The sequence below is a fragment of the Triticum aestivum genome, chromosome 1A (genome assembly GCF_018294505.1).
Source record: "Triticum aestivum cultivar Chinese Spring chromosome 1A, IWGSC CS RefSeq v2.1, whole genome shotgun sequence".
Classification (NCBI taxonomy): Eukaryota; Viridiplantae; Streptophyta; class Magnoliopsida; order Poales; family Poaceae; genus Triticum; species Triticum aestivum.
Genome location: NC_057794.1, coordinates 237,506,765 through 237,578,853, shown reverse-complemented (window position 1 = coordinate 237,578,853; position 72,089 = coordinate 237,506,765). Strand labels below are relative to the sequence as shown.

General features: G+C 44.0%; 1 protein-coding gene across 2 annotated transcripts; it reads right to left on the bottom strand.

Moving 5' to 3' along the window:
* Positions 1–31,354: 31,354 nt before the first annotated feature.
* On the bottom strand, positions 31,355–67,858 carry LOC123044061 (uncharacterized). Of its 2 annotated transcripts, XM_044466693.1 has the most exons (7): positions 66,425–67,858; positions 54,559–54,729; positions 54,358–54,429; positions 53,845–54,068; positions 53,702–53,759; positions 32,480–32,676; positions 31,355–31,958 (listed from the first exon to the last, which is right to left on the bottom strand). In XM_044466693.1, the coding sequence occupies exons 1-7, from the start codon at positions 67,790–67,792 to the stop codon at positions 31,691–31,693; spliced, it is 2,358 nt and encodes a 785-aa protein (XP_044322628.1). In that variant the 5' UTR covers positions 67,793–67,858; the 3' UTR covers positions 31,355–31,690. The 2 variants fall into 2 exon arrangements, with proteins under 2 accessions (XP_044322628.1, XP_044322620.1); XM_044466685.1 differs by having other exon boundaries at positions 54,358–54,729; positions 66,425–67,857.
* Positions 67,859–72,089: the final 4,231 nt, after the last annotated feature.

The window sequence follows — 72,089 nt, the reverse complement described above, 5'->3', positions numbered from 1 at the left end:
GCAGCGGCGTCAGCCTCGTAGTCTACCGGAGAGAAGAGGGGGGAGAAACAATGAATACAATGCAAACAGATGCATATTGATGCATGACATGACAAGTAAAAGTGCCAGGTGTGCCCTAACACAGTAAGAGGTGATACCGGCGAAGGGGGGGAAACATCCAGGAAAGTATCCCCGGTGTTTCGCGTTTTCGAATAGATGAACCAGAGGGGGAAAGTTGCATGTTCGCTATGCTAGGTATGTGTGGCGGACGAACGGGCTGCGTATTCGGATTCGTCGCATTGTTTTGAGCAACTTTCATGTACAAAACTTTTTCATCCGAGTTACGGGTTATTTTCTATGTTTTTCAAAGATTTAACAATATTCTGAAATCATTATCAATTCAAAAATAAATATTAAATTGCTATGGGTACCCAGCTCTGCGTACCCAAAAAGTGTACCAGAGGCTGACAAGTGGGCCAGGGGGTCCTAGTTGACCAGTCAACGTTTGACTAGTCAACAGGGGGTGGGGCCCCTGTCATTGACACATTTGACTAACTAATAGTTTTAATTACTTAAACTAGGTAATTAGCCTAATTAAACTAGATTAATCTAATTAATTAGTTTAATTAATATTATTTTTTATTTTAAAACATATTTTTTAAAGGCCAGGGCATGGGGCCCGCTAGCAGTGGCACTAGGCCAGGCCAGCGGGGCGGGTGTTATTGGGTGCGGGCGCCCATGCCCGAGGGGCGTGGCGCGAGGCCACCGGTGACAGGGGAGCTCGTCGGGCGCTGTGGCAAGGTCGGTGAGCTGGGGCTCCGGCGGAAGCGCGTGGGGGCAAGCGGGCAGTCAGAGGCGCGGCCGCGATCGCGAGCCGAGGCCACGGCACTGCCGACGACGGGTTGAGGTGGGCAGACGTCAGCGGGAGGCAGAGGCGCTGCGGCAAGCGGGCAGGTCGACGGAGCTGCAACAGGCAGCTGCAGTGGAACGGGAGGGCGGCCGAAGACAGTTGAGCCCGGAGGTGGGCGCGGTCGGCGGAGGCGGGGCTGCGGCGGTCAGCGATGGCCGGAAGCGGCAGCAGCGGCATAGTAGCAGCACGGTAGTAGGGGAGCAGCAACACCATACCCACGAGCTGGGCGCCGGGCGCGGCGCTGCACGGCGTGCACGTGGACGCGGAGCAGGACGCGGGCTGCGGTGCTGGAGCAGCAACAGAGGTGGCGGGCTCGACGAGTGCGGCAGGGCGCCGATAGCGCGGGCGGACAGCGCACGGAGGCGGACGCCGGGGAGGCGATGCGCGGCTGGAGCGCGGGCACAGCGGGCGGCGAAAGTGGACGACGGTGACGCAAGCGGCCGCGGGCGGAGGCACAGACACGAGCGGCGACAACGTGCATGGGGCGCACAGGGCGCGGGCGAGCGGCCCGGCTGTGACCGGTGCGGGTGACGACAAGGGCGATGCCGTGGGGCACGACACGGCGAGTGGTCTACGGTGCTAAGCTGCAACGAGCGAGCTGAGCACGACGGCATGCTCGGCTGAGCTCGCCGACGGGTGTGGCCATGGAGACTATGGAGTAAAGGTGGCGACGAGCTACGGCTATGGTGTGCGTCGAGGAGCAGACGAGAAAGGGGATGGACATGGTGCTCACTGCCGTTGGCGAGAAGGCCCGGGGACGTTGGAGGAACCGAGGTGGCACGGATCGACGCAGTGGTGCTCATGGTCGGAGCAGGAGAAGACAACGACGAAGGCGAGCTGCAGGGTCGGTCCGGCTCATCCCGGTGCTCGGAGAGGACGGCGACAAGTGCGGAGTGTAACACCCCGGATGTAACTTTCCCAATTTGTACTCCAACTCTTGCCGTTTCCGGCGTTAAGTTATTTTATTTTCTCGGGTTCGGGTCTTTGTCTCCGTGTGTTGTTGTCGTTGTCATGCATCTCATATCATGTCATCATGTGCATTGCATTTGCATACGTGTTCATCTCATGCATTCGAGCATTTTCCCCGTTGTCCGTTTTGCATTCCGGCACTTCGTTCTCCTCCGGTGGTCATTTCTAGCTTTCTTTTGTGTGTGGGGATTAAACATTTCCGGATTGGACCGAGACTTTCCAAGTAGCCTTGGTTTACTACCGGTAGACCGCCTGTCAAGTTTCGTATCATTTGGACTTCGTTTGATACTCCAACGGTTAACCGAGGGACCAAAAAGGCCTCGTGTGTGTTGCAGCCCAACACCCCTCCAATTTGGCCCAAAACCCACCTAAGCCTTCTCCATCATCTAGATCGTTCGATCACGATCGCGTGGCCGAAAACCGCACCTCATTTGGACTCTCCTAGCTCCCTCTATGCCTATAAATAGATCCCATCTCGAAATCCCGGGTCTCTTCTCCCCCTAACCCTAAAAATCCGCTCACCACCGCGCCGGACATGTCCGATCCGGCCGGACAAGCCGCCGCCGCCGCCCGCGGCCACTGAGGCGCCGCCACCTGTCGCCACCACGTCGCCCACCACCGCGGCCCGTGGGAGCCCGGAGCCGGCCCCCCAGGCCCACGCGCGCTGCCCACCTTGTCTGGGTGCCTTGCCGCCTCCGCACCCGCTCGCCGCCTTCGCCGCCGCCGGCAAGCGCACCACCAGCCGCCGCTGCGTGTCGCCGTCCCTGCCCGGCGTCTCCTCCGTGACCCCCCTCGTCGCCCCGCCGCGCCCGGCGATGGATCCGGCCACCCCGCCGCCGGATCTCGCCGCCCCGGCCCGGATCCGGCCTCCTCCTCACCGGCCCCGGCCACCACCTACTCGCCGGAGTGCGTGCCGCCGCCTCGGTTCGCGTGCCACCGAAACCCTAGATCTGGTGGTTCTTTTTTTTTCTAAGTCCCCGGAATTTCCTAGTCCATATGCTCCTGTTCATAGCCTCGTAACTTTGCATCCGCCACTCCGTTTTTGGCATATAGCATATCAAAATGTTCATCTCAGAGAGTACATCATTTCATTCCATTGCATCATTTTCATTTGAGTTCATATTAATGCCCGAAATGCTGTTATAAGAGGGCTACTTGAGATAATTGTCAGATCTGCTACTCCATTTAGTTTTTTGTCATTTTTGCCATGATTATTGTGTGCATGATATGCCCTGATGCTCTACATATGTTTTGTTAAGGGTTTTGTCATCTTTCCAGAGGTGCAACCCATGTATTTTTGTGATGTGTGTGGTGACTAGCACAGGCTTGCAAAGTAGTGCACTTGGTATTTCTGTTTTCAGGGACTTAGCATTTCCACTAAGTCCTTGAGCTGTTTATCTCATATGGCCATATGTTGATGTTGTTTCCTAGTGATTCGTGCCTCTTTTGAGGATGATCAGTAAGGATGTTTTGTTAATCTTGTAGTGCTCTATCCATCCATGTCTTTGTTTGAAATTATGGAACACCCTAGCTTGAGTCAATCGAGCTCTACTTTTGCTACTTCGTGAATCTGGGCAGATTGTCAACTTGTTTGCAATTTTGCCGATGATGTCGTAGTTGATCCGTGCATAATATGCTATTATTCTTGCCATGTCTAGCTTGCATTTTGTCTGTTCTTGATAGATGTATGCTTAGTTTATCATGACTTTCACCGTAGTGAGTGCATCGAGCTCATAAACATGCCTACTTGAGTTATGTTTCAGCATGTGCCAGTTTTCACTAAGTCTGAAAACTGATTATGTTTTTGCTTTGTTCAAATGCTTGCAATTGTATTTTCTGATCCCTTTTGGCTCAAGGTCACTAAGGGACTTTTGTTAAGCTCTTTGAGTAGCTCCAAGCCATGCTTTACTTTGCCATGTTCAGGTCCTGTAGCACGTAGTTTTGTTGCTCCAAAGAGTGCTACCTGATCTGAAATTCCAGACAAGTGTTAATTTCACTAAGTCTGAGATCTGTTTGCCATATGCATTTTTGTCATGCTTGTTTGAACCTGTTAATGGATGAATTGGCCATAGCTCAGTGCTAGACTTTTGTTAAGCACCATGAATGCATCCCTTCCATGTATTTTTTTATCATGTTTGGGTGCTGTATCATGTTCATTTCGTTGCATTTAGATGGCTACTTTCTGTAAACCGCAGACCGGTGTCATATTTGAATCGCTTGCCATTTCCAAACCGTAACTCCGATTCCGGCGTTCTTTATATTGTTTTCAAGCGATTTCATATCATCTTTCCAGTGGCACACTTGGATTCCCAAGTTGATGCCAGGGTCATGCATTCCTTGTCACATCTTGCATATGCATCCCGCATCACATCCCGCATAGCATACCATCTTTGCATCATTTTGTTTGATCCTTGCACGTGGTTGATTGTGTCCTTGTTGCTTGTTTGTCTTGTTTGGGTAGAGCCGGGAGACGAGTTTGCTAACGAGGAGCCTGTTGAGTTTGCTTTCGAGGATCCAGTCAACTCTGACAACTTTGCAGGCAAGATGATCATACCCTCGAAATCACTACTATCTTTGCTATGCTAGTTTGCTCGCTCTTTCACTATGCCAATGCTATGATGCCTACCACTTGCTTTCAAGCCTCCCAAATTGCCATGTCAAACCTCTAACCCACCATGTCCTAGCAAACCGTTGATTGGCTATGTTACCGCTTTGCTCAGCCCCTCATATAGCGTTGCTAGTTGCAGGTGAAGATTGGAGGTCGTTCCTTGTTGGAATTTTTATTTACTTGTTGGGATATCATTATATTATCTTGTTATCTAAATGCATCTATATACTTGGTGAAATGGTGGAAGGCTCGGCCTCTCGCCTAGTGTTTTGTTCCACTCTTGCCGCCCTAGTTTCCGTCATATCGGTGTTATGTTCCCGGATTTTGCGTTCCTTACGCGGTTGGGTTATAATGGGAACCCCTTGATAGTTCGCCTTGATTAAAGCTTTTACAGCAATGCCCAACCTTGGTTTTACCATTTGCCACCTAGCCTCTTTTCCCCTGGGTTTCCGGAGCCCGAGGGTCATCTTATTTAAACCCCCCCGGGCCAGTGCTCCTCTGAGTGTTGGTCCAAACTAGAGTCCTGTGCAGCACCCCCTCGGGGAAACTCGAGGTTTGGTTTTAGTTGTATGGAGCGCTCATCTGAGTGTGCCCTGAGAAAGAGATATGTGCAGCTCCTATCGGGATTTGTCGGCACATTCGGGCGATGTTGCTGGTCTTGTTTTAACCTGTCGAAGTGTCTGGAATAACCGAGATACCGAGTCTGATCGAAACATCTTCGGAGGAGGTCTATTCCTTTATTGACCGTGAGAGCTTGTCATGGGCTAAGTTGGGACTCCCCTGCAGGGATTTGAACTTTCGAAAGCCGTGCCCGCGGTTATGGGCAGATGGGAATTTCTTAATGTCCGGTTGTAGATAACTTGAACCTTAAATTAATTAAAATGAATCAACTGAGTGTGTTACCGTGATGGCCTCTTCTCGGCGGAGTCCGGGAAGTGGACACGGTGTTGGAGTAATGTTTGCGCAGGTTGCTCTCTAGTTTCTCGCTCGCGCTTTGCCTCCTCTTCTCGCTCTCTTTTGCGAATAAGTTAGCCACCATATTCTGCTAGTCGATTGCTGCAGCTCCTCCTATATTTACCCGGCCTTACCTATAAGCTTAAATAGTCTTGATCGCGAGGGTGCGAGATTGCTGAGTCCCTGTGGCTCATGGTTTACTATTACACCAGATGCAGGGCCTGATGATTCCACTCCAGGAGACGCGTTTGAGCTCAAGTGGGAGAGTTCGACGAAGACTCTCAACGTTACTATGTTTCCTTTCCTGATGATCAGTAGTGGTGCCCAGTTGGGGTTGATTGGGACCGTGTCGCATGTTGGGTTCTCTTTTATTTTGGCGCCGTAGTCGGGCCATGAGTGTTTGGATGATGTAATGTTATTTATGTACTTGATTGACGTGGCGAGTGTAAGCCAACTATGTTATCTCCCCTTTTATTACATATATATATTACATGGGATGTTGTGAAGATTGCCTAACTTGCGACATATGCCTTCAATGCGATTATGCCTCTAAGTCGTGCCTCGACACATGGGAGATATAGTCGCATCGAGGGTGTTACATGGAGGTCCTCCAAGATGTCCCTAGGTGGCACCGGAGGGCTCCTGGGCACACGGTCGACGGCGGCACGACGGTGGCCGAGCTTGGTCATGGCGGATGCAGCTCGGGTGTGGCTGCGGAGTGGGGAACGAGAGAGAGGGGGGATCTGGGTTTCTAGGGTTCGGGGAGGGCTTCGGGGCAGGACTTGTAGGCGAGGGGGAGCCGTGGGGATGGCTGCACGTGGCCGGGTGCGAGCATGGACGGGGCGGGTGCGGCCACGGCGCTCCTGGTGAGCAGTAGGAAGGAGGAGGTGGCAAGGTGGGCTGGGCTTCCACTGTTGACCTAGAGCCCAGTCCACCGGTAGTTTAGGTCCTTTCTCTTTTTTTCCTTTTTTTTCTTTTATTTCTTTCCTACTTTGCATTTTAACGGAACTACTAAATGAGTTTTGTTTAATACAAAACTTGGCACAAAAATACACCGCAATATTCTCGGTTGCCACAAAAAGTTCCAAGGCATTTGGGAGTGTCCAACTTTTTTAGAAATAGAAAAGGCCAAATAAATGCCGCTGGACCACTAAATAAATTTCCAGGGGCACTTTGGAAATTCAAAAGAGGTTGGTTCTAACATGTCAAATATCCAGGGGTTATATGCCACACTTTGAATATTTTAGTTTTTATGTTTGAAAACTTTTAATTTTTGACTTTAATTTAAGGGATAATTAGATTTATGCCCCTAGTTGTGTCCCACTTGTCTGTTTTACCCCTAATTCCCAAAAGTCACTAGTTCTGTCCAAGTCACTTTGCTCCTATTATGCTTTTGCCCTTTGACCGTTTGACCATCAGTTTGAAAACTTCATAACTAATTCATACTAAATCAGAAAATTGCAAATAACATACCAAAATGTTCATAAAAACATCACCTATATGTCAGTGTCATTTGAATTCATGAAAAAAGTGTTGGAAAGTGCCCATCCGAGTTTTAGCTCTTATGCTAACACCATGAATAGTAAAATCTAAAAAATTTCAAAAAAATTAAAAAAAAATTGGTGGCAAAGAATGGCAAATGTTTTAAGTGCCTGCCAAGTTTCATCAAGGAATAACTTTCGTGGGTGCCGCGGCAAAAAAAAACAATCAGCACCCCAAAATAGATTATTTTTTGGCCACAACTTCCATGAATGTCGTTCCCTAATGAAACTTGGCAAGCACTTAGAACATTTGTTGTTCTTCGCCACCATATTTTTTTGAATTTTTTTGAATTTTTTTAGAGTTCACTATTCATGATGGTATCAAAAGAGCTAAAACTCGAATGTGCACTTTCCAGCACTTTTTTCATGAATGCAAATGACACTGACATATAGGTGATGTTTTTTTGAACATTTTGGTATCTTATTTGCATTTTTCTGATTCAGTATGAATTAGTTATGAAGTTTTCAAACTGACGGTCAAACGGTCAAAGGGCAAAAGCATAAGAGGAGCAAAGTGACTTGGACAGAACTGGTGACTTTTGGGAATTAGGGGTAAAACAGACGATTGGGACACAACTAGGGGCACAAATCTAATTACCACTTAATTTAAATTTGAATTTGGAGCGGATTAGAACCAACACGAGTTTAACAACAGTAATCATGATGACATGGCATCATTAGCAGAGAATTACTCTAGCTTAATTATCTGAACGTCACAAACTTGCTATGCTTATTGATCGTGGAGACTTGGACATATTACTTGTGATGCATGCTTGGTTGATTGAGCCTATTGTATTTGGTTGTTCTCGCATCATATGCCTCCATACCATGAACTACACCCTTGTACTTTCTTATGATTAGAATGATGAAAACACTTGTTGGGTACTTTACCACACAAATGATAGGTATTGCATTTGCACTAACCTTATTTGTTTTTCCGAGTGTTTGTCATGTTCTTTCGTTTTGAAGGATTCACAAGATGGTACCATCACGAGACATATTGGTTATGTGAAGGCCTACAAGATGCGCAACGGCAACATCCTTGAGACATTTCTAAAGGTGAACTCCTTCCATTTGAGCCATCCTAAAATATGCATATCAAATGAGTCATTCTTTCATTGTTGTTTCCTTCTTGTTGTCTACATGATACATCTCGCGAACGGAGGACCGACATTGGAGATTGCCTCTATGGACCTTCACATTGAGGAGCGCTCGGACTTATTGGATGCACCTTCTAACCTCCACTCATGCCACGACATCGAGAATTGGTATACCAACACCTCCATATGTGTTGATTGTGCTCACACATGTCATGCTCGATGGACATATCATACACATGACAAATTTGCATCTTGACTCACATTATGATTGCCTTATTGCATCTTGTATTCCCATGTCATCCATGATATATGAGCTTGTGCATTTCCTTAGCAAATTTGTTGTGATCTTCCTTGATGGCATATTCATACATCATGATCATATTGCCCACCATCAATTGCATGACAACATAATCACTTTGCGCACCAATTACCATGTTCATGCTTTTGATAAACCGTCCCATTATGACATCATTTTGCACAATGGTTGCATTAGTCACATTCCTAATTCCTTTGTGCATACTACAAATGTTTTTGCTCCCATGAATGTTTTGCATATCATTTTACATCTTTTGGATAAGCATCATGTGTCTTGCCACACACAATCTTGTCGAACGGACTCATACTTACTTGATGGAAACTTTGTGTGCTTTAACCATTGTATTTCCGAGTGTCGCTTGTGTTTGCTCTTTTTGCATGTCTATCACTCCGGAGACACCTTGGAGTACTTGGATTGTGCCATGTCTTCAACTTTGTCCAACTACAAGTCCATCGACGACAATCGTTTCCATGGTGATGAGGATCACGATCTGAGGTCGGATCTTTCCCAAGGGGGGGATATGATGCGGAGCATCATACGATCATCCCCATGCCCACTTCGACCACTCCCCATGACCCAAGGATACATAAGATGAGACCTTGATTATTCGCCATTGGACGCAAGGTGAACTCACTCCTCTTCGAACCACCACTTTCTATACATGAGACATGGCTACTACCTCAAACATATGTGTTGTGCATGACTAGGAACCAAGAGGGAGACCATGGACAAGACGGCGAGTACACCAAGTGTGCAGAGCAAGAGAGGGAGCTACTCGGAAGCTTCAGCCATCGGACGACCGGACGACGCCGGACGTCCGACTCCTGGACACTCAGCCGGCCAGAACAACTTCAGCCGAGGCAACCTACAGCACTCGGACGACCAACCGACACCGGACGTCCGATGACCATCAGTGGCCGGACTACCGACAGTCTCCAGAAATCCGACGATGGTTATCCCGAGCCAAAACACCGGACGTCCGACAAGTACCGGACGACCGGACCCTCGCGAGCCACCGGACATCCGGTACCCGTCGGACGGTCAACGCTTGTCTACGCATAGTGTATCAGGCCGAGCCCATGTACCCCTTCGCCCTCACTTACCCCTTCGTGGCCTTAGACTATATATACTCCTCCACCTCCACCTAGTTAGGGTTAGGATTGGTTTAGCTCATTTGAGATAGAGATTTGCTCATCCATACGGATCTACTCCTTGAGAGAGACTGCGGCCCCTGTTCGGAGAAGATCCACATTGGATTCAAGACCTCCTCGGGGAGAAGACCATCAAGACCTCCTCACTGAGAAGAACCAATTACCCTTTGTATCGTCCCGTGTTGACTTTGGATCATGTGATCTCTATGTGTACTTGGATCTAGCATATGTGTGAAAATTCTTGTTGGTTTGCGTGATTGTCTCGTGTTTTCCCTCGTGTTTCCTCTCATGTTTCCCCTTGTGTTCTTCATGTTCTTCGCGGGATCCGCTCCTTTCGTGAAAGATCGGCCGTATAGGGTTCCACCCTACATCACACCTCCTATAGCCATTAAAACCAAGACATGTGGCGCCATGTGGATGGTTAACAGAATGCACACGATTTGAATTATACAAATGTTTGAGATATTAAAGTGGCAGCTATTTTTTCAAAATGCCTTTGTTGGATGTTATTCGAGTGCACCTTCTCTCAAAATGGACACGAAAAATACCACAGCATGTCGGGTGCCATTCCATGATAACATGCCAAGTTTCATGAATTTCAGACGAGTTTTGGACTTACTAGAATTTAAAAATAAAGTATCTTAATGTTTTGCCGGCAATCAACAGTGCCCTCATGTTTGAAATTCATTCCCATTTCTTGCATGGGACCTAAGCATGCACCCAAGGACACATATTTGATTTTTCAACCAATTTATATGCACTGGAGCATGTGCATGTAGTTCAAATTTGAATTATGCACATAAAATGCCTAAAAAACCTAGTTAATGTATAAAAATATCCAAACGAACCCTGAAAAATTCCAGAATATAACACAACACTCATGTTGTTCTATGTTGACACTAGAAAACTTTTGAAAGCAATAAGAGACAGCGGATATCGTTTCATCCCCAAAGGTGGCATGTTCCCTACCGAAACCATCAGGCTTGTTGTGAGAAGCTCTAGTTTGTGAGAAGCTTATGCCCAAACCTGCCCCAAATGGTACAAAAAATTTACCACGACATGTTGATGCCGCTCCATGATAGCATGCCAAGTTTCATGAATTTCAGACGAGTTTTGGATTTACAAGAATTTAAAAACAAAGTATTTGAATGTTTACAGCCGAGTGACGGTGGCAGGGTGTTTGACATTCATTCCCATTTCTTGCATGGGACCTAAGCATGCAACCAAGGACACAGATTTGAATTTTCAACCAATTTATATGCATTAGCATGTGCATGTAGTTCAAATTTGAATTATGCACATAAATGCATAGAAAACTCAGTTTATGTACAAAAATGTCCAAACAAGCCTCGAAAAATTCCTAAAATTAACACAACACTCGTGTTGTTCTATGTTGACACTAGAAAAAAATGAAATCAAGAAGAGGCAACAGATATCGTTTCGTCCAGAAAGGTGAAACGTTCCCTACTATAACCATGAGGCTTGTTGTGACAAGCTCTAGTTTGTGAGAAGCTTATATACCCCAACCTGCCACAAAGGGGACAATATTGTTACCACTCCATGTTGGTGTTGTTCCATGCTAGCATGTCAAGTTTCATAAATTTCAGACGCATTTTCGATTTACTAGAATTTCAAAACCATGTATCTCAATGTTAGCGGCCGAGCGATAGTGGCATGGTGCTTGACATTCATTCTCATTTCTTGCATGGGACTTAAGCATGTAACCAAGGACACACATTCCAATTTTGAACAAATATATATGCATTGGAGCATGTGCATGTAGTTCAAATTTGAATTATGCACATGAACGCATAGAAACGTCTGTTAATGTATAAAAATGTCCAAACGATCATTGAAATTCATCCCCATTTCTTGCAGGGGACATAAGCATAAACCCATGGACACATATATGATTTTACAACCCATATTGTTGCACCAAAGCATGTGCATGTAGTTTAATTTTGAATTGTACACCTGAGATGGCTAGAAAACCAATTTAATGTATAAAATGTCCAAACGAACCCTGAATAATTCCAATTCTTTTACGACACACATATAGTTGCATGTTCACTACAGATAAAAGTTCTAGCAATTTAAACACTGTCCATTGCCGTTGTGACCCCATTATGTAATTCAAATCAAGATGAAAAATCATGTAGATTCCACACAGTTTATTATCACCAACCGTGTGAGATGCACTACAAAATATCTTGGAGCATCGTCTAATGACACTTTGCGCACCAGTTTTTTCGCTGAAGCGATTCAAAATTTTCGGCTTCCGCAGAAATATCTACCTCCCCACCCCCTCCCCCTTACCAAAGGCCACATTTCCCCTGTTTCTGCCTTCCTTTCCAAGTTGAAACGTTCACTCCTTGCTTGCAGCGCCGCCTCCTCGCAGGCGACCTATCCAGGCAAGTAATCCACACCTGACCCTCATCCTCCTCCTTCCACATCCCACATGCCCCAACTATCGGTGCGACACCTTCCACCCAAATCACTGACCCCTCCACCAAATAAGCGCCGCCCTAAGCCATGGTGCACGCAGTATAGCCAGGATCTCAAGGAGCATTTGGCAGCGGAGAAGCAAATCACAGCCGCACGTGCGGATGAGGTCGTGATGGCCGCCATTCGTGCCGACCCCCAGATCTTGGAGGAGCACCTCGCCTCGAGGCCACTATCGACGCCTCGCGTGCCGACGCCGCGACGCGGTTGGATGCTTTAAACGACAGTTCATGGCGTTTTCTCAAGGCCACCCTGCCCTCGACGAAGACTATGAGGTGTTTTCTCAGCGTGCATGTGCTTACCTCATCTCGAGAGCCAGCAGGTTGGTGCCTGGAGCGGCTCGGGAAACTCACCACTATGACGAGGGCACCCACGATGCGGAGGCCTTGCCCTCTTCCATGTCCAAGGAGCCAATCGTCATCGATATCTCCAACAATGAGGAGTAGCTTGTGTTATAAGCTCACCGTAAGGACCCATGTTCATTTTGCTAGCTACTGCCTTCCCTTAACAAATTCTAGTGAATTGTGCTATCTACTTTTACCATGCAATCTGTTGCTCTAGTGTATATGGTCTATATGTCATGCAATGTGGTGCTCACTTATTAACTGTTGGTTAATTAGTTGTCGTGTTCAGTTAACTGTTTGGTTCAATTCTGCAAATGTGATGTTCAATTCTTCAGGGTGCAATTTTGTATTGTCTTCCATGTGAGAAATAAATCGATTTTTTCTTTACAAAATACATGAGAAACAAAAACAATTGTTATATTTCCAAGTTGTCAAGCATGCTTGATCTGGTTAACTGACTGATCTTCTAGTATGTTATACATTGTGCAATGTGGTGCTCAATTAATGTTTGGTTCATTTGTTGTGGTGTTTAGTTAACTGTTTGGTTCAATTCTGCAATGCGATGTTCAATTGTTGTGGGTGCATTCTATTATGGTATACCATGTGAGAAATAAATCGAATTTGCATGTACTAAATACATGAGAAACAAATACAATTGCTATATTTCCAAGTTGTTAAGCATGCTTGGTTTGGTTAACTGTCTGATCTTCTATTAGGAGTATGTTATATTGTGCAATGAGGTGCTCAGTTAACGTTTGGTTCATTTGTGTGGTGTTTAGTTAACTGCTTGGTTCAATTCTGCAATGCGATGTTCAATTGTTGTGGGTGCATTCTGTTATTGTATACCATGTGAGAGATAAATCAAATTTGGCTGTACTAATCTAACACCCTCGATGCGACTATATCTCCCACGTGTTGAGGCACGACTTAGAGGCATAATCGCATTGAAGGCATGTGCCGCAAGTGAGGTAATCTTCACACATCCCATGTAATATAATAAGGAAAGAGATACATAGTTGGCTTACAATCGCCACTTCACACAATTACATGAATAAAGCATTACATCATCCAGATACAAACAAGGTCCGACTACGGAACCAAAATAAAAGAAGAACCCCAAATGCGACAAAGGTCCCCGATCGACCCCAACTGGGCTCCACTACTGATCAACTAGAACGAAACAACATAAAGGACAAGATCTTCACAGAGCTCCTCCTTGAGCTTGGTTGCGTCATCTGCAAGGACATCATCGGCACCTGCAAGCTGGTTTTGGAAGTATCTGTGAGCCACGGGGACTCAGCAATCTCGCACCCTCGCGATCAAGACTATTTAAGCTTATGGGTAAGGTAAAGGTATGAGGTGGAGCTGCAGCAAGCGACTAGCATATATGGTGGCTAACATACGCAAATGAGAGCAAGAAGAGAAGGCAAAGCACGGTCGATGAAACTATGATCAAGAAGTGATCCTAATCCAACCTACGTCAAGCATAACTCCAACAACCGTGTTCACTTCCCGGACTTTGCCGGAAAGAGACCATCACGGTTACACATGCTGTTGATTCATTTTAATTAAGGTCAAGTTCAGGTTTTCTACAACCGGACATTAACAAATTCCCATCTGCCCATAACCGCGGGCACGACTTTCGAAAGTTCAAATCCCTGCAGGGGTGTCCCAACTTAGCCCATGACAAGCTCTCATGGTCAACGAAGGAATAGACCTCCTCCCAAGACGTCCCGATCAGGCTCGGTATCTCGGTAATTCAAGACACTTCGACAGGTTAAAACAAGACTAGCAACACCGCCCGAATGTGCCGACAAATCCCGATAGGAGCTGCACATATCTCTTTCTCAGGGCACACTCAGATGAGCGCTCCATACAACTAAAACCAAACCTCGAGTTTCCCCGAGGGGGCGCTGCACAGGACTCCAGTTTGGACCAACACTCAGAGGAGCACTGGCCCGGGGGGGTTAAAATAATGATGACCCTTGAGTTTGCAGAACCCAAAGGAAAGAAAAGGCTAGGCGGCGAATGGTAAAACCAATGTTGGGCATTGCTGGAAAAGCTTTAATCAAGGCGAAATATCAAGGGGTTCCCATTATAACCCAACCGCGTAAGGAACGCAAAATCCGGGAACATAACACCGATATGACGGAAACTAGGGCGGCAAGAGTGGAACAAAACACTAGGCGAGAGGTCGGGCCTTCCACCCTTTACCAAGTATATAGATGCATTAAGATAACAAGGTAATATAATGATATCCCAACAAGTAAATAAATGTTCCAACAAGGAACAGGCTCCAATCTTCACCTGCAACTAGCAACGCTATAAGAGGGGCTGAGCGAAGCGGTAACATAGCCAATCAACGGTTTGCTAGGACAAGGTGGGTTAGAGGTTTGACATGGCAATTTGGGAGGCTTGCAAGCAAATGGTAGGCATCGTAGCATTGGCATAGCAAAAGAGCGAGCAAACTAGCATAACAAAGATAGTAGTGATTTCGAGGGTATGATCATCTTGCCTGCATAGTTGTCAGAGTTGACTGGATCCTCAAAAGCAAACTCAACGGGCTCCTCGTTAGCAAACTCGTCTCCCGGCTCTACCCAAAAAAGACAAACAAGCAACAAGGACACAATCAACCACGTGCAAGGATCACGCGATATGATGCAATGGTGATATTCTATGCGGGATGCGATGCGGGATGCAAACTGCAAGATATGACAGGAAATGCATGAACCTGGCCTCAACTTGGAAAACCAAGTGTGCCACTGGAAAGATGAGATGAAATCACTTGAAAATGATATAAAGAACGCCGGAATCGGAGTTACGGTTTGGAAATGGCAAGCGATTCAAAAATGACACCGGTCTGCGATTTACAGCAAGTAGGCATCTAAATGCAATGAAATCGACATGCTACAGCCACCAAATATGACAACAAAATACATGGAAGGGATGCACACAAGATGCTTAACAAAAGTCTAGCACTAAGCTACGGCCAAATCATCCATTAACAGGTTCAAACAAACATGGCAAAAATGCAAATGGCAAATAGATCTCAGACTTAGTGAAATTAACACTTGTCTGGAATTTCAGATCAGGTAGCCCTCTTCGGAGCAACAAAACTACATGCTATAGGATCTGAACAAGTCAAAGTAAAGGATGGCATGGAGCTACTTAAAGAGCTTAACAAAAGTCCCTTAGTGACCTTGAGCCAAAAGGGATCAGAAAATACAATTGCAAACACGTGAACATAGCAAAAACATAAAGAGTTTTCAGACTTAGTAAAAACTGGCACATGCTGAAATATAACTCAAGTAGGCATGTTTATGAGCTCGATGCACTCACTACGGTGCAAGTCATGGCAAGACAAGCATACATCCATCAATAAGGAACAAAATTCAAGCTATACATGGCAAGAACAATGGCATAGCATGCACGGATCAACTACAACATCACCGGCAAAATTGCAAACAAGTTGACAATCTGCTCAGATTCACAAAGTAGCAAAAGTAGAGCTCGATTGACTCAAGCTAGGGTGCTCCATAATTGCAAACAAAGACATGGATGGATAGAGCACTACAATATTAACAAAACTCTCTTACTGATCATCCTCAAAAGAGGCACGGATCACTAGGAAACAACAAGAACATATGGCATCATGAGATAAACAGCTCCAGGACTTAGTGAAATCACTAAGTCCCTGAAAACAGAATTAGCAAGTGCACCACTTTGCAAGCTTGCACAAGTCACAACACACATCCTAAAAATACATGGGTTGCACCTCTTGAAAGATGACAAACCCTTAACAAAACACATGTAGAACTCACGGGCATAGCATGCACACATTAATCATGGCAAAAATGACAAAAGTGCTAATTTTCTTGTTCTTACTTCTCCGCAAGATAACTTTTGTCCCATTATATTTGGTAGACCCTTCTTGAACACTGTTAATGCTTAGATAGATTGCGAAAAGAATGTTGTTACTATTGGCTTGGATGATATGGTTCATGAGTTTAATTTCTCTAAATTTAGTAAACAACATCGTGAGGAAGAATTACCTAGTAAGGATGAAATTATTGGTCTTGCTTCTATTGTCATACCTCCTAGTGATCCTTTAGAACACTATTTGCTAGACCATGAAAATGATATGTTCATGAATGAAAGAAGGGAAATAGATGAAGTATTCTTTAAACAGGAACCTATTCTGCAACACAATTTGCCTGTTGAAATTTTAGGGGATCCTCCTCCACCCAAGGGTGATCCCGTGTTTGAGCTTAAACCGTTGCCTGATAATCTTAAATATGCTTATCTTGATGAAAAGAAGATATATCCTGTTATTATTAGTGCTAACCTTTCAGAGCATGAAGAAGGAAGATTGCTGAAAACTCTGAAGAAGCACTGTGCTGCTATTGGATATACTCTTGATGATCTTAAGGGCATTAGTCCCACTCTATGTCAACATAAAATAAATTTGGAGGCGGACGCCAAACCAGTTCGTGATCCTCAACAACGTCTGATTCCTAAAATGAAAGAAGTGGTAAGAAAAGAAATACTCAAGCTTCTGGAGGCAGGTATAATCTATCTCGTTGCTGATAGTCAGTGGGTAAGTCATGTCCATTGTGTCCCTAAGAAGGGAGGTATCACTATTGTTCCTAATGATAGAGATGAATTGATTCCACAAAGAATTATCACAGGTTATAGGATGGTAATTGATTTCCGCAAATTAAATAAGGCTACTAAGAAGGATCATTACCCCTTACCTTTTATTGATCAAATGCTAGAAAGATTATGCAAACATACACATTATTGCTTTCTAGATGGTTATTCTGGTTTTTCTCAAATACTTGTGTCGGCTAGAGATCAATCAAAGACTACTTTTACATGCCCTTTTGGTACTTTTGCTTATAGACGTATGCCTTTTGGTTTATATAATGCACCTGCTACCTTTCAAAGATGCATGATGGCTATATTCTCTGACTTTTGTGAAAAGATTTGTGAGGTTTTCATGGACGACTTTTCCGTCTATGGTTCCTCTTTTGATGATTGCTTGAGCAATCTTGATCGAGTTTTGCAGAGATGTGAAGAAACTAATCTTGTCTTGAATTGGGAAAAGTGCCACTTTATGGTTAATGAAGGTATTGTCTTGGGGCACAAAGTTTCTGAAAGAGGTATTGAAGTTGATAAAGTCAAGGTTGATGCTATTGAAAAGATGCCATGTCCCAAGGACATCAAAGGTATAAGAAGTTTCCTTGGTCACGCTGGATTTTATAGGAGGTTCATTAAGGACTTCTCAAAAATTTCTCGGCCTCTAACTAATTTATTACAAAAAGATATACCATTTGTCTTTGATGATGATTGTGTAGAAGCATTTGAAATACTTAAGAAAGCATTAGTCTCTGCACCTGTTGTTCAGCCACCTGATTGGAACCTACCCTTTGAAATTATGTGAGATGCTAGTGATTATGCTGTAGGTGTTGTCCTAGGGCAAAGAGTTGATAAGAAATTAAATGTTATTCACTATGCTAGTAAGACCTCTTAGTAGTTGTATTCGCTTGTGATAAGTTCAGACCTTATATTGTTGATTCTAAAGTAACTATTCACACTGATCATGTTGTTATTAAATATCTTATGGAAAAGAAAGATGCTAAACCTAGACTCATCAGATGGGTTCTCCTGCTACAAGAATTTGATTTGCATATTGTTGATAGAAAGGGAGTTGAGAACCCCGTTGCAGACAACTTGTCTAGGTTAGAGAATGTTCTTGATGACCCACTACCTATTAATGATAGCTTTCCTGATGAACAATTAAATGTTATAAGTACTTCTCGTAGTACTCCATGGTATGCTGATTATGCTAATTATATTGTTGCTAAGTTTATACCACCTAGCTTCACATACCAGCAAAAGAAAAAGTTTTTCTATGATTTAAGACATTACTTTTGGGATGACCCCCATCTTTATAAAGAAGAGTAGATGGTGTTATTAGACGTTGTGTACCTGAGCATGAATAGGAACAGACCCTACGCAAGTGTCACTCCGAGGCTTATGGAGGACACCACGCTGGAGATAGAACTGCACATAAGGTATTGCAATCTGGTTTTTATTGGCCTACTCTCTTCAAGGATGCCCGTAAGTTTGTCTTGTCTTGTGATGAATGTCAAAGAATTGGTAATATTAGTAGACGTCAAGAAATGCCTATGAATTATTCACTTGTTATTGAACCATTTGATGTTTGGGGCTTTAATTATATGGGACCTTTTCCTGCCTCTAATGGATATACTCATATTTTAGTTGTTGTTGATTACGTTACTAAGTGGGTAGAAGCTATTCCAACTAGTAGTGTTGATCATAACAATTCTATTAAAATGCTTAAGGAAGTTATTTTCCCGAGGTTTGGAGTCCCTAGATATTTAATGACTGATGGTGGTTCACACTTTATTCATGGTGCTTTCCGTAAAATGCTTGCTAAATATGATGTTAATCATAGAATTGCATCTCCTTATCACCCTCGGTCTAGTGGTCAAGTATAGTTGAGCAATAGAGAGCTCAAATTAATTTTGCAAAAGACTGTTAATAGGTCTAGAAAGAATTGGTCCAAGAAACTTGATGATGCATTATGGGCCTATAGAACTGCATATAAAAATCCTATGGGTATGTCTCCGTATAAAATGGTTTATGGAAAAGCATGTCACTTACCTCTCGAACTAGAACATAAGGCGTATTGGGCAATTAAAGAGCTCAAGTATGATTTTAAACTTGCCGATGAGAAGAGGTTATTTGATATTAGCTCACTTGATGAATGGAGAACCCAAGCTTATGAAAATGCCAAGTTGTTTAAAGAAAAAGTTAAAAGATGGCATGACAAAAGGATACAAAAGCGTGAGTTTAATGTAGGTGATTATGTATTGCTATACAACTCTCGTTTAAGATTTTTGCAGGAAAACTGCTCTCTAAATGGGAAGGCCCCTACGTTATCGAGGAGGTCTATCGTTTTGGTGCCATAAAAATCAACAACTTTGAAGGCACAAATCCGAAGGTGGTAAACGGTCAAAGAATCAAACATTATATCTCAGGTAATCCCATAAATGTTGAAACCAATATTATTAAAACCGTAACCCCAGAGGAATACATAAGGGACACTTTCCGGAACGTTTCAGACTCTGGAAAGGAATAGGTATGTGGTACGGTAAGTAAACCAACTCCAAAACAATTTTTAAGGCAATATTTCTCCGTTTTGGAATATTTAGAAAAATAGAAAAATAAGTAGCAGTCCGGGAAGGACACGAGGGCCCCATGAGGGTGGTGGGCGCGCCCTACCCCTCTGGGCGCACCCCCCTACCTCGTGTGCCCTCCGGACTCTGTTTTCTTGCATGATACGTACTTTGGTTGGTAAAAATTCATTATATAACCTCCCGAAGGTTTTGACTCCTGTATCACGCAAATATCCTCTGTTTTCGTTTCGAGCTGTTGCTGCTGCAGATTAGAGCAAGATGTCTTCTCAAGAGTCAATCGGGGAGAGCCGGGTATCTAATCCGGCACCGGAACCAAGGGCAAACAGCGACGCTGACCACTTTGGGCCAGCAACGGAGGAGGAGATGGAGGCCGACTTGATGAGGGTAGATGCCATGGAGGATCAAGAAGTCACCTCTCGCTTCCGAGCTGGATTCACGATGGGGGAACTACAGAGCTCAGCCATTCCAAACCCGGTTATCCCTTCCAATGATAGATTTCTTTCTTATGAAAATATGAAGAGGAGTGTCACTTGTTCTCCCGCAGCTATGCAACACCCTTGGGTGCAAGGAGCTTTAGCTGTCACAGTAAAGCTTCGTAAGGAAATAATGGACCTCAAGCAGCAAGTCAATAAGCTCGAGGAGGAGAACCGCATCCTGAGGGGAATAATCGCCAAGATATTACACCAACAACAAAGAAGGAGACATAATCACTTGGGTATGGGCACTCCCCTTGGCAACTGCCAAGCTTGGGGGAGGTGCCCCGGTATCGTATCACAATCACAACCCCTACCTTTACCGTTTTTCTTAGTTCGATCCTATTAGTAGTATCTTGATCTAGTAGAATAAAGTTTATGGCATGATCTAGTTTTGAGTTTTGCTTTTTGATCTCTCTATGTAATCGAGTCCGTGAGTTATGTATAATAAAGATTAGTGTTGAGTCAAGGGCTTGATTATTTTGCCATGATCTTGGGTGAATAAAAGAAAATAGAAAAAGAATAAAAAGAAACAAAGAGTTCATATTGATCTTATTGAGAGTAATGACTTCACATAGAAAGAGTATGATGATTAAAAGTTGTTGGGAGTTGGTAGACATAGCCTTGATCATCGTTGCAATTAATAGGAAGTAATAAGGAAAGAGAGGTTTCACATATAGATATATTATCATTGACATATTTTATGATTGGGAGCACTCATTAAAATATGACATGCTAAAGAGTTGATGTTGGACAAGGAAGATAACGTAATGAGTTATGTCTTTCTTATATCTGAGATAAAGTATGTTGTCATGGATCCTCTAACTTGTTGAGCTTGCCTTTCCCCCTCATGCTAGCCAAATTCTCAGCACCAAGTAGAAATACTACTTGTGCTTCCAAATACCCTTAAACCAGTTTTGCCATAGGAGTCCACCATATCTACCTATGGATTGAGTAAGATCCTTCAAGTAAGTTGTCATCGGTGCAAAGCAATAAAAAATGCTCTAAATATGTATGATTGATTGGTGTGGGAGAAATAAGCTTTATACGATCTTGTGATGTGGAAGTAATAAAAGCGACGGACTGCATAATAAAGGTTCATATCACAAGGGGCAATATAAAGTGATGTTCTTTCGCATTGAGATTTTGTGCATCCAACCATAAAAGCGCATGGCAACCTTTGCTTCCCTCTGCGAAGGGCCTATCTTTTATTATTATCTTCTACCTTATGCAACAGTCATGGTGATCTTCACCTTTTCTTTTTCATTTTATCCTTTGGCAAGCTCAGCATGTTGGAAAGAACATGATATATATATATATATATATATATATATATATAAAATTGGATGTAGGGGAGCATGAACCATTATTGTTGACATTACCCTTGAGGTAAAAGGTTGTGGGGCAAAACTATAAGCCCCTATCTTTCTCTGTGTCCGATTAAAACTCCGTAACCACAAGTATTGCGTGAGTGTTAGCAATTATGAAGGACTAAATGATAGTTGAGTATGTGGACTTGCTTTTAAGCTCTGACATAGACTCTTTTCGATGTTATGATAAATTGCAATTGCTTCAATGACTGAGATTATAGTTTGTTGGAGCCCAATAAGGTTTATGATTTATACTCTTGCATTGTGAATAGATCATCACTTGAACATAAGTAATCATATGACAAAATCTATATATGTTGCTGTTATGAGAACAATCATGATGCCTTCATGTCTGTATTTTATTTTTATCGACGCCTCTACCTCTAAATATGAGGACATATTTATTGTTGTCGGCTTTTCGCTTGAGGACAAGCGAGGTCTAAGCTTGGGGGAGTTGATACGTCCATTTTGCATCATGCTTTTATATCGATATTTATTGCATTATGGGTTGTTATTTCACTTTATGTCACAATACTTATGGCTATTCTCTCTTATTTTACAAGGTTTACATAAGGAGGGAGAATGCCGGCAGCTGGAATTCTAGGCTGGAAAAGGAGCAAATATTAGAGACCTATTCTGTGCAACTCCAAAAGTCCTGAAACTCCACGGAACATCTTAAAATAAATAATGAAAAATCCTCGCCAAAGATGAAGGCCAGGGGGCCCACACCCTGCTCACGAGGGTGGGGGGCGCCCCCCCCCCCTCCTAGGGCGCGCCCCCCTACCTCGTGGGCCCCCTAGTGGGTCTCCGACGTCCATCTTCTCCTATATGAAGTCTTTCGATGAGAAAAAAATAAGAAGCGACCTTTCGGGACGAAACTCCGCCGCCACGAGGCGGAACCTTGGCAGAATCAATCTAGAGCTCCGGCAGAGCTGTTCTGCCGGGGATACTTCCCTTCGGGAGGGGGAAATCATCACCATCGTCATCACCAACGCTCCTCTCATCGGGAGAGGGCAATCTCCATCAACATCTTCACAATCACCATCTCATCTCCAAACCCTAGTTCATCTCTTGTATCCAATTCTTGTCTCAAAGCCCGGGATTGGTGCCAGTAGGTTGCTAGTAGTGTTGATTACTCCTTGTAGTTGATGCTAGTTGGTTTATTTGGTGGAAGATCATATGTTCAGATCCTATATGCATATTATTACCCCTCTGATTATGAACATGAATATGCTTTGTGAGTAATTACGTTTGTTCCTGAGGACAAGGGAGAAGTCTTGCTATTAGTAGTCATGTGAATTTGGTATTCGTTTGATATTTTGATAAGATGTATGTTGTCTAGCCTCTAGTGGTGTTATGTGAACGTCGACTACATAACACTTCACCATTATTTGGGCCTAGAGAAAGGCACTGGGAAGTAATAAGTAGATGATGGGTTGCTAGAGTGACAGAAGCTTAAACCCTAGTTTATGCGGTGCTTCGTAAGGGGCTGATTTGGATCCATATGTTTCATGCTATGGTTAGGTTTACCTTAATACTTTTGTTGTAGTTGTGGATGCTTGCAATAGAGGTTAATCATAAGTGGGATGCTTGTTCAAGTAAGAACAGCACCCAAGCACCGGTCCACCCACATATCAAATTATCAAAGTACCGAACGCGAATCATATGAACGTGATGAAAACTAGCTTGACGATATTCCCATGTGTCCTCGGGAGCGCTTTTCCTATTATAAGAGTTTGTTTCAGCTTGTCCTTTGCTACAAAAGAATTGGGCCATCTTGCTGCACTTTATTTACTTTTGTTACTTGTTGCTCGTTACCATTTATCTTGTCACAAAACTATCTATTACCACTTATTTCAGTATTTGCAGAGAATACCTTGCTGAAATCCGCTTATCATTTCCTTCTGCTCCTCGTTGGGTTCGACACTCTTACTTATCAAAAGGACTACGATAGATCCCCTATACTTGTGGGTCATCAGTATTGGGCACAAAGCAAACATGGCAATAAGAAGCAATATCTCCACCAAGCTTGCAAATACACATACACGTACTAGAATCAATCACCGTGTGTAATGCAAAGCATGGGTCACAAGTGCATGGAAAAGGCATAGGAATGAGCATAGCATGCAAAGTGAATACGGTAATATGGGCAAATGATACATAATGGACAATAAGCCATAACCATGTGAGGGCCATGTAGAAGAGATATGCGAAGTCTTTGCGCGAAGGGAGCGGTGATAAGGACAATCCACGGGATCCCAAATCATCATTGCTCTCTAGAGCTCATTTCGTCAACTCATGGGATTGCGAGGTTGACAAGTATGCATGGGTACCTACACAAAAAAGGCACAAACCAAAGAAAGTGTGTGCATGGTAAATGTACACATCATCTATCATGATGTGTATGTGCATGTGAGAGTTAGCACAAGATAAACTTCGCTCAAAGAAATTTGAGGCATGGTAGAGAAATATGTCATCCATCATGCAATGATAGTTATTGTGTTCAACATGATCGGGACATAAATTATAGCAAGTCTGTGGCACAACAATAGCATTTTTATTCATGAGATGCATATCGTGCACACAATCATGGGAATCATGCAATTCATAATATGGGTCAAAATATCCTAACATGTATGCGGAAACTATGGGGGTCTCCTCATGAGCAATAGCGGGAACATCATATGGAGAAAATTGATAGCATGGCAAACAATGCCTGTCCGAAGCTAGGTGGTCATGGCATGGCATATGAGATAAATGATGCAGAGGGAGCATATCAATATCATCAGAAGAAAAACAAATGCCAATAACCATGGGCTTGTCATCTATGCCATATGTGCAAATTGGTTTATTTTAATGGCATATGCATAGTCACTACGATGAGATTGCAAATATGACATATGGGTGATCTCATGCATAGCATATCACAAGTCAAGCGGATTATCAAACATGATGTGACCAAGAGAATTATCACAAGAAATCCTATGTAACGTGGTATCACAATTAATAGACTCCACATGGCAATCATCAAACTCATCATAAATGGGTAAATCATCGCATGGGGAAATCATACTAGCATGAAGCATGGTAATATGTGGATCAACATCATGTAAGCAATCAATGTTAAGAATGTCCACTAGGGGGACTAGAGCATCACCTTCGCCTATGTTACCTTTCTCATTCCACTCATGTAGTGTAGGGGAGGTGGTAAGGACCAAATCGTGGTCAACGTCGTCGTGATGGAACCATGTGGGGGGTGTATCATAGTACACCAGGGCCATCGTCTTGTCCAAAGGAAGGACGAAGTCGTCGTGGATCGGTGCGTCATCATATATGGGACCTAGCACCAAATGAGAAGACACAATAGAGGTAGAGGTTAAGTTGTTAGAAATCGAAATGGTCTCACATGCCCTATCAACTACCTCACTCCCTCTATGTGGTGGTGGCTCACTCACTCCCTCAAGGTAGGTGCACTCAAACGCACATATGGTGGAGTCGCTCAAATCACTCAAGTGGTGATGGTGGTGGCTCTCCTCACATGGGAATTGGGTCAGCTCATCATATATGGGGCTAGTGGTGAAGTCACTCTCACTCTCAATATGGTGGCAAAAGTCACTCAAGTCATCATACGTCGCCGTGGTCGAAGGGAAAATCCCATGCTCAACCATCTCGTAGTCGTCACCGTGGATGAACGCCGAAGATGGCACATCATCACTCTCGTCGTGGATGAAGACCGAAGATGGCACATCATCACTCTCATCGTGGATGAAGGCCGAAGATGGCACACCATCACTCTCGCCGTGGATGAAGGCCGAAGATGGCACATCATCGCCTCCAAAGATGGAAGCATCATCCTTGCTCATCACCGTGTCGCTCGCCTCCAAATCATGGTCCTTGAGTTGCTCCGTAGTCGTACTTGCCGCCGCACCGTCTTGAAAAAGAGTCGTAGTAGACTCGGCATCATCAATGCCGCAAAGAGGGATGGCGGTGAAATTGAACTTGGGAACGTCCTCTTGGAGCTCATCGGGCTTGGACATCTTGGTGGTACTAGCCTCATGCTCGCCGTCTTGGAGCGTGGTCGTCGCGAAGTGTGCTTGGGGTTGAGTAGACTTGGCCTTCTTGAGTTCTTGCTCCGCCTTGAGAGCACCAAAGTAGTTGTCGTCGAGGGACTTGTAGTTCTCAAGGAAGATAGTCTTGGAGATGTCGTTGTTCAATCCCATCATGAAGTAGAACTTCATCCAAATGGGGTCGTCCACACCGGCTCGTCGCAAGGCTTTCTTCATGTTCTTGAAGTACTCATCGAGGGACTTGGATCCTTGTATGGTGTTCTCCAATTGGCGTTGAAGATGTTCCGTGTAGGTGGAAGGCACAAATTCTCGCCTCGTCGCTTTCTTCATCGTGGGCCACGTCATGGTGAGGCTTGTCGAAGGTCTATGAAGCCACCATGTCAAAGCGTAGTCGTGGAAGGTACTTGTGGCGCACTTCACTTGATCTTCGGAGGGGACTTGGTGTAGCTTGAGGTAGTCGTCCATCTTGCGCTCCCACTCAAGGTACTCTTCGAGGTCATGAGTCCCAAAGAAAGTAATCTCAATGTCATCGTCGAAGTCGAAGTAGCTTGTAGAGGTAGTGGACTTGAGCTCGTGGAGTAGGCGAAGATGTCGTACATCCGAAGGCGAAGATGCCAATGTTGTTGAATAAGTCGTAGTCTTGGGGCAGATGGTGTTGTACAGTATGGCCCGTGCGCACGGGCTTTAGAAGGCCGTGTGCACGGGGTTGGCAAAGAAGCCAACTCTCGTCCAGTATGTCACTCTTCATGTCGATGTCGATGCTTGTGTGTACTTGCCGGAGATGGTAGCTCGGCAGTCGTTGCACTTGAGCGTCTTCTCGAAGATGAGGAAGACCGCTTGCGGTTCTTGGTGAGGGCCTTGAGCTCCTCCATGTGCTTGTCCATCTTGGCGTCGATGAAGTTCTTCATGGCGTCGAACTCGTCATCGTGGTTGTAGACCGGAGATGATGTGCTTTTCCTATTCATCACAAGATCGAGCAAAGGTGAGTAGGGAATGAGATAAACAATACCAAGCTACCTTTTCCCAAAGTTGAGGATGTATCATGTGTCACTCAATGTGAAATGAAAGAATAGTGAAATTGGTACCGGACTTATTCACTCACACCTACAAAGTAAAGCTTATCGAGTGGCTTGGTTAGGACAAGTGGCACAAATTCATGCAATTTGAAGTCCAAGATATTGTAAATGTTGAGATAAATCCAAAAGGACTCAAAATACAAAACAAGTGATCACAAATATAGAGGAGGGCAATAAAGAAACACACACGGTGGGATAATGGGGCTTGTGCAACTATAGGGATGAGCAATACAAAATTGCCTAACGAAGACTAAGCTCGTGTTGCACAAACACTAGGAGAGCACTAGCTTGATTGCACACTTGGGCACGATTCACCACTTGGCACCAACCTATATGTATGCAACAAGAATGTGTCCTATTCCATGTATCCTCATGCACAAGTATCTCTTTTCATGCTCAACACTCTTTTTCTTATAAGCTTATGATCTTTCTTTTCTTGCTTCAAAGCTTTTTTTTGTCTCTTTTTTTGCTCTTCTCTTCCTTCCCACTATGCTTATTGAGCCTCAACCATAAACATGAGACAAGTATAACAAGATATGCACGGGAGAAGCAATTGCACTATATGATATATCCAAAGATGCAACGATATGATATCGTATCACTATGGTGCACAAGTTTTCGCGAAGCCTGGCAATACACGGATAGCTAGTCTCAATAGGTATGAAGGTATTCGCAAAGATGGTGGGGCTATCAAGATGTAATGGAAAGGAAGGAAAAGTTTATGACGGAATGAGTACCTTCGTCACACTTAACCTTTCACGAAGTCGGGGGTAACCGGCCTTGCTTCCGGTTGAAGATGGTCTCAAAGGATGGATGGTCGTCATTGATGCGGAATGTCGTGGTGGATGAAGTCGATGGAACGATACAAGTGTCCGATGGTGGATGAAGATGTAACCATCCCTAAGTAGCTGAAACACCTTAAGAGACTCAAATCACAACTCAACCAACCACAAATACCAAAGGAGCCAAAATGGGTTAGTTTGCTGAAGTTTTATGCGGTGATACGGAAGTTATGGCAGAGGGCCTATGCAAAAGATGCAAGAATGGATAAAATTTGATGGATTCAAATGGTGGCAAAACCAAGATGAGCAGCTTGGGCATGTCGCTAGCTTTTCAACGAGCCAAAAAACACCCAAATCGGGGTTCGGGAGTGGAAGTTATGACCGAAAACATGAAGTGGACGCGGCTGATTCTAGGAGGGCCGTGCACACGGGGTCTAGGGGACGTGACACGTGGTCTTGTGCGCACGGTACAAGGCCGTGGACACAGGGTTTTCAGGGACTTCGCAGGGGGCGTGCGCACGGGGTCTGGGGCCCGTGGGCACGGGGGTGGCGGAAATTTTGCGATTTCTAGGTCAAATTTGAGGGGAGGGGGAGAAAAATTGGGGTATGGGGACGCAGTTGGAGGTGGATCTACTTGCTATACACCAGATCCACGGATTGAAATCAACAAAAACTCACAGGAAACATCGAATCACAAAAAAATGGTATGGCTCTTTTTGTGGGGATTTTCGAAATTGGGCAAGAACAAGCAAAATTAGGCTAGAAAACTAGGAGGAGGGCTCCAATTTCGTGAGAAACCATGGCTCATGATACCAAGATGTTGTAGGGTGGAACCCTATATGGAGATCTTTCACGAATTGGAGAGGAAATACCAAAGAACAAGATGAACACAAAGGGGAATCACAAGAGAAACACTCAAGAACAAGCCCAAATCACACATCCACTAGACTCACATCCACACAAGATCCACAAAGGTACAAGAACAACAAAAGGAAAGATACAAGGTAGAGTTCATGTCAAATCCAAAGGAGGTGAGGTCTTGATGATCTAGATAGATTCTTCCCACAAGGAGGTCTGTAATCCCTAGGGATCTTCTCCAAAGGAGGCCTGAAACTCAAATGGAGTGTCTCTCTCTCAAGAGGAGGAATCCCACTAGGGGAGGTACATGAGCTAAGCTCTAATGTCTAGATATATTCTTATCTTAGTCTAAATGGAGGAGGAGGAGTATATATAGGTCCAAGACATGAAGGGGTAAGTAGGAACATAATGGGCATACATGGGCCAAAGCCCGCAGCTACACAGGGCCTCGTGTGCACGGGGTAAGTGGAGCCCGTGCGCACGGGGTCTCCAGAGACCTAACGCATTAGCCCGTGCGCACAGGGTCCCATGGGCACGGTACACGCCCGTGCGCACGGGGTCTTCAGGACCGCGCAGGCTGGGAGGCCTGTGGGCACGGGGTTGGGGAGGCCCGTGCGCATGGGGTCGCCTGGGAACCTCTGCCTTCTTCTTTGACGGTTCCTTCTCCGCTTCCAGGCTTCCAACTTGGATGGTGTAGTTGTTCTCCTGTGCTTGGACTCCTCCTCGATGAATGTGTAGCTCCACTCACACCTATGTATGCACACGAGAGAGGGGTCAAGTAGTATACCATCCTCGAAGGGTACAAGTGGACACGTGTAAAGAAGATGATTCACCTTTGTATGCATGAAGTAGATGTCACACGTGTCACTTGCCAAACGGACTCTTGACATGGTGATGTCCATAGGATGCTCCGCATCAGGATACTATCCGATTCTGGAAGGATTCATGGCATGGGGACAGAGTACTCATGGAATCTCACAACCGGCTTTTCTCCTATGTACAAAATGAAGACCTGTCATTGGCTCAATTCCATTCGGACCCCAACCCAGCACCCTTTTCCAGCTGCCACTATCACTCGAGGCGAGAGAGGAAATGGAGGATATACTATCAGTAACCAATATCATGACGCTGGATCACATGGAGATAGATGAATGGATCTTGAGTTGGGGAGATGTGCAATACAAACCACGTAAGTTCTACAAATTCCTATTCAGAAATGCAAGTGTGACATGGTATATCACAGAATTATGGAAGTCAAAATGCATCATGAGACATAAGTTTTTTGCGTGGCTCATGCTTCTGGATCGTGTGAACACTCGAGACATGCTACTTAGAAGACATTTTAACATAGGAGATGATCATGCATGTCTATTATGCAATTCCACTGAGCTGGAGACTAACAAACATCTCTTATATGAGTGCTCGTTTGCACGAAGATGCTAGGAAATTGTGGCTATCAATTGGAACACAACTCTTGATCTTCAAACAATGTTTGACTTGGGCAAAGCGGCATGCAGAAATCTCTCTTCAAAGAGGTCACTATTATATCGGTGTGGAACATATAAAGAGAGGTTAGGGAACCCTCTAGGCCATCTAATCTCATATAAACAAACTCTCGGTAGCAATCTCATACACCATCATAATCCTCTGCACGAGGTATCCCTCCATCATGAATAACAAGAAGTGGGATGTAGGGCATTACTCTTCGGAGGCCCGAACCTGGGTAACCTATGTGTGCAGACTCCATCCATGTACTTCCAACCTCGTCATGAACCCTACTGAGGGATCTGACAGTATTTTACGCCGTCACTAAGTCACGACTTTATCCTCATGGTTTATATATGCCTTTGTCAGTACCTAGTGTTTCGTGGGAGGACATATCCATGAACTTATTTTAGGATTACCTCGAACAAAGGAGAGGACATATTTTCTAAAATGTCACACTTTATACCATGTCATAAAAAGCGATGATGGTGCCAATGTTGCTAATTTGTTCTTTCATGAAATTATTCACTTGTCTGGTATGCCAAATACTATTGTTTCATATCGTGGTATTAAATTTCTTAGTCATTTTTAATATGCTTATGGGCTAAATTGGGAACTAAACTAGTTTTTAGTACCACCTGTCACCCCCAAACTGATGGACAAATTAAAGTAGTCAATAGAACATTATCTATTATGCTTATGACAGTTTTAAAGAATAACTTAAAAATATGGGAAGAATGCTTACCTCATATTGAATTTTCTTATAATCGTTCGATACATTCTACTATTAAGATATGCCTAACTAAGAAAAGATTGAGCGCATGAATGCTACATACAAACTTGCTGGGGATAAGGCTAGAAGACATATTGTGTTTGAACCAAGAGATCTTGCTTGGTTACATTTACTGAAAGATAGGACAAGAGATCTTGCTTGGTTACATTTACTGAAAGATAGGTTTCTTGATTTACGCAAATCTAAGCTTATGCCACGTGCTGATGGTCGTTGTTTTCAGGTGTTAGAGAAAATAAATGATAATGCATAAAAACATAAGCTGCCTGCAGATTTTAAGATTAGTCCCACATTTAACACTGCAGATTTGAAGCTTTATTGGGTAGATTTAAAGTCTTATTAGGGTGAGGGAGATGAGTTTCCATCGAGAACGACTTCAATTCAAAAGGGAGGATGAGGACATCCCTATCACAGTTAGGCTAGTTGTAATGGGGAGTATCATATAGTAGTATCATGTATATGATACTAATGTATGATACTACCTCCCTAATGCATAGTATCATATATTAGTATCATGTAGTACTCTATTTATTGCCATGCATGACATAAAATAGCATAACATTTATTATGATACGGTATCATGATATGATACTCCACCATCTCTTTCTTCATTTAATACTATGACACCTCATCAAAATTTCTCTTTCTTCATTTAATACTATGACACCTCATCAAAATTGCTTAGTTGGCATGCATAATACTATTTATGATACTACCATTACGACCAACCTTACACACATAGCCCCTGCTACTACACATACTGAACCAATTACTAGAGCTCACACACGCACAAGTTGCACAATTGTCAGGTTAGCACGTTAAATAAAAATAATCATGGTTTGATGTCCTAAAATTAGAAAAGAAAAAGGCATACTATTATGTCATGGAAAGACCTAACGGTGGTTGAAAGGTACATACACAGCTTAAGGTTCCTCTCCTTAGCAGCAGACTTATTTTACTAATCTATTCAGTCGTCGGGTCCAAACATCGCCTTGTACACGCGAAACAATTAATCAAGACTCTGGATCTGATGATAATAGCTAGACACCCTTATATAGCAGGTACATACTCCTACCATCACATCTAGTTACTTTACAACTAAGCATCTATTGTACAGCTATGCACAACTGAGGTAAGCCATAACAAACATGTAAACAAAGGGGTTCCATGATACAGGTTTGTAGTATCATCATATTATAGCTCCCGCGGTACTAAGAATCCCTTCCTCGTCAAGGGTCCCAGATGGAGGAGGGGGCACATACGGCTCAAAGAGCTTCACACTTGGGTTTGGATCATACTGCAATATATTGGCGGCTCGCTCAAATTCCTCTCGGAGGATCTTGATACTGAACTTGTCGACGACACGGCCAAGATCATGGGAGGTCTCGAAAGGGTCCTCAATACAAATGAGATGCCTGTCATTTCCGACACGTCTTGTCCAGTCCTTCATGTGCTTACTGAAAGTGCCACATGTATGAAGATAAACAATTTCTCAAACTACTTCATGTTCCACTATGGAATAAGGAAAAACACAAGCTTCTTCGCTTCATTGATTGCATGTTCAACTCTTTCATGATTCACTAGTTGGTTTGACAAGAGAAGGTAATCCCTCTTGCAAGATGCAGGGCGCATTTTGATTGGTTAAAACAATGCTTTGACCAACAATTACTGTAGTACGTAATTTATTTCACATAGAATTGAAGCCATTAAATTTGCATTCAGAAGTACTTACGATGATTTTGTATCACATAACAACATATTAAATGTTTTTGGTCAAAGCCTTGTCCTAATCAACAATAATACGTCCTACCTGTACATTTTGCAACGAAGGGAATACCATACCAAATGTGAACAAAAATAAATGCTGCTGAACACAGTTCGGCATCATGAGATCCAGAAAGGGACCAGGGAGGGAACAAAAGCTCAGCACCGATAAATGTGGGAATGAAAGGGTGGTTGAGCAAGTATGCAACATTACCTAATGATCTTTCCCGTACGAATTGATATAACATCTTGTGTGTAATCATGCTGGTACGCCCAATAATGGAAGAAGGCCCAAAGCAGACTTGACAGAGTCTCATTGTTGTGAGCCCCATAGTTACTTAGCTTGTCCATTTGATCAAAATAAGCATAATGATTATCATCCACAGTGACATAACAAGTTGCCTCCATTTCCTGGTAGCATTGATAATGTAGTTGAGAAAAAAAACATGTCACCATTGCAGAACAAACGGATAATGGTGCTACAACATAGTGCAAACAAAAAATACTACTCCATTCCATAATTCTTGTTGTGGTTTTAGTTTGAACTAAAACCACGACAAGAATTATGGAACAGAGGTAGTAGTTAACAAGGCTCAGTATCATAGTTCATGTGCTCAGGAAAGAACCCTTGAGCTATTTTGGTCGACAGATAAAGGAGTAATGATGGGAAGGGAAATGCAAATTTCTTTCCATCCTTTTTAAACTGGAGAGTTTCTTCTTGACCATTAACCATATGGAGATAATATCAATATTTTAAAATACTGCAGCTTAAGTTCACCTTCGAAATTTGGATAAATGAGACAATATCAACAACGCCAAACAACAAGAAAAATATCAACTTTCAGCAAGCAATTAAGCCAAAAGAACAATAATCCAGCAAGACAATTTCTTAGATCAAACAAAGTTAGCTTTTGAATGAATCAGTTATTAGCCCTTCACAAAGAGAATAGCATTAGCATGGAATGGCAGAACATATAACCTGTTGCATTAGGAATTAATATTGTAAAGAGAGCATCAGCAACCTAGGTAGCATCCACTTAACATAGCCGGAATTCATCCAGATCTTGGTACACGTCTTCCATTGATGTAATCTAACCCATGGCGCCCAATTTGAAAACGCTGGGGCCCAAACGAGTGTGAAATTCGTCACCTGGCTGGCATGCTAAGACTCATGCTGGACAGCCCGACTGACTTGCTCGCTGTGGACCAAGCCATACAACCCACTGTATTTAGGGATTTTCGTCCGTCCTAACAGTAGCACAAGAGCTAGGACGTAGATTTGTAGTCGCTGGAATGTCATGTCAGGTTGCAAGGGGATGTAGAACACAGAAGAAAAAAAGTTCATGATAGACCCAAGTTCAAGCCTCCCAAGGTGGGTAAAAGTTTCATTTCCTGCCTTGTTCTTTTTTGTATATGTGGAGAAGTACAAAAGATCAATTAGAATATCAGGGGGTGGGGGGCGGTACTTAACGGGTTAGAAGAACTTGATGAGATCTAACAGACTTAGACGGGAAGCGTAGAAATCTCTATGTGGGCTAAAGATGGTGTGTTGCGTATTGCCAGTCAGACTGTCAGGGCACTTTCAGATTGGATTATCCAACTGCAGAATTTCTGCACAAACAGCTAGTTTCTCCATCCCCACTATATAAGCCACCTGCCCTTTCGGAAGAGGGTTGACCACTTCATTCCAAATATTCCAGATCTGAGAAGAACACTCCCCACTCTCTCCCAGCCCTAATTCTTAGAACCCTTGAGAGGTTTGTGAGGGATTTGAGTCAGGAGCTACAAACAGTCAAGATCTGTTTTTCCTCTTTTTCTTGACCAAATGGTTTCTTGATGAGCAAGTTCCGAGCGTTTCCGGTATTCTTCGAACCCTTGAGAGATTTGAGGAGCTAGAAATAGCCAAGATCTGTTTTTCCACTCTTTCTTGACCAACCAATTTCTTGATTTGAGCAAGTTCCAAGCATTCTGTAAGGCCCGAGCTATGGGGGGACTCTAGCTACTCGCAATTTCAGAAAACATCAAGAACAGGGGGGTGAAATTGGGTGGTATTAACTTAGGGTTTCTTACAGCAAGAGGAACAGATTTGCCAGCCGGAACACGGCGGCTAGGGGGAAACCCTAATACAATTACTCGATGCCTCTCCCAGCCTCTCGATCCTGGCTTTATAGCCATTACATGAGTAAAAGTAAACAGAGGAAATAACAGAGTAAGTGGAGTTGCCGGAAAGGTAACAGTGACAGCTGAAGTAGCGGCCACCGTCCGATCAACAATCCACGCTCCAGATCATCCCGCCAGTGTGCGAAGCGGTACGAGGGTTGGGGTGCACTGAATGGCGATCGGTTGGTCCAGTTTGAATCATCCTCACGAAGCGTTACGCCGAGTTAACTGAAGAAGCTGCCGCTGTTGTTATCTTCAGGCAGGGTCCTGACAATCCCCCGGAGTGAGACCAGACTTGCCCTCAAGGATGGAAAGCTGGAAACACCTTTTGGATGAAACCCGAGTCCTCCCAGGTAGCTTGTTCTTCTGGTAAATTCCTCCATTTGATGAGCCAGCGGACAACGGGGATAGAGATATCACCTTGCTTGCGGGGAACGAGCTTTCTGTCCAACAATGTCTCTGGTTCCAGCAGAACTGTCCCATCTGGATTAAGTAGTGGGAGTTGAGGGTTCGGAACAGCATTAGGCCCCAAGTGCTTCTTCAATTGACTAACATGAAAGGTGTCATGTAACTTGCAGTCATCAGGTAATAGTACTTTATAAGCAGCACTTCCCACTTTGGCCATTACTCTGAAAGGGCCATAGTATTTGGAATGAAGTTTTAAGTTCCTGTGGATACTCAAAGAAGTATGTCTATATGGTTGGATCTTAAGGTAAACCATATCACCAACTTCAAAGGTTCTCTCTGATCGTTTCCTATCAGCAAAGAATTTCATCCTTTCTTGGGCTTTCAGTAAGTTTTCTTTGATGATAGCAGCAGTATCTTCCGGTGACAGGGAGAATTGAGTATCTTCAGGAAGAATAGCAGGGTATAAAGCAGATTCAGCAATCATTGTTGGTTTCCTGCCATACACTGCTTGAAAGGGGGTCATTTGCAGAGCTGTGTGGAAAGAAGTGTTGTACCACCATTCAGCCAGGGAAATCCAGTAGCACCACTTCTTGGGCTGATTGAAAACCATGCATCTCAGGTAGTTTTCCAGGCACTGATTAACTCTCTCTGTCTGCCCATCAGTCTGAGGGTGGTAGGAAGTGCTCAAGTGCAACTTGATCCCCAACCTTTTGAAGAGGTCCTGCCACAGATGACTGGTGAAGATTTTGTCTCTGTCAGTGACAATTACACAAGGAAGACCATGTAGCTTGAAAACATTGTCAATGAAAGCCGTAGCTACTGATCTGACAGAGATTGGATGTTTCATAGGGATGAAGTGACCGTATTTAGTAAATCTGTCTACTACAACTAGGATGAGATCTTTGTTGTTGGAAGTTGGTAAACCCTCTACAAAATCCATGGAAATGTGTGTCCAAGCAAACACTGGTGTTGGAAGAGGTTGAAGCATTCCAGGATATTTGCAATGTTCAGGTTTGTTGATTTGGCAGACAGGACACTGCTGAATAAAGTGTTGAACACTCTTTTTCATACCAGGCCAATAAAACAATAATTTCAGCCTGTTGTAGGTAGCTCTCTGTCCTGAGTGGCCACCCAATTCACTGTTGTGGAAGGCTGTTAGTATACTAGTTCTGAGCTTATCATCTTGGCCAACCACTACTCTGTTTTTGTATCTTAGAAGCCCTTGATGTAACTTGTAGTTAGGTGTACTGTCAGGGGCTACAGCTAGCTTAGTTAACAACTCTTTGCATGTGTCATCTTGAGTGTAACTGGCAATAACCTCAGTGACCCAGGCAGGGTGAACAACAGTGCCCGTGAGTGCCTGAATTTGTAATTTGACTCTGGAAAGAGCATCTGCCACTTTGTTTGTTTTGCCCTTTTTGTATTCCACCTTGTAATTGTAGCCAAGAAGTCTGACCAGCAGTTTATGTTGTATTCCTTCTGTTAACTTCTGATCTTGAATGTACTTTAAACTTTCCTGATCAGTTCTGATTATCAGAGAGGAAGCTGCAAAGTAATGCTTCCACTTCTTCAGTGCTTCCATGATTGCAATAGCTTCCTTGTCATAAGTGGACAAGGTTTGAGCTCTAGGGCCAAGTGTTTTACTGAAGTAAGCTAATGGCTGTCCTTTCTGCATTAGCACTGCTCCAATTCCATAATTGCAAGCGTCAGTTTCCAGTATAAATGGCTGAGAGAAATCAGGAAGCGCAAGGACAGGGGTTTCAGTCATCCTGTGCTTTAGTATGTTAAAAGCATTCTGCTGTTCTTCTCCCCAAATGAAGCCCTCTTTTTTCAAAGCTTGAAATAAGGGTTTACAGATGTAGCCATAGTTTTTGACAAATCTTCTGTAGTAACCTGTGAGGCCAAGGAAACTCCTGAGTTCGGTGACAGAAGTAGGAGTGGGCCAGTTAACCACAGAGGAGATCTTAGCAGGATCTGTAGCTACACCATCTTTGCTAATAATGTGGCCCAAGTATTCCACTTGTGGCTGTCCAAAAATACACTTCTTCTCATTTGCTACCAGCTTGTGTTTTTTCAGTGTTTCAAACACTATCTTCAAATGCTCACAATGTTCCTCCTCCGTTTTGCTAAAAATGAGGATGTCATCGAAGAAAACCAGAACAAAAACTCTCAGATAAGGAGCTAGAATTGTGTTCATCAAGAGTTGAAAAGTTGCAGGTGCATTGGTCAATCCAAAGGGCATCACTAGATATTCATAATGGCCCATGTGAGTAGCAAATGCAGTTTTGTGGATATCTTCTTCTGACATTCTGATCTGGTGATACCCACTGGTGAGATCTATCTTGGAGAAGATTGTAGCACCAGAAAGTTCATCAATGAGGTCCTCAATTATTGGCAAGGGGTACTTATTTTTAACAGTTTGGGAGTTCACTTTCCTGAAATCATTGCATAGTCTCCAGCTTGCATCTTTCTTCTTTACTAGCAGTGCAGGGGAGTAGGGGCTGGTACTGTCTCTGATAATGTTGTCATCAACCATTCTTTTGATGAGCCCTTCCATAATATCTTTCTGGTGATGTGGTAACCTATAAGGTCTGATATTGACAATTTTTGCATCAGGTTCCAAGGGAATTTTGTGATCACGGTCTCTTTTGGGGGGCAGTCCCACACGTGCACTGAAAACATCTTTATGTTCAGTGATGACTTGCTGCACCTTAGGGGGTGGAGCTGTAGTTGCTACCTCTTCTTTTTCCACCACTGGTCTGATCAATAAGAATGCTCCTCCTACGGCATCTTCCATCAGGTTATGTACAGAGGAGGTATCTTGAATTTCCAGATCAGAAGATATAGTTTCATCCACTATGTGAGCTCTAGTTCCATCATGCAGTTTAATTTCCATGAACATTTCTTCATAATCCATCCAGATAGGACTGACTTGGCAAAGCCAGTCAGCTCCTAAAATCATGTCATAACCCAACAACTTCAGCACTCTACAGTCAGACTTGAGTTCATGACCTTGAATAGTATAAGAACAGTCTTTGACTATTTGGTCAGTAGACAAGTATCCCCCATTAGCTACTGTCACCTTGAGTTTCTTAGTTGGTAACAGTGTACATTGTGCTTTTTCGGCAATCTTGGGAGATATAAAAGTGGCTGTACTACCACTATCAATAAGAGCAAGGGCAGTGCAGTTATTGATGTTGACTTTGACAGTAAATGTGTACTTTTTCAGGCTCAATCCCATCAGGGCATGCATAGAAATTTGTAAGTTCTGGTCAGGCAGTTCAGCAGCAATCTCTTTCAATTCTTCTTCAAAATCAGTGAAATATATTATTTCAGCATCTTCAGGAACTTGGCCTTGTAGAGCTTGAACTTGGGCCTGTTGGGACATTTTGCATACTTCCTATGTCCAGGGAACCACTTTTCATTGCATTTATAGCAGACTCCCTTTAATCTAGCTTGTTCAATAACAGCGGATGGGGTAATATTCTGAGGTCTGTTAGGAATGAACTGCACTTGTCTCCTGACAGGAAGGGGTTGGTTTGGTGCTGCTTGTCTTCGGGGAGGTTGAGTTTGCTCCAATCTTCTAGCTAACCAAATAGCCTTTTGTAATGTTTGAGGTTCATGGCATTGGATGAGATGTTGTATGCTATCATGCAAACCAGAAATGAAACTGTTCATGTAGTAAGAGTCAGGTAGGGCAGGATTATCTCTTCTCATCAAGTTCATCAGTTGCTCAAACTGGAGTACATATTCCTTAACAGATCCTGTCTGTGTGAGAGCATGAAAACTCCTGACATTATCACAAACAGAAGATTCAGAGAACCTGTCCCCTAGGTGTCTACAGAACCTGTACCAGGGCATAGTTGCTGCAATATAACCAGTTCCTCTCCACCATTCAATGGCGGGTCCTTTCAAGTAAGTGACTGCTATCTCAGTTTTGGTTTCAGGTGGGGTTCTAGCAGCATCAAAGTAAAGGTCCATGGTTTGAATCCAGGAGTCTGTGTTATCTCCTTCAAATTCAGGCATGTTCATTTTAGCAGGCTTGACTAGAGTTGGGTTTCTTCTGTCAGTTAACAGTGGATCTCTACCAGGTCTTCTCTGGCCTTCCACCTGAACTTCCACTTGCTCAAGTTGCTGTTGTTGGTCAGGAAGGGTCACTTGTGGTTGCCCTTGTTTTTCCACAGGAGGTTGAGCCGGCTGCTTAATCTGTCCAAAATGGGGATGTCTGTAAGGCTGTTTAACAGTGCCATCCAGGTGAAGTTCCTTGCCTGTTTCGACATCATGTAGCACTCCAGAACCAGCTGTAGGAGGGGTATTGAATGCCTCTGGTGCATTCCTTACTTGTGCTTGAGGTGTAACTTGGTGGACACTGCCCTGTGCTCCCAAAGGAGTTGTTGGACCTGGATCTCGTGGGTGTAAAGCAGTGATCAAGTGAGTCAGAGAAGACTGCATTTCTAGCAAGGTTTTCTGAACATCATTGAAGTTCTTATTGACTGTGACTTGAAACTCTTGGAAATCTTGCCGATCTTGTTCTCTATTCTGCTGCAGCAGCTTGACGTCCAACTTGAGGGACTGCATCTCCAAGTCTGTCGTGGTCGATGATTCTGGTGGTGCTCCCATCGGATCCGTCCGGTTTTACTCAAAGCAGAGCACTTTGAGACCCGACAGATCAGAAAACGAACAACGGGGCCAAGCGAGGAATTTTACCACAGCAGAAGCTGCAACCCGAGCTTGACGCCGTCGTTCCCGCCGCCGATGGTGTTCAAGAGGGAAGGGTGGGTGGGATTTTAGACCGAAGAAGTGTTCTTCAGCAACCACTACCCCGCAGCCTCTAACACCCGAGCTGTCTACCTCCGCCTGCGCCACCAGAACTTCTCCGCCGCCGCCGATCTGGGTTGACAAAGGAAGGAGGATGGCCCCAACCCTTTACCAGATCTCTCACTCCGCCAAGAACCGTCGGCTCTGAATACCAAATTGTAAGGCCCGAGCTATGGGGGGACTCTAGCTACTCGCAATTTCAGAAAACATCAAGAACAGGGGGGTGAAATTGGGTGGTATTAACTTAGGGTTTCTTACAGCAAGAGGAACAGATTTGCCAGACGGAACACGGCGGCTAGGGGGAAACCCTAATACAATTACTCGATGCCTCTCCCAGCCTCTCGATCCTGGCTTTATAGCCATTACATGAGTAAAAGTAAACAGAGGAAATAACAGAGTAAGTGGAGTTGCCGGAAAGGTAACAGTGACAGCTGAAGTAGCGGCCACCGTCCGATCAACAATCCACGCTCCAGATCATCCCGCCAGTGCGCGAAGCGGTACGAGGGTTGGGGTGCACTGGATGGCGATCGGTTGGTCCAGTTTGAATCATCCTCACGAAGCGTTACGCCGAGTTAACTGAAGAAGCTGCCGCTGTTGTTATCTTCAGGCAGGGTCCTGACACATTCCCTTTTGATCTTGTTACTCTTAAGAGGTTGGAGATTCCTAGGCGGTAGGAGCACCGGTGAGGTTGTGAATTACCCCATTGTTTGTAAAGGTTTGGAGGCCGTCTCAAGGTCTACCGCGAGTGGTTGGACATCAGCCTCGTGGTGTAGGAAGGTTTTGTGGTTTCCCACCTCTCCAACAGTGACTAGCTTCGCTCCAAGGAAGTAAATGGATACATATTCATCCCCGTGTCTTCGGTTATCTCCACCCAACACCCAACACTGATTTCATTTATCACTTCGGTCCCTTGACCTCGCAAGCATCAGAACATAGGTTGTTACTCACCGTTGCTACATTAGGCAGACCCCCCCCCCACCCGCGCGCACACCTATAGGTCTATCTCGATTCTCTCATCTGTAGCAACCAGGCTTGAGGCAATCCTGCAGGGTGTTCATAACTAGTGCCTTTTAACTATAACTGAGAGAGCTTTGCTCGTCTTATCTCCCCTAGTGGGATCAAGGCCTCCTATCTAACTAGAAAGGTTGTTGGACTACCCGCCATTCTGGAGGCCTTCACGCGATGGGATGAATTGAACCGTTCGGTATTTTCACTATTGAACGGTTTAAGTGCCTGACAATCCCTACGCCGTTAAAATTTCAAATCCTTCGACGATGCATGTGCAGCATCCAGGGGCTGATGACGGGTGGGCTCCTTATACGTGGTCTCCAGAAAATAAGATGGGTTTTTTCGGCTCTTGGTACGCGAAGAATGGGATGTGCGGGGTGGGTGGTAAAAACCTAGCGCAGCGCCTCTCCCCTCCCCCCTTTCCCATCCCTCCTCGCGTAGCAGCTGCCTCGTCTCCCTGCCACATCGCCACCGTCGTCATTGCCGCTCCACCTCCTTTCCTCCACGCCCTCCCCTGCGAGCCTGGTACGGAGGCCAGCCGCCGTCGCCGTCATCCACTCACCTCTCCGGTGTCTGTCCTCGTCTCCTCCCCTGCGACCGTGATAGGGCCTCGAGCCATGTGGCGTCGCCGGCGGTGGCGGCGAACGGAACAGAGCGGCGGCGGCTGGTGCTGCGCATCGTTATCTCTTCCTCAAATCAGCAGCACCAACAAGCACACCATAGACGACTACAGGATCACCCCTCGGCATCCACCGGGCCCAGATTAACGCCAGTGGTGTCGCCCTTTTGGTGTGGTGAGTTTTCTCGTGCATTCTTCTTGCCTCACTCATTTTGCAGCTGGTAGCCATCACTAAAAAAGGATGTCTATATTTAAGATCTTTGACTTGAGGTGGGGTTCTCTTATTGGTTCCAGTCAGAATGTTTTGGCTATTGTGGCATGTCAATTGTTACCTATGTTGAGAGCCTTAAGCCTTGGTTTCTTCATACTGAAATACTCCCTCCGTCCCAAAATGTTAGACGTTTTTTGGCACTATGATAGCATCAAAAAATGTCTTATATTTTGAGACGGAGGGAATAGATTACATTCCACTGTCTTGATTTTCAGAATGAGAGTAGGTAGCAAGACCAGATGCTCATGTTTCAGAATTTTCTCCATTGCACACCCCCCCATCTGAAATATTGGTCTTACCGATTTGATGTTGGTTCACATGCAGGTTCAGAGAGTAGTGCCATGTATGATAATATATATAGCATTTAAATGGCTCCAATTCAAATACTTTTGTGTTAATTCAAAAATCCAAAAATGACCTAGAAATATGTGCATCATTTTTGGCAGAGGTTTTCACCTTTATCAAAAATCATGAACTTTTCTGAAGGGCATTTTGTGTTCATTGATATATTTTTATTTGAACCTATTAGATTTAATTTGATGCTAGGGTTTACTCAATCCCCATTTCAAGTTTAAAAGAAATTTAAACATGATACAACAAAGAATAACTAGCCTAGGTGATTACCAGACTAGGGATGTAACAGATGGCTTGCGGTGATCTTTTTATTGCCAGACAGCGCTTTCGAGTTTCATGAGGTATGGTCATTATCAAAAGGTAGTTATTGGCTTTGCCGTTTCTGTTCATGAAGACTATGTTATACCACCTATTATTATTCAGATTGTTTCCTTTCTTGTCTAACAAAGATATGCCTCCTTTATATTTAGAAAACCATTTCTCAAACCACATGTTCAGTAGAATGGATATCTCAAAGGACCAAGATCTAGCTATGTTAAAAAGGTAGTCTGCCACTGCCTAGGTAACAGTGTTATTTGCTCTGAGATGGGAGGAGGTCAGCCATGAGGTGGGGAAGCATGTACGACGCCCAGATCACCAATTACTAGCCAGTCACGCCTTGTCCCATCGTCGCATAGTGTTGGTCATGAGTGTCGACGACTAGGCAAAGAGAGTTCTCTTTTTCCTGATTTTTCTTTCATGTGCAGACCATATGTCCAGGACACATATAGTCGTATTAAATATATATATATATATATATATATATATATATATATATGATAATGCTTGTGTACTCCTAGGAGTATATACTCCCGCTCTTCATATACCACATAGTTGATACCACTATACCTCATTATTATTTTTAATATACCTTATTAATTATTACTAGATACCTAAAAGTGAGTTTTGTAAAAAAATTCCATTTGGGTGCATGTATTTTATTTTGTACGCACATAAATTGTTATTTTATACGTACAAATGGTATATTACGTAAACTATGAGCCTTGATGATATTCTTTCATAAAATTTGTATTGAGCTATCTTAGAATAAGTAATACGGTATATTGAGAATGAAAAAGAGGTACAAAACATTTGATTATGAGGTATATTGAACGTGGGAGTACATACTCCCAGGAGTACAGAAAATTTTATATATATATATATATATATATAGGGAAAATCCATCCTACCACCCGGTGGTAGTTACCCCACATATCTCATATACTACCATGTGGTACTATATATACAATTTTATTATTTTAAATATGTTTATATAATATATCTAAGATATTTCAAAGCAAGTTACATGAAAAAATTGCATATGAACCCATAGTTTTTGTTATATTTGTGAAATAGTGTTACTATTCATCACCCAGGGTGCAGAATAAGTTATTCTTCACCCGAGGTAATCTTACGATCGCTTCATAAATATATATATGTTAGAATCCTAAGCCCCATCAACCTATTTCTCTTGATATTATAATAAAGACATCACATGGTTTTAATTCCAGGATTATTTCTTATGATCCTATTTCTCTTGCTATTCTAAGTACTCGCTACTTCTAATCTGAAGCCTATTTATTTTATTCATTGTTTCAACTCAGGAAATAGTTGCAGCAGCATTTGTAATTTGTTTTTGTTGTTAGTGTTTATTTCAATGGACTTGTTTTCTATTTCTCTTCACTTTCTTATGCTATTTCCTACTCTCTATGTGGAATAAGCATTTCTTTTGAACGGTGACTGTCACTTGGCTGGGCTCTGGCCCATGCTGGTGAGTATTTTTTGTGTGCCACATGCCACAAATCTGCTACACCTGTTGGATCCCACTACCAATGCTCAGACCCCAAGTGCTCTTCTATGGAAGGAGATTTGCCAACGATCGAGCTTCAGGACAAACACCACAGAGAGTGAGTTCTGTATATGGCATAATCATAGGAAACCTCTCATATGATTTTTCATTGTAATCTCCTCTGCCTGTTTTTGCCCACGTTGATTGATGCTAATTATTCTGCCTATTTTCGTGTACCCAAGTGCTTATGAGAGCTGGATAGATAATCCATGCTGATTTATTTAGCTGTGGCATGTATGGCAGTTGCACCAGGCTGACAATTAGTTCTCGACAAGGTAATTTACCTCTCCCCCTTTACATATCACGGATATATGTGGTGGCGGTTCCCTACCATTACTAGAGCGAGGACTATATAGATGTATTCTTGTGTGCTTGCCAATCTCCCGTAATGAAAGTATAACCAGATAGTTAGAGGAAGACCTTTGAATGTAGATAACGTAGTCATTGCATTGTGTTTCTTTGTAACCTATTTGCTACGGTATGTCTGGTAGCTGGGAGGCTCTATCTCCAGAGACCTCCTGATGTAGAAGACCCAATCATTGCATTCTGTTTCTTCGTAACCTATTTGCTATGGATTCTACCTCGACATTCTTACATGTCATTACCACCTTTAACTTCCAGCTTTCCCATTTTGTCAACTGAGTCGCATCGGTCGAGTAAATAGTATCCAATGCACCATAAATGTCATACTTCAGTGTGATTGTAACCTAACACATTGATGAGTAGTTGTTAGTAAGCTACAAGCTACCTTTGGTCTCACTTCTTTTTTCACTTATAGTTGGTCTGTTTCAGGTTTCTATTATTTCCTTTGTAACTTTGCTCGAATGATTATGAATCACACCATTTGGCTTGCATCCTTGGCGACAGTGACGAGATAGTTGAGCATGGGACTTTCCCTCAAACCATGGCAGCATATATGCCCCTTGGGCTGTGCAATAGAGATAAGTTGAAACCTTTCTTTCTCACACCTATAACAAGCATGATGTCTTTGGTTGTGCTCACTTCACATACTCTTATGCCATGAAACCTTTCTTTCTCACACCTTATGATAAGCATGATGACAACACTTGTTGGGTGAACCACCACATGCATGATGGACACCGTGTTCATGCTTACCACCTTTGTGTTTCCAAGTTTATGTTCTGTTTGCTCATTTCAAAGGAATCAGAAGGTGGTGCCGTCATGAGACATCTTGCCCGCGAGAAGACATACACCTTGTGGCGCCGCTTGAGAGAAAGTTGTGTGCACATTTTCATTTAAAAAGATAGACGAAGTCCTCGCCTTCATCTAGAAAAACATTAAAAAAAATCCTCGCCTCCATCTAGAAAAAGAAGTAAAAAATAAAAGAAAAAAAAATCATCAACGCAGCCTACAAACGAGCGCCACTGTGTAGCCCTCCATTGTAAAAAATGTATGGGGTCATCACCTACATCTAAAAAGAAAAAAACATTTAAAAAATTCCTCACCTCCATCTAAAAATAATATCCCCAAAGCTTTTTCACCGCGGCCAACTAACTTACGCCACGTGGCATAACTGGTTGGCCGCCCTTCACGCGACGCTTAATGGGTTTAGTACTTGCCAACAAGTGTTTTGGGAACCTTCCTAAGGTGAACTCATTCCCTTTGTACCATCTTGATATGAGCTTCATGAATGGGCTACACTTTCATGTTGTTTGCAAGATGCATCTCATGGATTTAGGAGCGACTTTGGAGAGTGGGCCATATAGAACATCAAGATGATGGTGAGTACATGGTGGTTGACAAGTTCCACTCTTGTGACGACTTCGATCTAGGATCTTTCAAGAGGGGGAGGGGGGGCAGGAGATGGTGCAAAGCACCCTAGGGTTATCACCTGGCTCTGTACCCAAGGGACAAGCACATCACATATACTAAGGTGAATTCCATCCTTTATGTGTGTCTACTTCGTTCTCTCATGGATGGTATACTACTTGACCCTCCGACCCTTTACACATTTATGTTTGAGCTGAGCACCACACGTATCAAGGAGGATTGCAAGCACAATACCTCTCCTACCACATAGCCAAAATCTATGAGTGTTTGAGTGTTGACGAGACTATCTTTTGAAGACAAGAGCAAGGAGTTCATCATCAAAAACATCTATTACCTTTTGGAGAGTGGTGTCTCCTATATTGGTTAGGTGTCACTTGGGAGCCTCCAAGCTTGTGGAGTTGAACCAAGGAGTTTGTAAGAGCAAGGAGATCGCCTACTTTGTGAAGATCTACCCAAGTGAGGCTAGTCCTTTGTGGGCGTAAGCCATGATTGCATAGACAAGGATGCTTCTTCGTGGACCCTTGTGGGTGGAGCCCTTCGTGCACCCGCGCAGCCATTACCCTCCGTGAGTTCAAGTCTCCAACGTGGATGTACGACAACACCACCTACCGGAACCACGAGAAAAATCACCGTGTCTTCATTGCGTTTGATTATCTCCAAACCCCTCCTTTACGTTCATGTGCGAAGTCTTTACTTTTTGCTGCCACCATATTTAACTCATCGGTTGTCCTTAAGGCCCTTGGCTCGGATTTTGACAATTATGTGCACCTACCTGCGATAGGGACCCGTGGCGGTATTCTGTTGGCCTGGACGAGTACAGAGGTGACCATCACCGATCCTCTTTTCACCACCAACGCCTTGTCTGCTAAGGTCTCTACCCCATCCGGCGCCGGCACGCCGTGGTGGATCACCGTGGTCTATGGACCGCAGCATGACGACGCCAAGGTAGCCTTCTTGCAAGAGCTACACGACATCCGCGATGAATGCCCGGGCCGTAGATGCTTTGCGGCGACTTCAACCTTATATACCGCGGTCGACATGCTTGGCCGCCTTTTGTGCCGCGCCACCGAGCTGGGCATCCTGCAGCAGCTTCACCCCCGGCGACCGACCCTCGCCGTCTCGCTATATGCGGACGATGTGATCCTATTCTGCCACCCCTCGCGGAGCGCAATCCTAGCAGTGAAGGGTATCCTACAACTCTTTGGGCGTGCCTCGGGCCTCCAGGCGAACTACCTAAAGAGCTCGGCCACCCTTATTCGCTACGATGCCAACGAAGCTGCGCTTGTCATCAACTTACTTGGCTGGGTTAAATTGTGATCCAAATTCTACCGTATTGGACTAGACGTAGTACATACGGTGTGGGCCTTTGCGTTGACGTCGACGCGTATGAGTACAACTTGTTTACTTGTCCTCCAAGGACTCTTATGTATTGCCCTCATATAAACCCCATGTAGTCGCACCTAAGACGGCATGTCGTCTCATGCTTGTAATACTCCTCATAGTAATTGCGCCTTCGTGCGTCCGTGGTTTTCTCCCGCAAGGGTTTCCACGTAAAAATTTGTGTGCTCTCGTGTCTCGTTTATTCTCGTTTTATCTAACAAGTGGTATCAGAGCCAAGTTGCAGATACGAGATTTGAGACGAGAGATTAGGGTTGTTGTTGTGTGCGCCGTCGTGTCCGTGCGTTCCGCCGAGTCCGAGACGAGGTCTGCTGCACGGGTGATTTATCAGCAGCATTGCTACCCAAGACCGACAGGAGTATCGTACATACGCGTACAGATCGACCGAACGCTACAGCCTTCCGCCAAGTTGTCGTCGCTGCTCCACGTACAGGCTACAAGTCCCGAGGCTCAAGGACGATTTGATTGCTCCACCTTCACGTGGTCAAGCCAGTGCCTGATTGATCTACTACTTCCGCGCTACACGTCATCACACAAAGGGATCAGCTCAAGTACTAGTACTGATTGATTTTGGATTACTGTTCACCTTGAGGCTACTAGTATTGGTTCGGATCTTCAATTGCTACGGCCACCAGTGAACTAGCAGGTGCTATTTCTTCTGGTTCTTGGTCCGCATATTAAATCTGTCAAGAATTTTTCTATCGGCTTGTACTACTTTGTGAACACAGATTTAATCTACTCATGGCATCCATGAAGTACGATGTTCCGTTGTTGGATCGTGACACAAGGTTTACCCTATGGCAAGTCAAGATGCGGGCGTTGTTGGCACATGCCGACTATGATGAAGCAGTGGATAGTTTTGGGAAGAATCAGATTCAGGACAGGACTGATGCGGAGAAAAGAATAGATCGTAAGGCTTTGTAACAAATTCAACTCCATTTGCATAATAATATTTTGCAAGAAGTTTTGAGCAAGAAAACTGTCGCCGCTCTATGGTTAAAGCTAGAAGGGATTTGCATGACAAAAGACCTCACCAGCAAGATGCATCTGAAGCAAAAATTATTCCTGCACAGGTTACCCGAGGGAGGTAATGTTTTGATTCATACTTTAGAATTTAAAGAGATCATATCTGATCTAGCTGCAACGGAGGTTAAGTATGAAGAGGAAGATACTGCTTTCATGTTACTTTGTTCACTGCCAAGTTCTTATACCAATTTTAGAGACACCATATTATGCAGTCGTGATACTCTCACACTTCATGAAGTTTATGAAGCTTTGAACTCTAAGGAGAAGATGAAACTAATGGTGCCTCATGATGGTTCAAGTTCATTCCAAGCTGAGGGATTATCTGTTCGTGGCAGGACAAAGGAAAAGAACTCACATAATGGAAACAAAGGCAAAAGTAAAAACGGCTAGAGGGGCCGGTCGCAATCCAGAGACAAGAAATATTGTAGATATTGCAAGAGAGACGGGCATGACATCTCAGTGTGTTTCAAGTTGCAGAACAAGGAAAAGAGGAAAGGTAACAAACAAGGTGAAAATTCTGCTAACGTTGCTCGTGATGATAGTTCCGATGATGCTCTTGTCGTTATTGCTGGATGTGCTGAGACCAATGATGAGTGGGTACTTGACACTGCATGCGCTTTTCATATGTGTCCACATAGGGATTGGTTTAATACTTTTGATTCCACTACTTCTGGTTCCATTTTGGGTTTTGATAATTCACCATGCAAGATTGAAGGCATATGTTCCATTCGAATCAAGATGTTTGATGGCACAATCAGAACTTTGACAGATGTTCGGTATATTCCGAAGATGAAGAGAAATCTTATTTCTATGAGTGCCCTTGATGCAAAGGGGTACAAATATTCAGGTGGAGATAGTGTTTTGAAGGTCACCAAAGGCTCCCTTGTTGTGATGAAAGATGACTTAAGTTCAACCAATGGTCTTTATTACCTTCGAGGTTCTACCGTTTCAGGTAACGCTACTCCAGTTGTTTCAAAGAGTTCTGATTGTGATGCTGCTAACCTTTGGCGTATGCGTCTGGGACATATGAGTGAACTTGGTTTAGCAGAGTTAAATAAGAAAGGTTTTCTTGATGGATATGAACTTGGTAAATTAAAATTTTGTGAGCATTGTATCTTCGGCAAACACAAGATGGTGAAGTTCAACACTTCGACTCATACAACTGAAGGTATTCTTGATTATGTTCATTTTGATTTATAGGGACCATCTCGCAGAAAGTCACTAGGTGGTGCTAGTTCAATGCTGACTATTATTGATGATTATTCAAGAAAAATTTGGCCTTATTTCTTGAAGCATAAACATGAAGCAATCTCAGCTTTTAAGGAGTGAAAGATTATGATTGAGAGACAAACTGAAAAGAAGGTAAAAATACTTCACACTGATAATGGTATGGAATTTTGTTCTAAGCAATTTAAGAATTATTGCAAGTCTGAAGGCATTGTCAGACATTACACCGTTCCATATACTCCTCAACAAAACGGTGTTGCTAAGCGTATGAACAAGACCATTATTTCCAAAGCCCGTTGCATGTTGTCCAATGCAGGTTTGCATAGGCGTTTTTGGGTTGAGGCCGCTTCCACTGCTTGTTATCTCATTAACCGTTCACCATTTATTGCTCTTAATAAGAAAACTCCAATTGAGGTATGGTCTGGTACCTGCTGATTATTCACAGTTGGGAGTTTTTGGTTGCACTGCTTATGCTCATGTTGATAATGGAAAATTGGAGCCTAGGGCTGTTAAGTGCATCTTTCTTGGTTATAATTCTGGTGTTAAAGGTTTTAAATTGTGGAATCCTGAAACCCAGAAGGTTGTTATTAGCAGAAATGTTATCTTCAATGAAACTGCTATGTTACATGATGTTCCATCTACTACTATTCTTCTTGAGAGTGAACAGCAGCCTACTGTTCAGGTGGAGCATGTTATTGATTGAGGTGATAGGTCTGGTACGGAAAATGTTGATGCACATGTTGATCCCGTCGTTGATGATGAGCATGTCACTCCCACTCCAAATCAGCCTATTGTTCCACTCAATTGGAATCTCGCACGTGACAGAGTTAGGCGGGGTACTAATAAACCTGACAGGTTACTTGAAGAGTGCAATATTGTTTCTTTTGCTTTATCTGTTGCAGAAGAAACTGAAGGTAATTCTAAACCTTCTTCATATTCCGAGGTTATTATTTCTGGTGATAGTAATAAGTGGATGACTGCTATGCATGATGAGATGAAATCACTTGAAAAGAATGGCACTTGGGATTTAGTAAGATTACCTAGAGAGAAGAAATCTATTCGTTGCAAGTGGGTTTTCAAGAGGAAAGAAGGTTTTCTCCTAATGATGAGACAAGATATAAAGCAAGGTTAGTTGCTAAAGGTTATAGTTAGATTTCAGGTATTGAGTATAATGAAGTCTTTTCTCCTGTTGTGAAGCATAGCTCTGTTCACACTTTACTCAGTATTGTTGCCATGCATGATTTTGAGCTTGGACAATTGAATGTTAAAACTGCATTTTTACATGGAGAATTAGAAGAGGATATTTATATGGAACAACCTGAAGGTTTTGTTATTCCTGGAAAAGAAAAGCTCGTCTGTAAGTTACATAAATCTCTGTATGGATTGAAGCAATCTCCTAGACAGTGGTACAAGAGATTTGACACCTTTATACTCTCTCAAGGTTTCAAAAGGTCTAATTATGATAGTTGTGTTTATTTGAAAACTGTTAGTGGTTCAGCTATTTATTTGCTCCTTTATGTTGATGATATGCTAATTGCTGCAAAGAGTATGTCAGATATTGATGAACTAAAGAAGCAATTGAGTAATAAATTTGAGATGAAGGATTTGGGTGCAGCAAAGAAAATACTTGGCATGGAAATATCCAGAGATAGACCGTCTGGAAAAGTGTATCTCAGTCAGAAGGGATATATTGATAAAGTTCTTCGTCGTTTTAATATGCACAATGCCAAGCCAGTAAGTACTCCATTAGCCGCACACTTCAAACTATCATCAGCTTATGTCCTAAGTCAGATGCAGATATTGAGTACATGTCTAGAGTTCCCTATTCGAGTGCAGTTGGTTCGCTTATGCATGCCATGGTTTGTTCTCGTCCGGATTTATCATATGCATTGAGTGTTGTCAGTATATACATGGCTAATCCTCGAAAAGAGCATTGAAAAGCAGTTCAGTGGATTTTTAGATACCTGCGAGGTACTTCTAATGCTTATTTACAGTTTGGGAAAACTGGAGATGGACTTGTTGGTTTTATTTATTCTGATTTTGCTGGTGATTTGGACAAGAGAAGATCACTCACAAGTTATGTTTTCACCATTGGTGGTTGTGCTGTGAGTTGGAGAGCAACTTCGCAGTCTATTGTGGCTTGTTCCACTACTGATGCCGAGTATATGGCAATTTCTAAGGCATGCAAAGAAGCTATCTGGTTGAGAGGTTTGTACACTGAGCTTTGTGGAGATTCATCTTGCCCTACCATATTTTCTGATAGTCAAAGTGCTATATATCTTATAAAGAATCCAATGTATCATGAGAGGACAAAGCACATTGATGTCAGATTTCACTATATTCGAGATGTTGTTGCTGAAGGCAATTTGAAGGTATGCAAGATAAGTACTCATGATAATCTTGCAGATATGATGACAAAGCCAGTTCCTACCAATAAGTTTGAGCTTTGCTCAGGCTTAGTTGGTACTTCTCACTAGTCCGATGGACTTTGACGCACAAGGTGTTTATGCTGATTTGGATGGAGTTATTTACTTTTTCGACTACTGGAGGGAATTTGGCTAAGGTGGAGATTGTTAAATTGTGATCCAAATTCTACCGAATTGAACTAGACGTAGTACATACGGTGTGGGCCTTTGCGTTGACGTCGACGCGAATGAGTACAACTCGTTTACTTGTCCTCCAAGGACTCTTATGTATTGCCCTCATATATACCCCATGTAGTCGCACCTAAGAAGGCATGTCGTCTCGTGCTTGTAATACTCCTCCTCATAGTAATTGCACCTTCGTGCGTCCGTGGTTTTCTCCCGCAAGGGTTTCCACGTAAAAATTTATGTGCTCTCGTGTCTCGTTTATTCTCATTTTATCTAACAGGCTGCCCCATTATGGACTTGCCTATCACCTACCTTGGCATCACGTTGACGATCAGGCGCCCCTACGCAGCTCAGCTTCAACCCGTGGTCAACAAAACCGCTAGCATGCTCCCTGGGTGGAAGGCACGGCTCATGAACAAGGCCAACCATCTCGCGTTCGTAAAGGTCGTGCTCAGCACAATCCCTCTCGTGCTAGTGCCTACGAAGAGGATCATCAAGGCACTTGAAAAAATCCAAAGAGGAATTCTCTAGGCTGGACGCGCAGAAGCCAATGGTGGCGACTGCCACATTAATTGGCGGCGCGTCTCACAGTCGATCTCGCTTGGAGGACTCGGCGTCCACGACCTCGAGCGCACCGGCCTCGTGCTCCGCACGCGTTGGCTATGGCTAAGCCGCACCGACAGCACCAAAGATTGGAGTGGTCTTAACCTGCAGTTTTCCGCCGACGAGCGCGCCTTCTTCTTTGCTTCCACCACCATGCAGATCGGCAACGGTCAGCAGGCCATGTTCTAAGAGGACAGCCGGATTCAAGGTCGTCCGGTCTGTGAGATAGCGCCACTGCTATACTCCTACATCCCCAAACACCGCGGCAAGCTGCGGACGGCCTTCAGTCTAACCACTGGGCCTGGGCGCACGACATCAAGGGCACCATTGGCATCCAGGAAATCGGCAACCTGCAGCTATGGCACATGATCGAGCATATGACACTCTCCGTCGAGCCGGATTGCCTCTTCTGGAAGTGGAGCTCGAAGGGCACCTACACCGTGAAGTCTGCCTACCTCGCCACGCTCCACGGCTCGACCACCTGCGACGCCTGGAAGCTTACATGGAAGTGTTGGGTACCGCCGCGTGTCCGGTTCTTCCACTGGCTCGCCCATCTTGATCTATGTTGGACCGCTGACCGCCTCGCCCGCCACGGCCTGCAGCACCCCGCGCGCTGCCCACTTGGCGACCAGGCGTCGGAGACCATCCAACATCTCCTCCTCGCCTGCCCCTTCTCTCGGCAAGTATGGTACGAGGCACTAAGCTGGTTGAGGATACCCTACAACCCGCCTGACAGCGTGTCGTCGATCAACTCCTGGTAGCTCTCAGCGTGGCAACTCATGCCCAAGCCGATGCACAAAAGCTTCACCTCCTCGACCCTGCTCATACCATGGATGCTTTGGAAGCATCGTAGCGACTGTGTCTTCGACAGAGTCCACCCCTCAGTAGCTGCACTGATGACTAAGATCAAGGACAAGGGGGCCCTCTGGGCCAGAGACGGAGCGCTAGGGCTTAGAGCTCTCACCCCCCCAGACCTGGGATGTTCACTTGATTTCGCACCTTCGCATTCTATATTTGCCTCCTATAGGAGGATTGTAACTCAAACCCTTTCCTTTTTCAATGAAATGAAACGCAAAGGTCTTTTGTGTTCTCTCGAAAAAAACAGTTCTTTCTAAAGTTATTTCGACTACTGGAAAGTGTCACAAATCTAGTTGTGCAATAACAATAAACACAATGGGGCCCTAGAAGTGCAAAGTACTTTTTGCAGATGTAGGTACACATATTAGTATGTAACCAAACGCAAGTATACAATAGTTGAATTAGACTCCATATACCTGTAGACACGGGAGTATTCTGCGCAGCTGTAGGAGGTGGATACACATTATTACATAGCTGAATATGAAGAAAAGAATTCAGATCATGATCATGTGAAGACAATGATAATAATTTTTTAAATCATCAGAAATGGACAACTTACGAATAACTAGATAGTGTTCCTTGGTATGTTTCATTTACACGACGAGATTTAGCCCAATGCTTCACAATGAAAGCTAATTGCCGTAACCTTTGATCTATTTGTGCATAGTCTCTCAGAAGTTTTGTGTTAACAACTGCTAAAAGATTGTTGACACATATATCACAGGAAAGGCCTGTATCCGGATCCATAAGCTTCACTATTGGGACCCTTGCTCGAGTTAATGCCTGCAAAATTTGATTGAAGTAAATCAGAAGTTTGGCAAAAAATCAAATTATATACCCATACTGAAGAGGTCCTCGAAAATGAAAATTGACTGGATATAATGAATACAAATATATGACCAATAGCTAACATACAGAGACCATCCGTGAGATTGTTGTATGCATAGTTCATAATGGAATCAAATTACATGCTTAATGATACTGCAAGTTGATCAGAACATTATCCATATTTTCATCAACTCAAAATATCTCTGATCCATCATAATACAACATGAGGATATGCTTATCTCGCCTGAATATTCTGGAGATTGCCAGCTTGAAGGATGTCCGCCAGTTTCAGTATAATATCAACCTTGCTCATTTCCTTGTCATCAATAGAGAGGCAAAGATCAATATCACTATTTGAGAAACCAAACGAATTAGCACACGATCCATAGAGGTAAAGTTTTGAATTTGGCCATTCCTTGTTTATTAGTCTGCTCAGAGTTATTACCAACTGATTCTGCTTCGCAATTTCCTCTTCTGAGGGCACCAATGAGTCAAAGATTGACAAGAAATTAGGTGTAAATTGATCTATGTCATACCGACATGCCCTGACTCTCCTCTGAAATCTTACTCGTTGACTTGATACATGATGTCCTCTAGAAGAGTCTGATCTGAAGTCCTGCAAGATATAAAAGCATAACTCAAGGGTTTATCACAAACTTTGTAGAAAATCAATTCTGAATCCTTTGGCAACTGGCAAGTTCTTGACAACATAACTGGGAAAATGGCTACAAATAACAATTCGCTCATAATTGAAGTAAAAATAACAGAAGGACGATTGCTTGTCTGCTCTTCTGCACATTGTTCGCGCCCAAGTACTAACTTCAAATAATAGGTTACAAAAAGTGGCTTTTGTGTTGTGCAAACTGACGTAAGTAGCTAGGCGCTCCTTTGTTTGTGTTGTAAGCATCGTTTTAGATCTTCGATCCTAGCACTGTGCCAAAATCTTGTAACAATTTGCCTCCTGGCATTAGTGTGATACTGGTATATTGTGTATCTTTCACCCAAACATATGCAAATCAGATACATCTGAACAGTGTAATGTGCCATTCATTAGGGTTTGAGCATCACAGTATGAGTATGAACTTGATCTCAGCTCTACCAAAGCTCAAAAAGATAGACTAGAGCTCCACTTAATTGAACTCGTTAATAGGTCTATCTGTATGTACATTAACTAGTCTATTTGATGAGGACATCCCTACCACTGTTACACACATAGCCCCTACTGCTACACAAGGTAGACCAATTACTAGTGCCCGCGCATGATAATTAAATTATTAGGTACTTTTGTTTCTTGGAACTACTTCTAATGTTCATGAGAATATGATGCTGCCTAAATTAGATACTTTTGTTTTGCTTAAGAATGAAGGGCCTAGCATGGACAAGAAGGATGAACATTGGAGTATGATCAAGCATGGAGATGAAGGCGTGAGCAGGGAACAAGAATGGAGCTTCTAGTGGTGGTTACAAGACTTTGAAGCTTCCATGATGATATATAAGGACTTGGACGAAATAAACAAGATGTCACTTCGTCCAAGTCATCATATGTCACCATGGAAGCATGTAATTTAAAATACCATAATGTAGGCTGTTTTTAGAGTCTGTATGGGTAGGGGAAACGACTTAGGATGGAGTTTAGTCCCACCTTCCCAAGGGAGGATGAAATTCCCCCTGTCCCCCTATAAATACAGCCCTTAAGGCGTCGTTTAGACTGGGGTTTTGTTTAGTTAAAAGTTAGCCATAGTTACAGCGTTGCGTACTTCTCTCATGTCCAACGACCAGACCAAAACCACTTACGGAACGCCAACTTTCATCAATAAAATTTCATCTTTATTTGCAATGTCCATATTGCACATCTTAGTTCTTGCTTGTTCTTTGATTGCTTGCAAGGATTAAAGCCAGGCTGATCGTGCTCCGATGTGGTCAATAACCTCTTGAAGTTGGTTTAGCGATTGCTAAGGAGCAACGTCGTCGCACGTTGTAGTTGGATCGTCAAAGTCGGCTCCACCAAAATCAATAGCTACCATCTCATCGAAAGATTAGAACACCCTTGCGCCTATTAGGTGGTATCACTATTAAATACATGGGCTTGGTTCAACTGAGCTTTGGAACCGATAGTGGTATACTCGTATTTGTTCATCCATGATCCTATATGATACACAGTTAAGTTCGATCACGCTCAATCTCAGTCCCAACTCGTGAAGTTTTAACCATGCGCCCTCATAGTTTGTCAACCAAGCTTCCTTTGTATCATAAAACTTGATATTTAGTTTTCTTAAACAATACAGGCATATATAAAAGCAGATGAATAAACAAATCGAATAGAAATTATTATTTATTAGTTAACTATCTTCCCCATTATAACCTGGTAGTTAGTTTTCTTAGATAACACTCAGTTATTAAGGAAAGATTAATCTTGTTAATCCTATTGAAAAAGACGGAGAGACAAACAATTGTAGTCAATTAATCTACTCCCTCCATCACATAATATAACGGTGTTTTTCAATAGGGGAAGCATATTTGGGTAGACAAGACTTGGCGTACAAGGAAGGAAATAGACTAATATGGACTCCTAGACCAATACTATACTCCTTAACACCTCCCACATGTCTTGTCTACCCAAATATGCTTCGCCTATGAAGCACGTAACACACCGTACAATGACCTAAACCCAAACCCATGTTCAGTTTGATATACTCACGCGCTTCCCCTAGCCCAGCCCCCACCAGCCCCGCCGACGGCGAATCCCCGCCGGTAGCCCTCCTCCTCAGCCCCTCCCCCACACCACCCATGGCGTCCCCTCGCGGCAGCTCCGACGACCTCGACCTCGGTTCCGCCGGCTCGCGGCGCTGGCTGGAGTCTGACAGCGAGTCTTCCTCGCGGTCCTACAGAGAGTCGCCAGGACCCCCCCCCCCCCCGAGCCCGGCCCCTGCCGCGCCCAACGCGCGCGCCCCTGCGGCCACTCACCTCGGCTCCCGCAGCGAAGTCCACGCCAACGGCGGCGTGGAAATCGACGCCAATGGATTTCGGACCCCCTGCCGCAGGAACCGCTGTCGTGGAGCGCCTTGCTCGCCGCGGGCTGCAACACCCTGCACGATGCCCCCTCTGCGACCAGGCACCTGAAACCATGCACCATCTCATCATCGCCCGACAGGCCTGGCACGAGGCACTGTGCTGGCTGCGGATCCCGTGTGCCCCAATCGGCACAACAATCCGCCCCAACGCCCATGCGCAAGGGCCTAGGTACCATGACCCTCCTCGTCCCCTGGATGATATGGAAGCACCGCAACGACTGCGTCTTCAACAGAGCGCGCCCATCAGTGAACGCCCTGCTAACGAAGATCAAGGAAGAGGCCTCCCTTTGGGCAAGCGCGGGCGCGCTAGGGCTCAGAGCCATTACCGCCATTACCCCCCAGACATGGGATGTCCATTAATTCGAAAACTGTATCTGCCTCCTAGGAGGAATGTAACTACAACTCTCTCTTTACAATGAAATGAAACGCACGCTCTCATGCATTCGAAAAAAAGACCATGTTCCTGGCTTCCCTAACCCGACTTGATTTGAATATAATATCAATCTATGGAAGGACCTAAGTTTATTTTTGTGGATACAAGACGATTTAGTGTAGTAATCAAGAAACGGTTTTAGAATGTGAAGAACAGCTTTCGAGTGTGAAGTGCACAAAACTTCACATTTACATAAGCCTTTCTGTATGGTACGCGTGTAATAGTTTCTTCACTACATGTCATTCCTTCGTTTATTTAAAAATGTAGTCAACTAGGTGTATCAATAACCATGGTATTCACCATGAAGGCCCTTCAATCTCCACAGCTGAATGATGAAATTACAACCCAAAAAGAGTTGGACAGTGGTATTAACTTGTGACCTAACTTGTGATCTGTGACAAGATGGTCCATAGTGGGTTTATATCTATTATTAAAGCTCAACATGTACGTCGTTTCGTCCCCTCATCCCACCCCCATCACACAACATCCTGCTCCCACTGATTTTTTTTAAACCAATACTCCTCCCCACCCATTTCCTGTTTCTTTTTCTTTTACTCGATCCCAGTTTTATCTTTTTCATCACGTCGTGCCCTAAGCACCCTGCCTCTCTCACTCAAACTAATCTAACCCCCGAACTCCACTCATTCCCCATCCCTCTGCCATGGAGGCTTGTGCAGGTTAAGTTGTTCTGTTCTTCGGCTTGAGAAATGCCATAGCGTAACCAAAGTCTTTCACCTTTTGTGGCAGACTACAAAGGGTTAATTCGGCAAGTAGAATGCAGAACGTGGCATATGATCAAGTGCCTAACTTACAATGTTCGTACGCATCGCAGTTTAGACTGTTCATAACTCGAACTAGAACTGATGTTCGCACTTTGATTGTTCTGGTGGTGAACTGTGGCTGGCATCCTACTGTTCTAAAGGATATCCTACGGTGCCGGGGCAGCGGCAATACCGGCTGGACCATGCAGCCAATGGTATTATTTCATATTTCAATGGTATCGAATCAAATACATGGCTCGACTTCCCGACATTCCAATGGTATCGTTTCATATTTCGAATCAGTTCTTATTTGTGATCTGTTACTTCTAATTAGTACCATCTGTTTTTGGATTACAACAACCGATCTACTCCCTCTGTCCCATAATATAAGAACGTTTTTGGCACTACACTAGTGTCAAAAACGTTCTTATATTATGGGACGGAGGGAGTATGTCATAGCCCTTGTGATATTTTCTCAGGAAAATGGACGTACTGTTTTCAAGTCAAGTTACATGATTCAGTTTAATCATCTTTGAATATTTGATGATTTTTTGAACCTCTTTGAAGTTAGCATGGCTTCTGTGTTCACACCTTCTGAACTGTTGTATTGTTTGCATATAGCCAAACACTGACAAGCATTTGTATTTGTACCAGATAATTTGCACTGAATTTGTTCCACCCTAATGACAAACGGAGTTACATGTGCCCAAAAGAAAGCATACAATGTTGAATATTTACTTGTGTGGTTTGGAGCATGAGAAGATAAAACCAAACATACTTGTTATGTCGTTGTGTCCTTATTTTCTTGACTCCATAATATGAGTTACTGGATTATGATGTCCACATATACTCTGCATCTTAATGATCTAACCACCCATTACTTATTGTAGACCAGGTAAGAAATTACTTATAAGTCGTGGGCTTGGTCTGTTTCATGAATTCAACTTTACAAATTTCTGGAGATTATTTCAGTCCCTGTTTATCAAAAAGTCCTACACTTTGTTATTTGAAATCTATCATAAGGTGATGATAATCATTTTGATTGAAGACATTTATGCATTTCATAATTTTGATTCAAACATCTACTGAGCATGTAAACATTTTGAGTTTTCTGATTCTATAGTAAGAGATAGTCGATGAGACCGATGAATATGCTGACGTTCATAAAAAATATGCCCCACCTTTGTAGTAACTACATGCTACGAGATGCATTCTTCAACTTCAGGTGTGTATATTATATTTATGTAACAATTTTGAGTTTTCTGAGTCTATAGGAAGAGATAGTGGATGAGACGATGAATATGTTGATGTTCATAAAAAGTATGCCTCATCTTTATAGTAACTACTTGCTACGAGCTGCATTCTTCAACTTGAGCTGAGTATATTATATGCACAAAAATGGACCATGTTCCTTGGAGAATCCAGGTAGCTGTTGCTGCTACGTCATCAGTAATAGCAAGGCCATTGCCACCTACGAATATATATGAAACAAAATGGTGGTACGGTCCCCTTAGTTTGCTGCATTCCTCCTGTGAAATTCTTTTCTATACACCAAAGTTTGTGTAACTTTTGAAGACATATTTTTCATGTGTACTTTCCCTAAACATAAAAGGCTAGCATGTGTATTTGTAAGGGACACAAAATCTGATACCTTAAGTCATGTGATCAAAGTACCTTATGCCCAAATCATTATACATTTGAAAACTATCTGCTGTTTCAAAATTGATAACGGTGTCAATCTTGGATAGGGGAGGCCGGGGTAGTGGTTGAAGGAGGTAGAGGAAAAGCGATTTAACAGTGAAAACAAGTCAGACAATGATGCCTTGTGCGCATGAGAACGATGTATGTTTGAAATCATTGCTACGGAATCAATTGGAATTTATGCCCCCGTTGCAATCCATGGGCAGTTAACTAGTACTAGGTACTAAACATCCAATTGCATCCAATTTAAACAGCAGGTATACCAAGATGGCGAATCAATTGAATGAAGGTGTAAGGGCCAGTTCTTTTGCTGACTTCGAGAATAAGATGCCCCCTACACAGCTTATTCTAGAAGCCCAACTAAATTTATTTATTTAGAAGTCTAGTAGTTAAGACTTGATTAGTAGGCTTTTAAAAAGAAATTTTTGGTTGGGTAGGGGGCTGCTTATTCTTCTGGAAACCCAAAAAAAACAGCAAAAGAACTGACCCTAAAATGCATTCACCATGCTTCATCCTGCTTGTGCCTCTCCATCTTTTTGCCCTCCTTTTACATTCGTGTGCAAAATAACAACAAGCACTTGCAGAATTTCAAAGCATGCCTACTTTTATATAAGATGAGGAACACTAGATGAGAAGAAAGAAAAACACATGCCAGATCTGTTTGGCTACTTCTAGATGCTTCCACTCTAGTGTAGTATTTCTTTTGTTTTCTTTACCCTACCCGCTGTTTATAGAGTTCTCTAGTTATAAGTAGTTGTGAGATGTTTTCTAGAGTGTTCCAGCTATAAGTAGAAGTATGTGAAGGCTTCCCAAAGCCCTATAAATAGAGGTCTTCACCTCTACTTTGTAAACCAGACGATGTACCCACTACCTATAATAGAACTTGTTGTTCTTATCTAAGATCTTGGAGTAGATCTTGGATTCTAGGAGTTCTGGATTGAACTCTTGCTGCCATATCGGCCTACATTCGCCTCTAGAGCGATATCTAGCGCAGCACGTTGAAGTTATTCCTTCAACACTTGTGCTGTACACATTGTAGCAGCAAAGTGGAGTTGCTCCTCCACAACCTTTGTGCTGCTTCAGGTGGTATCAGAGCCTCGTTGACCCATACTAGTTCTTGCTGTCCTCTTCGGGAGCAAGCTGCAGCAAGCAATGGAGCAATTGGAGAAAAGGATGGATGCTGCAGAACAACAAATCAAAGAGCTGCGTGAAGATCTTAATCGGAGATTTGATCAGCTAGTTGAGATGATAAGAAAGGGCGTTCCCCCTGCTACCAATAAAGGAGATTCATCTAAAGAAGAAGAAGATGTTCATCAAAGGAGAGGTAATCTTGGAGCAAGACCGCCACAACAACGTGCTGTTCAACGTGCTTCAAGAAGGCCAATTTATGTTGAAACTTCTGAAGGTGAAGAATATGATGAAGCCCTTGAAGAAGCTGATCTCTATGCATATCGGAGAGTACCCAACCCTACATATGCAAGGGATGCATACAAGGTGAAAGCTGAGATCCCAACTTTTAATGGAAATGTTGATATTGAAGGGTGCCTAGATTGGTTATATGAAGTGGAGACTTTCTTTGAGGTCATGGAGGTTCCGGAAGATCGTAGAGTTCCTTTGGTCGCATACAAGCTGAAAGGAGGAGCCGGTGCATGGTGGCATCGCGTTCAAGAAGAGCGCAGGCTGAGAGGAGAACCTCGTGTGAGAACTTGGCGGCAAATGAAAAGTCTCTTGAAAGGGAGATTTTTGCCTGCTGATTATGACCAGATCCTATTTATCCAATTTCAAAATTGTGCTCAAGGAAATAGGACTGTTTCAGATTACACGGAGGAGTTTCTAAGGCTACAAGTGAGGTGCAACCTTGCTGAAACTGAAGATCAACAAGTTGCAAGGTACATCAATGGTCTCAATGATGCTATTCAAGATCGATTGATGATGCAACAAATCTGGCCCGTTGATCAAGCACAAGCTCTAAAGGCCGAGAGGTTTGTGAGGACAAGAAAGGCAACTAAAGCTCCATATCCTCCATATCCTCATACCGAAGGCTCGTCTAGGAGTCAGCCTAATAGAGTGGAAGAAAAGACGGCTCCACCAAAGGCAAAACGACCCATCCAGAAGCAAACTAGAGGCAAGGGCAAGTCCAATGAAGGCCCAAAATGCTATAAATGTGGTGAAGAGGGACACATATCTAGCGGCTGCCCACTAAGGAAATTTGTGTTATAACACAACTATCCATGATGGTGAAGGCGATGAGGAGGAATACGAATCTGAAGATGTAGAGGGACAAGAGGTTTGTCAAGAAGAAGGTGAAGAGTGGTGTGTGTGATTCAGCGTCTCCTATGTTCCACACCACAACCTGACGACACACAAAGGAAGAAAATATTTGAGAGCAAATGCACAGTGAATGGCAAGGTATGCAAGTTAGTGATTGATAGTTGCAGCTGCGAGAATCTTATCTCCCAGAAGTTGGTGAGCCATTTAAAGCTTGATACTCATGATCATCCAAACCCCTACACTATTGGGTGGATCAAGAAAGGAGTGAATATGAGGATCACCAAACAATGCAACCTGCCACTTTCTTTGGGCAAGCATTATCGCTCAAATGTGTTGTGTGACGTAGTTGATATGGACGCTAGCCATGTTCTTCTTGGGAGACCTTGGCAATTTGATGTGGATACTACACACGAGGGCAAGGAGAACTCTTACTCTTTCATTTGGAACAAGAGAAAGATCATTATCTTACCAAACAAAACCGAAGGTAATACCTCTAAGGAGGAGGGGAAACCTATGTTAACTATCTCCCATACCTCTCATGAGTTCATGGAAGACTTGAAGGAGGCAGATTTGTGTGCTGCACTTGTTGTGAAGGGAGAAGAGCACCTGACTGTTGAAATTCCAGCAAAGGTATGTGGTTTATTGGCAGAATTTCAGAACATACTTGGAGAGCCACAAGGCTTGCCACCCATGAGAGGAATTCAACATAGAATTGACTTAATTCCGGGAGCAAGTCTTCCTAATCTTCCACACTATCGAATGAGCCCAAAAGAGCATGATATATTGAAGGAGAAAGTGGAGGAATTGCTGCAAAAGGGGCACATTCGAGAAAGCATTAGCCCATGTGTTGTACCAGCCCTGCTCGCGCCAAAGAAAGATGGATCTTGGCGCATGTGTACAGACAGTAGAGCCATTAACAAGATCACCATAAGGTATAGATTCCCGATTCCCCGTCTGGATGATATGTTGGATCAACTTAGTGGAGCAAGAGTGTTCACAAAGCTAGATTTAAGAAGCGGATATCATCAAATCCGTATCAGACCCGGCGATGAATGGAAAACCGCCTTCAAGACAAAGGAAGGGTTGTTTGAATGGCTAGTCATGCCATTTGGACTCTCAAATGCACCAAGTACCTTTATGTGCTTAATGAATCAAGTCCTTCGACCCTTCTTGTCCCACTTTGTTGTGGTCTATTTCGATGACATCTTGATCTATAGCAAGGATGAGGACGAACACTTTGATCACATTCGGAAGGTGCTAGAAGTACCAAGGGAAAATGAGCTCTACGTCAACTTGAAGAAATGTGTTTTCCTGCAAACACAGCTCCTTTTCCTAGGATTCGTCATAACATGTGATGGTATTCGTGTTGATGATTCTAAGGTTGAAGCAATCCGAGAATGGCCAACTCCGAAGACCATTTCTGAGGTAAGAAGTTTTCATGGCCTTGCAACTTTCTATAGGCGATTTGTGAAGAATTTCAGCACTATCATGGCACCTATTACCGAGTGTTTGAAGAAAGGAAAGTTCCAATGGACAGAAGCAGCTGAAACTAGTTTCAATGAGATTAAACAAAAACTATCACAAGCTCCTGTCTTGGTGCTACCTGATTTCAACAAGACTTTTGAGTTGGAGTGTGATGCAAGTGGAGTAGGCATTGGAGCTGTCCTATCTCAAGAAAGGAAGCCCATTGCTTTCTTTAGTGAGAAGTTAAGTGAAGCTAGACGGAAATGGAGTACCTATCAGCAAGAATTATATGTCGTTTTCAGAGCGTTGAGAACTTGGGAAGTCTATTTGCTGCCTAAAGAGTTCATTGTTTATAGCGACCATCAATCCTTGAAGCATTTTAGAAATCAAAAGCATGTTGACCGCATGCTAGCAAGATGGGCAGCATACCTGGAGAGGTTTAACTATCTCATCGTGCATAAATCTGGAATAACTAACAGAGTGGCTGATGCTTTGAGTCGTCGTGCATGCCTCTTGACTTCTTTTGAAGCTGAACTTCCGGGCATGGATCAAATAAAGGAGTTGTATGAGGGTGATGAAGACTTTGGCCATGTTTGGGTAAAGCACGCAAGGGGCCAACCATTAGGTGATGACTATTTGGTGCAGGATGGCTATCTCTTCCAAAATGATCGTTTGTGCATCCCAAGGAGTTCTCTGCGTGACAAACTAACTAGAGAACTCCATTCAAGTGATCTTAGTGGCCATGTTGGACGGGACAAGACTATCGCTAACCTAGAAGCTCGCTACTTTTGGCCACAACTAAAGAGAGATGCTGGAAAGTTTGTTCAACGTGCCCATATGTCAAACCTGCAAAGGCCAAGTCCAGAACACAGGGTTATACATGCCTTTGCCTGTTCCTGTTGCTCCATGGGAGGACATCTCTATGGACTTCGTCTTGGGCTTGCCAAGAACAAGGCGAGGAAGTGATGTTGTATTTGTGGTCGTGGATAGATTCTCTAAGATAGCTCATTTCATCCCATGCCGCAAGACAACAGATGCTCATCATGTGGCAAACCTATTCTTTCGAGAAGTGATCAGACTTCATGGAGTTCCAAGGTCCATCATCTCAGACCGTGATAGCAAGTTTCTTGCTGCATTTTGGCTCACTTTGTGGAAGCAATTCAACACTGAATTGAAATTTTCTAGCACTACTCATCCACAAACAGATGGACAAACGGAAGTGGTGAACAAGTTTTTGGGTAATCTGATCTGTTGCATTTGTGGAGAAAGAAAGGGGCAATGGGATTTGGCTTTATCTCTTGCAAAGTTCTCCTACAATAACTCCAAGCATAGATCCACAGGAAGGAGCCCTTTTTCCATTGTTTACACTAAAGTTCCAACACATGTGGTGGACCTGGTGAAGCTACCATCAAGGGGAAACTCAAAATCAGCATTGTCCTTTGCTGATAATTACACCGAGTTATCTGAAGAGATTCGCGGTGCTTTGGAAGCACAAAATTAGAAATATAAACAACTTGTTGATTGCAAAAGGAGGCCAAAATCATTCCAAGTCGGTGATAAGGTGATGGTCTACCTTCGAAAAGAGAGGCTGCCTTTAGGTGTTAAAGGGAAACTTAGGTAGCAAAGGTATGGGCCCTTCTCTATCGTGAGGAAGATAAATGATAATGCTTATGTGATAGATCTTCCAAGTGACATGGGTATCTCCAACACTTTCAATGTTGCGGACTTGACTCTCTACCATCCAGAAGAAGCACTCTATGAAGATAACTCGAGGGCGAGTTCCAAACAACCAGGGGAGAATGATGAGGAACACTAGATGAGAAAAAAGAAAAACACATGCCAAATCTGTTTGGCTACTTCTAGATGCTTCCACTCTAGTATAGTATTTTTGTTTTCTTTACCCTACCCGCTGTTTCTAGAGTTCTCTAGTTATAAGTAGTTGTGAGTAGAGAGATGAATCCTAAATAATGTTTTCTAGAGTGTTCCAGCTATAAGTAGAAGTATGTGAAGGCTTCCCAAAGCCCTATAAATAGAGGTCCTCACCTCTACTTTGTAAACGAGACGATGTACCCACTACCTATAATAGAACTTTATCTAAGATCTTGGAGTAGATCTTGTGCTCTAGGAGTTCTAGATTGAACTCTTGCTGCCATATCGGCCTACATTCGCCTCTAGAGCGATATCTAGCGCAGCACGTTGAAGTTGTTCCTTCAGCACTTGTGTTGTACACATTGTAGCAGCAAAGTGGAGTTGCTCCTCCACAACCTTTGTGCTGCTTCAATATAGAGCAATGACCAGTACTTGATCGGTAATCTCACCTTTTAGAGTTTGTTGTTTACAGTTCGTTGGTTATGGGATAGGCCCCTCTAAACCGGAAGCGAGGGAGTACTTGCTCTAATTAACAGCTGCATCTGTTGGCTATGGGAGAATCGACTTAATCAGGCATTAAATGCAACACAATGAAATAGCTGCACTTAGTATTAACAAAAGCTACTCCCTCCGTTCCAAAATTATTGCTGTGGTTTTAGTTCAATTTGAACTAATACACCACGACAATAATTTTGGAAAGGAGGGAGTACACCTTACGCTGCCTGGAAATATTCAATTTACCTTACTCCTTGAGCCACTGTTCCGCATCACCATGCCCTTGGCCTCATCATTTCCCTCAATCACCATGGTATCCATGAACTGCTCAATTATAGCATCTTCCTCCTTGCTGTCAGCATCCTCTTCCTCTTTCTTTGCAGCAAATCTAACCTCACTGTTCTGGCACGATACCTTGAAATTCCTTGCATCCACTACAACCCGCCCGTGCACTCCATGTTCAAAACCTACTTCCCCAACTCCAACCTCCAAGCCAGTTGCTTCTGCCAGAAATTTCTTACCTCTATCCCCCCTGACATCCATGTCAACTGAACTGCTAGAAGGTGCTGTCACCTGGTGTTTTTCCTTCATTGGCATCTTACCTAACATCTCAAGCACAGTCCCAGCAGAAAGATTCCGCGAGGCATGGCCCTGCCACCTCTGATCACCTTGTGAAATGTCTGCCAAGCAGGTCTCTTGCTGCCGCTGACCTTTGTGTGGTATTCTGGCACCTGTGGATGGATGGATATGATGTTCTCCAATGAGTGTCCTGCCACCTGCAAATTGAAGTATATGCTGATCTCCATGCGGTATCCTTCCAGTAATTCCATGGGCATTTGCACTTGCATTTGCATCAGGTGGCGTCCTTGATAATATGTGATCATGTTGTTGCTGCTGCTGCTCCCTGTACATCATTACAGCAGCTGGACCACGGCTACCTATGATCAATGATGTGCTGCGCTCTTCATGGGGCAGTCTGCCGAGTACTCCCTGGCCACCTGTGAAAGTTGGCATCTCCTGATTTTCACTATTATGTGTTCTACCGAAGCCCTTTGGGTGGTGATAGTTTGGCTCCCTTTGCCGCTCCCTGTTCTGCTGCATTGCACCAAAAACATCATGCACCTCACGACCGGTAGCGGAATGCCACGCCGTGGCAAACTTAGGAGGCGACGGTTTGCCAAATCCAGGAGGCGGCGCCCCTGACCTTGGCTTCTCCGGCCTGTTCCTCGAGACAACATCCACGGATCGGAATCCGCCTCCTACCCGTTCCGCGTAAGGATCCAATGGCTGCGCGATGCGAGGATCGGAGGACCGGAGCTGCGGTTGAGGGGAGGAGGAGGAGGGCCACGCAAAGCCCCCCACGTGCACATACGGTGGGGAGGAAAACATGAGGCCGACGGCGGCGACGGCGGGGTCGACGAAGAAGTTGTTCGGCTCGGCGAGGGGCTGCACGGGGTTTTGCTGCTGTTGCGGGCGTGGAGAAGGGTTTTGGAGGAGACGGAGGAGGAGGCCACCGTCGAGGGATGCCGACGCCGAGGGCTCAAGCTTAGCGTCGGACGGGGAGGTTGACGGACGGGGCGCGCGGCCGCCACCGCCCGAAGAGGCGTCGGCCATTGGGAAAGGTGGGGAGGGGTTGGTGCGCCCCGATGTCTTTCCTGGGTTGTTGTTAGGGCATCTTCAAGTTGGTAGGCTGGTCACAGTGCTAACTTATGTGTTGTGTGATGCATCATTTCATTTATTAGGTTATAAATTTATTTATTTTTAATATTAGAAGAATACTCGTGCGTTGCAACGAGGTCAACTTTAAAAATTTAATATCAATTATGTTAATATTATATTTAATATTATCATACATATTAAGTGACATTGATGATCTTTTTTACCATCAAATTCTCACACCCACACCCTCTCCCTCCCTCTTCCTCACTCTCTCTCCCTTTCCCCCTCACTCGGAAGGTGGGACGAAAATAAATCTGGAACGGAGACTACCAACTGAGACATTAGGAGTAGAGATTATTTAGTTGATAAGAATAAATAGAAAACGGTGTTAAAAAGGAGAAACATATTAGAATATATTGAAGAATCAAAAGGACGATGTAAAAGGGATTCGCCCTGCCTCCCGGGCCTTGCCACCGAACCGGCTCAGCGGTCCAGTCCCCGCATGGTCATCTTCTCCTGTTCCCCGAGCCGCGTCGCTACAGAGCCGGTCTTCCGCCCGACCACCTCGCTGGCATCGAAGGGGAATGGATAAGGATGACGCCCTTCCTTCCATGCCCCCATGGCCTCACTCCTCCTCGACGCCCCCTCCCAAATCCACTTCTCCTCCTCTCTCACTCGATCCCGTCGATCTGGACGAAGTCAGACGCCACGGCCACCATGACCGACCCCGTTCACATGGCCATTGCCCTCCCTGCGGGCTAGGAGCTTATCGAGGAGTTCCGAACGCCTTCGCTACTTCGTCTGCGCCAACGAGATCAAGTCCAGCACCCCCGCATCGACGTCGCTGTCGTCTTCCTGAACCTTGGGCCACCATGACATTGTCGTTCGATCCGCGCTGCCCCGAGCTCCCATGTCTTTCCCTAGGGCGCCATTGACACCGCCATGATCTCCTCTTGCCTTTTCCTTGTTTCCCCTCTCGTTTGCTCTCGTTGGGTATTTCACCGTGGCCGAGAACCGCCGTCCGCCATGGCCATTGCAGGGGTAGCCACCGAGCTCCTCGGATTGACCCCGTGGCACATGCCCGCTCCTATGCACGCTCATGCCCGAGCCTGCCGCTCGTCTTCCGTGCCCGCGGGGCCACTCCCTCTCCATGCCCACGCCCATGCTACACCACGTTGGTCGCGCCCGCCGCTGCCGTCGTGCTCACCGCAGCCATCGCACCACTGTGCCGCGCGCGACACACACCCTAGCCGCGCGCCACACTCTTATTGGCTGCGCTCGCCCCATCTGCTGCCACATATCCCTTCGCTCGCCCGCTGTCGCGCCCCTGCCTCACGCCGCCTCCAGTCGTGGCCATCTTCTGCCGGCCGCCCCCTCAGCCACGCCGACCGCATCTCTGCCCTCCACTGTTGGCCGCTCGCCTCGCCTGCTACGTGTTGCTTCCTGCTGCTGTGCGCTGCTCTTCCGCCAGTACGCTGCTGCGCCATGCCCTTGACACCGCCGTGGACAAATGTGGCGGAGGGATTGTTAATGGAGTACGAGAAGGAGGTGGCGGAGAAGGTGTGGAGAGGCAGGAGGTCTGGGGCGGTGTCACCTGGCTGTGGTGGAGGTGTTTACGCGAGAAGAAGCCAGAGTGGAAGGAGAGGTCACAATTGAAAAGAATCACACAAAAAAATCATAACCCGAAGGTCTCAGTTCAAGAAAATGCTAATATCGATGGAGGGGTGATTTCCTTCAATAGGTGGAAAACATACGAAATATTGGTTGTTATCAAGGAAAGGTAAAAATTTAGTGAGGTTAGGATTTTTGAACTGATTTCTATGCAAATGGGGTTTTATTGTTTGGTAACGTGATATCAGTACCTGCCCGTTTGTAACGTGTCTGATTAGGAAAGTTTGCAAATGTTAAGAAACTATTTATTGGAGGAAAGTTGTGACGTGTCTGTTATTTGTTTCCTAAAACAAATTTCACTAATAAGAGAAATCGATTGATTTAGATAAGTTAGGAAAGTTAGATTAAAATGTATTATTTGTTTTCTGAAAATCTGTTATTTGTTTCCTAAGACAAATTGAACCAATAAAAGGAATCGATTGATTTGCATAATTTAAGAAAGTTAGATTAAAATGTATTATTTGTTTTCTGAAAATCTATTATTTGTTTCCTAAGACAAATTGAACCAATAAAAGGAATCGATTGATTTGCATAATTTAAGGAAGTTAGATCCGTGATTTGTTATACGTTAGAAAAGTTCTGATTATAATAAAGAGTGGAGAGAAAAATAAACCGATGGACCAGGGTGGGAGGGGTGGTGGGAGGAGAGACGGAAAAAATCAGCGAAAATAAACCGCGGACTAGGGTGAGAGGGGGTGGTGGGAGGAGAGACAAAAACCCGCGAAAATAAACCGCGGAGACGATTCACCAACTCGTCTATTAGGAGTAGAGATGTGTGATGTTATAGTAACTAGCTATGTTACCACATGACTCTCTTTCTTCATTAATTACATGCCACATCATCCATTTTGCCTAGATAAGTGTGATGTTACCATCTATGTTACTCCCACTGTGGATAGTCTCATACTAGTCTCATGCATATGACACTAGTCTAACTTACTACTTTCATAGTGCAAACTAACATAGTAGTAGTGTCATAGATTGCTTCATTTATTAGTTCATAGACTCATTTTGCCTCGGGAAGCGCTATATTATAGTAACATATTATGTTATCACAAGCACCTCTTTCCTCATTAAATACTTACCACATAAGTAAAATTGTCTTGGGATGTGTTAAGTTACTACCTACGTTACCACCACTATGGCTAGGTTTAGACTAGCCACAATGGAGAGTAACATACACTGGTAACATACACATATCCCTAGACTATGTTACTACCTTCATAGTGGGTAGTAACATAAGTGTGATAACATGCAAAGCTTTATTTATTAGGTTTATAGACTCATATTGCATTGGGACATGCGATGTTACAGTAACTAGTTAAGTTACTCAAACTACCTCTCTTCTCATTAACTCATTGCCACATAAGCAAATTTGCTGAGTTGGACTCGATGTTACTACTGAAGTTACTCCCATTGTGGCTAGTTTTAAAACGTTGTCGAGACACTTTACGCCCTCCATCACCGTTCACTAAATGTTCATGAATCGGTCTATATATCCGAATTTCGTCAAACTAGAAATAAAGTTGATGGAGGTTTCGATCACATGACATACGTGGTAAGCAATACAAACAATTTAAAAGGTTAATGGAGGTTTCAGGGAGCTTGCACTCCAACACCAGCCATCACCGTTCATTAAATGTTTATGGATCGATCCACACATTCGAATTGCGTCAAATTGGAACCAAAGCTGATGGAGGTTTGGAGGAGTTTAGACAGTCGCCATGTTGGACTCCCACACACCCTGCCACAAAAAACCCTCTCTTTGAAGCTCTTTTCCCCTACTTTTGTCCCTCCTCCTTGCTCTGTATCCACCAAGACCATCGTCGCCTCTACACCACTTCGCCCGTCACATAGTTCTTGCCGGACCACCAGTGCTCCACCCAGACGCATTGTACTTCCCCGCCGTTGCACCCCCCATGATCCATTCACAACCACCCAGACGCATTGTACTTCCCCGCCGTTGCACCCCCCATGATCCATTCACAACCATCCATTCACAAACCAGGTATCGTCCATCCCCTTCCGACATCATCCATGGTGGACACCACACCCGGCAAGTGTTCGGACAAATGTCAGTAAGGTTTATTTTATTTTTTGACTTTCTCCTTACTTAACATGAACTAAGCATGATGGTGGTGTACTCCGCGAGGGAGGATGATGTAGGGTATGGACCCTATGTGGCCCAATCTTCACGAACTGAAGGTGGATTTGAGAAATAACACGGGGAAAACATGGAGAAATCAAAGGGAAATACTCTATTGGACAAGATCCACACCAAGTACTCCTCAAATCACAAGCAATACATGAAATGCATCAAGATCCAAGAACAACAAGGGAAAAAAGATACAAGGGTGGGAACCACATCACATTCCAAGTTGTCTTCGTATGCGCCAATCTTGAAGGAGACTTGAACGGTGTGCTCCACTTGTATGGCGCCGGAGTCGGTTAGCCATTGGACCTTGTACGAATGAGGGTGCTTCATCTTGACCAATTGTAGTTTGGAACATAGATTCACTTGCCAAATTGTGGCGACTTCCTCCGTCGATGATGACTAAGGGAGTCATGGACTAAGGGGTCC

Coding starts and splice junctions, on each gene's coding strand:
- LOC123044061 (XM_044466685.1), bottom strand. CDS start 67,792: ATGGCCGACGCCTCTTCGGGCGGTGGCGGCCGCGCGCCCCGTCCGTCA. Junction 54,069..54,357: donor GCAATCTCCAGAATATTCAG/GCGAGATAAGCA, acceptor CAAATTTTGCAG/GCATTAACTCGAGCAAGGGT. Junction 32,677..53,701: donor GAATACTCCCGTGTCTACAG/GTATATGGAGTC, acceptor CAATGCTACCAG/GAAATGGAGGCAACTTGTTA.